Consider the following 70,570-nt stretch of genomic DNA (forward strand, 5'->3'; position numbering starts at 1 on the left):
TGCAGTCAAAGAGGAACAACGTTCTCATGAGAACTTCTTGCTGCACTGTTGGGTACAGGCACAGCCAGGCAGGTGGCATAAGGAGCAGTAGAGAGTGGGAGCTGCCTGCAGGCTCCTCTGTGACAAAGAGCTGCTGAGGTTGTCCTGTGGCCAAGGGACCCGTGCAGCACAGCACAGGCGTGAAGACCGCGCTGTACATGCAGCAGCACAGAGCAGCACAGCACTGACTGCTCAGGTTTCCCTGGGAGAAGGCTGGGCTCCACCCTGGTGCCCAGCTGAGGTGCTGCGGCCCAAATGTGCACTGCCAGGAAGGGCTGTAGGTCCATTGCTTGTCCCTGGACCATGATCTTTTTGGATTAACTGAGTAGCATAGCATAACATGGCGTATGATAGAACAGAACAGAATAGTTCAGCTGGAAGAGACCTACAGTGACCACCTAGTTAAACTGCCTGACCACTTCAGGCTGACCATAATTTAAAACATGTTATTAAGGGCATTCTCCAATGACAGAATGTGGACACTGACCACTTCTAGGAAGCCCTTTCCAGTGTTTGACAATCTTCTCGGTATGCAAATCTCTCCTATTGTCAGGACCAAACATCCCGTGATGCAGCTTTGAACTATTCACATGCGTCTTGTCCCTGGGTCCAAGAAGAATAGATCAGCATGTCCCACTCCATTTCCCCTCCTCAGGAAGCTGTGGGACTGAATGGGTTACACCCAAGGGTGCTGAAAGAGTTGGCAGCTGGGCTCTCCAAGCCGCTTTCCATGATTTACCTGAAGTCATGGCTAACTGGAGAGGTCCCATTGGACTGGAGGGTGGCAAATGTGACACCCATCTACAAGAGAGGCAGAAAGGAGGATCCAGGAAACTATAGAGCTGTCAGTCTGACCTCGGTGCCAGGGAAGGTCATGGAGCAGGTCATCTCGAGTGCCATTAAAAGTCATATAATGGACAACCAGGGGATCCGGCCTAGTCAGCATGGGTTTATGAAAGGCAGGTCCTGCCTGACAAACCTGATCTCCTTCTATGACAAAATGACCCAACTATTGGATGAGGGAAAGGCTGTGGATATTGTCTACCTGGATTTTCGAAAAGCATTAGACACAGTTCCCCATAGAATTGTCATAGAAAAACTGGGAGCCGATGGCCTGGATGAGCGAACGGTCTGCTGTGTCAAGCACTGGCTGGATGGACGGTCCCAGAGAGTGGTGGTCAGTGGAGCTCAATCCAGCTGGCGGCCGGTCACAAGTGGTGTTCCTCAGGGCTCGGTGTTGGGACCATTTCTGTTCAACATCTTTATTGATGATCTCGATAAGGACACAGAGTGGGTCATCAGTAAGTTCACAGATGACACCAAGTTAAGCGGGAGTGTCGATCTGCATGAGGACAGGGAGGCTCTACAGAGAGACCTGGATAGATTGGATCGGTGGCCAACGTCAACGGGATAAGCTTCAACAAGGCCAAGTGCCAGGTCCTGCACTTGGGCCACAAAACCCCCTGCATGGCTACAGGCTTGGGGAGGTGTGGCTGGAGCTGTCTGGAAGAGAAGGATCTGGGGGTTCTAATTGACAAGCAACTGAACATGAGCCAGCAGTGTGCCCAGGTGGCCAAGAAAGGCAACAGCATCCTGGCTTGGATTAGAAATAGTGTGACCAGCAGAAGTAGGGAGGTGATAGTCCCCCTGTGCTCTGCACTGGTGAGGCCACACGTGGAGTGTTGTGTCCAGTTTTGGGCACCTCAGTACGAGAGAGATCTCGAGGTGCTGGAGCGAGGGCAGAGGAGGGCAACGAAGCTGGTGAAGGGCCTGGAGAATAAATCCTGTGAGGAGAAATTGAAGGAGCTGGGACTGTTTAGTTTGAGGAAGAGAAGGCTGAGGGGAGACCTCATCACTCTCTACAGCTCCCTGAAAGGACGTTGTAGAGAGGTTGGTGCTGGTCTCTTCTCACAGGTAATTAGCGATAGAACAAGAGGGAACGGCAGAGTGGTCAGACAGTGGAATAGGCTGCCCAGGGAGGGGGTGGAGTCACCATCCCTGGATGTGTTTTAAGGGTCATTTAGATGAGATGTTGGGGGATGTGGTGTAGGGGAGAACTTTGTAGAGTAGGGCTGATGGTTGGACTCGATGATCCCAAGGGTCTTTTCCAAACTGAATGATTCTATGATTCTATGATTCTAAGTGCTCCCCAGACACACTTTCCTCTGCCCTGCCTACACAGATGGTGGTAAGAGACTTGAGGACCAGGGAGATCTGAGGGCAGATCAGGAGAAGAGGATTGGAAAACTTGGTGTTCCTCAGCCTTTTCAAAGTCTTTGTCATGACATGAGCCATGAGACTCTATTTTTCTCACCTGACTCCTTGTTCTGTAGCGAACTTACAGAAGCCCTTCTGGTTACACTCCCCATTCCTTGCTATTTCCACCCCCAGCTGAACTTTGTCTTTCCTGCCTCCACCCCTGTACCCCAAGGCCATGTCTGTATCCGCCTCCTGGACAACCTGTTCCTTCTTCCACCCCTGTGCAATGCCTTCTGGTGTGTGAATGCTTCAGCCACAAGATCCCTGTCCATCCCCACCAGCATCCAGCTAGGCCCTGCTCAACTCCTAGAACTTCAGACTCAGGTGTTTCTGGGCTTTGATGTTGTTGTCCTCAAAGATCCAAGAGGGCTCCATGGATCTTGGCTCTCCAGGATCCTGCCAAGCAGATGCTGAACCATGTGAAATGTGCTGTGCTGCAGGCCAAGGCTGTCATTCTGCTCTTTGTCTTTTTCCTCTGCCATGGTCACTGCAGCCATGGCTGCCCTCAGCATTCACATCCTCATCCACTTCTGCCTTGTTCATGAGTATCAGAGTGCAGCCCCAGTCAGGTATCACCTGCCTGTGTCCAAAAAGGGAGGGGTGAGGCAGGGGAAAGGTCCCTGTCTGGGTGCTGGCTCTGAGGACACCTCTGTTCCAGCCCCCCAGCCAGCTGCAGCAGGCAGGAGGGCAGGCCCCGCTCATGGACACCCTGCTCAGCCCTGTCTGCTCTGGAGCAGACCTGACACCAAGCAGCATCTCCCCTCAGAACCACCCCTGGGACTGCAACTTGGAGGGGGCTCACCTGGAAAGAAGCACCCAGGAGTGAGCCAGTACCCAGGCTGTGTGAGGGATGAGCAGGTGCCTGGACACCAAGACAATGAAGGAACCAAGGAACTTAAATTTCTATGAGGATGAATTACAGTGGAAGAGGTTGAAGACCCACTGTGAAATGCAAGAGGAGCCTATACGAGCAAGAGTGGACAGACAACCAAAACAATGGTTGTCTAAAACAAGTGGAGACAAATCCCAGGTGGAGTCCATGTGGCATGGGAATGCACCAGAAGGAGAAACTCCTTGCTGACCATAAATGCCAGGAGCGTATTTCAGTCACATGTGGCATTCAGCTTCCCTGATTCCCAAAACCTACGAGTAGGAGCTTTAGGGTGCAGACCAATGGCCTGTGAGGGTGTTAAAGCTGGATGCAGTGAGGTGCAGGGGTAATGTAGAGCTGTCTGAGGCAGTGCCTGCCAGGCTCCCCTTGCAGTCAGTGGAGTGGAGGATACGATCACCTGACTTGTCTTAGCTAGTCACATAAAACAAAAGAGGATCTGTGCAGCATAAACATCTGCACTTACTGGACAAGAGATCATAGGATAATAAGATCACTGAGTAGACCCTTGGGAGGTCTGTGGGAAAACCCTCTGCTCAAAGCAGGGTCAGGTATATGGTGAGACTTGGCTTCTCAGGGCTTGGTCCATCTGGGTCTTGAAAACCTGCAAGGATGGGGGACTTCACAATCTCTCAGGGGGACCAATGCTTGTTCCAATGCTTGGCTAGCCTCATGGGGAAAAAGGGGAGGCCCCCCCTGGCTGTGCGGTGCCCCTCAGCCATCCCTTCTCCAGGCTGAAGAAGCCTGTCAGTAGGAGCCCTTTCCCTGAGCGGAGGCCTGGGAGAACTTTTCAGGAAAGACTAAAGCAAAGGCGCCGTTGAGTCCCTCATCCCCATCTGTCTCTGCTGCTGTGAAACCCCCTCCCCATTCAGCAGCAACTGACATGGGCCTTGTTCAGCCTTTTACTGCAAACGCAGTGACTGAAGCTCTTCATTTTGCTCTGGATGTTGCCTGGAGCCCCCCTCAGCTCCAGGGGAGCTTTGGCTTTCCTAAACACACGCCCTCAGCTCAGGTCATATTTCTAAATTCCTCCTTCATAGCCTGTCCTTGCTTCCACCTCCTGATCGCTGTGTCATGGCCCCCACGTGTGGCCCATCCCTGCACCAGCCCCACTGCCCAACACATGCCCCCACGGCCCCTTCATCAAACACTGCCCAGGACGGGGTGTGTTTGGGGTGGGGAAATGTCCCCCACCAGAGCCCCCATGTCAGACCTCAGCATCCATCCCCACCAACTGTCCTGCTTTCACAGCTCACCAGAGTCTGGCCCCAGCCAGGCTGCAGCCTTTTCACATACAAGGGTTCCCAGACAGCCCTGCTCTGGGTTCTGCCAATTTCTGGGCAAGAAGAGAGGCTGGGGCAGGGCTGGCTCTTCCCCCAACACAGGCACTAAGACCAGCAGGAGGAAGGAAATGGGTACAGAAGAAAAACACCCATAAACTGGAGTGAGTGGGCAGTACTGGAAATAACTATTGAGAGAGGCTGGGGGGGATGATAAATGCTCTGGAACACCTTTTTGATCTGTCCTTGTCACCAAAGGCACAGACCAGCCTTTGCTGTCCTGCACCTGTATGTCTCGGCTTCCTTCCATGATATCTGGTTCTGCACCACACACCCACTGCAGCGTGTCCTCTCCCTGCGTGGTCATACAGCTCAGCTAACATTGGTGCTCTCCTCTGCCAGACACTTTCCAGCCCAGTCCAGCCTATCCCCAGCTCTTCTCATCTCCCCTGTCCCCTTCCCATCTCAGCCCCACGGAGAGGCCCAGTCTGGGCTGCAGGGTGCTGCAGAGCTCTGGGCACTCACCCCACAGCCCCAGGCCCTCTGAAGGGCACAGCAGCTGCTGGGGGACGATGGCATGAGGAAATGGAGGTCAGTGAAACTGCGGGACTCCCTGTCTCATGTCCAGATGGTCCTGGACCAAGTCACCACAGGCTGATTGTGCCCCCTCACTGTCAGCCCCTGTCCCCAGGCCAGCAAAAAATTCCAGGTCCAAAGACAGAGCATCCTGTCCCGAGGGGGTGCGTGCAGAAAGTTTTCTCTTTTTCATGGATTCTTCCCTGCAGGCACAGAAATGCTCCCTTGCTCTTCTCCAGTGACATCTCTGCTCCCCAGACACCCTTTCCTCACATAAGTGTGTCCATGATGGCCTGACCAGCTGTTCCTGGCTCTGTCCACATGCTCCCTGCAGGGCCCCAAGCTGGCAGTGCTGCTCTGCAGAGCAAGGGGACTATGGTGCCCTGGGATCATGGGGTAATCCTCCACTGGCCATGCTGGTGGGGGTGAGGAGCAGACCCAGGCAGATGGGGTTCACTGCTTCTGAGGCACTTTCCATCTTCCTGGATGGCTCAAGGACAAAGGACGGGATTGGGCAGGACCATGGGGTGTCTCCAATGGCACAAAAGGCAACGGAGGGCTGCAGTAGATCCAGCCCATGGGCTTTCCCAAAGGCTGTCCTGAACCACTCTCCAGTCCTGTGTGCCTTTGCCTCCTGGCTCCTCACAGCCTCTCCAGAAATTTCAGAGCTGTCATTACAGCATGGTGTCAGCAGGTTCACCTTTGCCTCCAGGGGACTCTAACTTGGGTAATCACCCACTTTATGAGGTTCCACTCACTGCCCCCCAGACTCACACACTGTCCCTGGAGATCCCCTGAGCTCTCCTGGCAGCTCCCGATTCCTCTCCAGAATGGCATCTGCCATCAGCCCCACTGCAGGTGGGACAGTGCCAGGTAGGTACATCAAAGACCAGTTGCTGTCTGCATGGACATGTGCAACCAAGAAGGGAGGTCTTGGTCTAGCCCTTAGCCCCTAAATAGATCCCACTAGGTCTCTGCGCTTGTCCCTGTGAAACCATTAAGAACCACAAAGCAGCAAATGTCTTTTTGAGGGAGCAGATTCTTGAGTATATTCCCAACACCAGCTTTAGAAGAGGTGCCCAGCCTTCTGGTACTGCCCTGAGGAGCCCCTTTGGTGATGGTGGTGCTGACATGGAGGGCAGCTCTGACCGTGGTTCACATGGCCTGCTCCTGCCTGCAGCAACTGAGGTGTCACTATGGACACAATGGGACTGTCAAACACTACATAAGAGCTTGGAAGTGAAACAAATGTAAGGGCACAGCAGGACAGTGTGGAAATGAGGTGACCCCAGCACTGAAAAGGCCACGTCCTGCTGCTGACCTTGGCCGTGGCTCCGGGGAAACAGCAGCCCCAGCTCACAGGCAGCAGAGAGGCAGTGCCTGCCGAGGCAGCGAGGGGCAGCCCCGAGGGGCACTGAGGCTGCTCCTCCATGGGGCAGCTGGGCCCTTGGCTCCTGAATCCCTTCTGCCTGCTGGGGCTGGGCCCCCAGATCCAGAGGAGATCTAAGCGAATGGAGGAGAGGCAAATGATTATGGTCTGGCTTTTCCAGCTATGCAAAGAGCCTGGTTCCTTCTGTATATTAGGATTTGAAGACAGAAAAAAATTGGTTCTAAGACTAAGAAGTTGTATGAATAATACATGATTACAATAATTATTATGTTTAACAAACACGATCTAAAGAAAAAGAATAACAGAAGATAGGCTGGGACTTTACTGTATTCCCAGGAGTTATATGAGGATGGTTGGCATCTTATTCATGGCGGAGTAATGTGCATCCATATAATTTCCTCAGGGCATGCTTGATATCCTGGTTCCTCATGCTGTAAATGAGGGGGTTCACTGCTGGAGGTACCACTGAGTACAAAAATGACACCACCAGGTCCAGGGATGGGGAGGAGATAGAGGGGGGTTTCAGGTAGGCAACCATGCCAGTGCTGATAAAGAGGGAGACCACGGCCAGGTGAGGGAGGCACGTGGAAAAGGCTTTGTGCCGGCCCTGCTCAGAGGGGATCCTCAGCACAGCCCTGAAGATCTGCATGTAGGACAGCACAATGAAAACAAAACATCCAAAAGCTAAACAGGCACTAACCATGATAAGCCCAAGCTCCCTGAGGTAGGAGCGTGAGCAGGAGAGCTTGAGGATCTGGGGGATTTCACAGAAGAACTGGTCCAAGGTGTTGCCTTGGCAGAGAGGTAGTGAAAATGTGTTGGCCGTGTGCAGCACAGCATAGAGAAACCCAGTGCCCCAGGCAGCTGCTGCCATGTGGACACAAGCTCTGCTGCCCAGGAGGGTCTCGTAGTGCAGGGGTTTGCAGATGGCAACGTAGCGGTCATAGGACATGATGGTGAGGAGAGAATACTCTGCTCCAATAAAGAAGAGGAAGCAAAAGACTTGGGCAGCACATCCTGTGTAGGAGATGTGCCTGTTGTCCCAGAGGGAATTGTCCATGGCTTTGGGGAGAGTGGTGGAGATGGATCCCAGGTCGAGGAGGGAGAGGTTGAGGAGGAAGAAGTACATGGGGGTGTGCAGGTGGTGGTCACAGGCGATGGCGGTGATGATGAGGCCGTTGCCCAGGAGGGCAGCCAGGTGGATGCCCAGGAAGAGCCAGAAGTGCAAGAGCTGCAGCTCCCGTCTGTCTGCAAATGCCAGGAGGAGGAACTCAGTTACAAAACTTCTGTTGGACATTTGATTCCTCTGGGTATGGAGGCCTGTTGAAAAAGAAAAAAGCAGTTCAGGGTACAACTGATTTTTTGTGCAAAACTTCCTTCCAGAAGACCTTCATGCATCTCCCAGGCTGGAGCTCTGGTGTTTGCTGGCTGAGGGGGCAGTCGAGAGCAAGGGATTCTGCTGGGGGCTCTGCAGGAGTCAGTCCTGCTGTGCACCAACAGGCAGAGAGGAACCCGCAGTCATCACTGCTTAACTCCACTTGGGAAATCCAAGAGATTTCAGCCTTGTCCCTCCCAGGGCCCCCGGCTGCAGAGCAGAGCTGTGGGGCTTTGCTCTTCCGGCTTTGGCTCCTGTTGCCCTGTCCTACCTGAGGAGTGCGTTCTGAAGGCAGACAGCCTGGACATTGCTGCTGCGCTACAAGTGCTCCATGGAGAGTGCGGGGGTGCAAACGGGCAGAGCCTTAGTGCAGAGTGAGGAGAGCCAGGCTGTCCATCAGACTTGCTCTCAGCTGCCCTGGGCTTGCACCTCTGGAATCTCCAGGAGGCTCACACCCAGCTGTTCCCTTGACAGGAAATTGGATGCTGCTGCTGAGAGCAGAGGAATCCAGGGATAGGCTGTCTGGTAAAAAGAGCCGGGTTTATCCCCATCCCATGGTTAACATTGCCCAGAGACCCAGAGGCTTGAAGGGGGCTTAGGCACCTTGCTGCCATGGACACATCTGCATGGCAGGACCTGCAGGGCCAGTTGCTGAGCTGCAGCTGAAAGCCCCATCCCCAGAGAGCCTGAAAACAGGAGCAGCAGCAGCAGGGGCAGGTGGAGAACCAAGGAGCAATGTCCCAATGCTTCTGCCAAGGGAGGCAAGGCCAGGGAGGGACAGATGGGCACTGTGGAGAGTCTCCTCTGCTGCAGCTCTGGCTGCACAGGAGGCAGCTCCTGCCCTGGACCATGGGTCCTGGAGGGCAGATGGTCTGCTGGGTGGGGGAGAAGACCAGGGGGGCTTGTTAGGTAAAAAGCAGTTTCTCTGAAGGGTAATAGGGAGGTCCCCAAATACCACCCCCGCCCAGATAGTGCTGTCAGCATGTTTCATTCCCTGTGAATGCCTCTGGTGCCTGGAGATGTCCCAGCCTGGAGCTGTTTCTCTTTTCCCTTAACTCCTCCCTGTCAGCGCTCACAGCCCCCATCCCACCGGCTGTGTGCTCAGCTCTGCCCTGCAGACCCCTCCTGGCAGCAGGGCCCTGCCCAGGGGCATTTCTGTGTGTTCAGGGACTCAGGGGAGGCTCAGACATCTGCAAACAAGAAATGGGGTCTTAAAGCCTGCTTCGGAAAGGAGAAATAGATTCCTATCTCCCACTGCCCACCCAGTAAAAAAGAGGACACTTACTGTGTTGTGAAGATTTCTCCTCCAGTGAGCTCTCAGCATCCTGCCACTGCCGTCTGCCTTTCCCCTCTCTGTGCCCGGCTCCTCTGCCCTCGGTGCCTGCAGGCAGTGCCCTCAGCCCTGCTGCGCTTTGCAGAGGAGCTGCTCCTGGGCAGAGCTGTCTCTCTGCAGCGCTGACCACTTCCCTGAGCTCCCTCTGTCCCAGGAGCCCGGCCCAGCACCGCAGCAGAGGACCAGCCCAAGGCATTTTAATGACCCCTCTGGTGGGTTTGGTGCTGAGTCCATGAGCCCAACACTGAGAAGCTGCTGAAGAAACCTCTGAAGAAGTCAAAGTTGGATTCAAACTCCAAAGTTTCTTGTGGCTTTAATGGGTCCCACTGAGGGACACTGTTGACAAAGCCTCCCCAGGCTCCACTTAGAGCAGAAATGTGGAGGCAGTGATGGCAGGTAGGGAAAAGCAAAGCAAAGGTGGCTCTGATGCTGAGGAAACCTGCATGTGTTTGATGAAGCCAAAGGGCCGAGCCCTGACCCCATTAACCAAAGGGCCAAGCCATGAACCCCAGCCCCTGGGAAGGGAGATCCTGTCCCTCACCCATTGCTCAGGGCTCTTCCTGGGGCAGTGGGTGATGGAGATGTGCACCTGCCAGGCTCCTGAGTAGGGACAAGGGGACAATGAGGCCTCAGTGCTGCAGGGGACTGTGCCTCCTCAAAGGCATCAGTGGCAGAAACACCAGCTAAGGCCAAAGTCAGGAGGAGGTTGACTCAGTTGGGGATTTTCAGCTTTTCTACAACGCTCTGTCACCTCCACCACAGGTGACAGTGCTATGGTGTTGCAGGCAGAGGTACAACCTCTTTCCCTGCAGGCTCTAGTCACCCACCCAGCTGTCCCACCTTGCTCTCACCTGATATCTCACCATCTTCCCTGGGTCTTTCTTGAAATGTTGGGTCTTGCTTTTTGAAATGTTCCAAAAGCCTTGCACTGATCCAGACTCCTTCTGGGTGATCTGTTACACTGCAGCCCTGGCCTTGGAGTGAATACTTTTTCTCCCTGTGTACAGCCTGTACTTCCCCAGCTGCTCTTTTTGGTGTTATTTCATTCTCACACCGGTTTCCAATATGAAGAAAAACTCCACCATCTCTGAAACCTCTCTTCAAGTACTCTCACGTTACTCCTATTCTGTCCAGAGTCACCACACCAGTGAGCCCGGAGTGTTCAGCCTCTCTATACTGGTCAAGTGCTTGAGGCCTCCAAACACCATCTTGGGAGATGTCTGGGCACTCTCTGAGGTGTTTGCAGATAAAAATGTAGTGGTCATAAGCCAGGAAAGACAGAGTGAGGCTTTGTACCATGGACTTTTTACCAAGGAGCTGGGACTGTTTAGTTTGAGGAGGAGAAGGCTGAGGGGAGACGTCATCACTCTCTACAACTACCTGAAAGGACATTGTGGAGAGGCTGGTGTTGGTCTCTTCTCACAGGTAATTAGCGATAGAACAAGAGGGAATGGATTTAAACTCCAACCAGGGAGGTTCAGACTGACATTAGAAAAAATGTTTCCCAGAAAGAGTGGTCAGACAGTGGAATAGGCTGCCCAGGGAGGTGGTGGAGTCACCATCCCTGGATGTGTTTAAGGGTCACTTAGATGAGACGTTGGGGGATGTGGTGTACGGGAGAACTTTGTAGAGTAGGGCTGATGGTTGGACTCGATGATCCCAAGGGTCTTTTCCAACCTGAATGATTCTGCGATTCTGTGATTCTGTGACTTAGTGACATAAGGAGGGGCAAAGGCCTTAAACTGAAAGAGAAAAGATTTAGATTTGATATAAGGAAGAAATATTTTATGATGAGTGTGTTGAGATACTGAAACAGGCTGCCTAGGGAAGTTTCAGGGAGGGCGTATCCACAACTTCTCTGGGCAACCTGTGCCCGTGTCTCACCACCCTCACAGTAAAAAATTTATTCCTTATTTCTCTTTTAAATCTACCCTATTTCCATTTAAAGCCCTTACCCCTCATCCCATCCCTACAATTCCTGATAGAGTCCCTCCCCAGCTTTCCTGTAGGCCCCTTGAAGTACTGGGAGGCCACTATAAGTCCTCCCTGAAGCCTTCTCTTCTAGAGGATGAACACCCCCAGTTATCTCAGCCTGTCCTCACAGGGGAGGTGCTCCAGCCCTCTGATTATCTTTGTGGCCTTCTCTGGACCCGCTTGGGCAGGTCTGTGTCCTTCTTACGCTGGGAGCCGCAGAGATGGACACAGCACTGCAGGTGGGGTCTCACAAGAGAGGACTAGATGGACAGAATCCTCTCCCTTGACCTGCTGGCCACACTTCTCTTGATGCAGCCCAGGGCACAGTTGGCTTTCTGGGCTGCAAGCGCACATTGCTGGCTCACAGTCAGTTTTCCATTGCCAAAACCCCCAAGTCCTTCTGCACAGGGCTCTCAAACCACTCTTTGCCCAGTCTCTATTTGTGCTTAAGATTACCCTGATCCATGTGCAGGACCTTGTACTTGCCCTTGTTGAACTCTGTGAGGTTTGCACAGGCCAACCTCTCCAGCCTGTCCAGGTCCCTCTGGATGGAACATCCCTTCCCTCCAGCGTGTTGACCATACCACACAGCTTGGTGTCATTGTCAGACTTGCTGAGGGTGCACTCAATCCCACTCTCCATGTTGCCAACAAGGATGTTAAACAGTGCCAGACCCAACCCCGACCCCTGAGGACACAACTCATCACTGATCACCACTTGGACATTGAGCCACTGACCGCAACCCTTTGAGTGTCACCATTGTAAAAGAGTTTTAAATATAACCTCTGGTATATCTGAAATAGATTTTAAGGCCTAGTGAAATGTGTTCAGGACTTAGCGATCTTGTAATATTACCAATGTAACCAGAATGCTGCTCCACAGGCCTGAAAAGTGTTCTTAGCCTGCTTCTTGTATAGTCCCAACCCAAAACTGGTTTAAAACCCAATCAAGCTAATCACATAGACACAGACTGAACAAAGGAAAATTAATTGACTAAACACAGGTGTTTTGCGAGATTAACAGAATTTAGTATATAGAAAGTGCTTGCGCTACCTAAGCTTTTAATAGAACATCCTGAAGTCTTTCTCACAAGAGAACAGCATACGGCATTGCAGGGTGCTAAATCCCCTCTGCTGGAGAAACTGTGGGGTCCTGGGGGTCTGGTACTGATAAGGCCATGGGGATGGACCTGGACAGGAAGTTGCCCTTTTTGGAAGAGAGCAGCAGGAACGTGTGGAGCTCTGCCTGGGGATGGAGGATGAGTCAGTTGAGAGCTGAAAGGTCATGGGCAAGACTTTTATAAAAAGCACTAGATTTAAATGTAGTAGAAATAGAATGTTAGAAGGTTGTGTGATGTGAAACTCAGTCGTAGAAACTAGATGAGCTTTAGGAACCATATGTGTTGGTTATAATATTTATTTAGGTCTTACGTAACCAAGGAAACTTGTTATGCACCAACAGTGCTGCTTGAAATCCCCTTACCTTCACTATCCTGATTTAGGGATCAAGAAATCAAATGAATAAATGTGATTAATGACAGAAATGAAGATAGATATTGATAAATATATATATATAAAATCAAATCAGACTGATCAATACAGTAAATAAAAGGTCTTTATAAAAAATTTTTAAAGTAAAAATTGTAATTTAATCATTTTCTATATGTAGTAGTTAGTGGAAAATTTAAATTATGAACTACTTGTAATTGGTTAACTCAGTGTTAAGAAGAGAAGAGAAAAATAAATCTTAGTGGCAGGTACTGGCTCAGGTGACCCGCGAGAAGAAAGAATTGTTCTGGGCAGAACTGGTACGAGTTAAGCAAGAAGATGGGAATTAGCCAAGTAGAAATCGAGCATGTGCAAGGAAAAGGGTCAAACAGGGAGCACTGTGATGACTATCGGAGACCACCAGAGGGCCCCTGAAGACCACCTAAGATCTTAAGTGTGCATGCAAGAAGGACATTTACATATATTAATGAGTTCCAGGAAAAGTGTTGAATATGTTGACAATTTCTCAGACTAATGTTGAATACGGATGATTGGCTACTATTTAAGTTTTTACTTTGGAGACGATCGGCACGCACACTTCAGGAGGAGCTCTCCCTTGTGTGCTCCGTACTGAAATAAAGAGTGCTGCTTTCTGAAACTCACATTGAGTCTTAGCGGGTTTTCTCATACCAGCTTTATGGCAACAACACTGCGGTGGGTGGATGTCTGCTGTAGATCCCCTGATGAGGAAGAGGAAGTAGATGAAGAAGCTTCATTCAACTGGAAGAAGCCCTGGTCCTCATGACAGACCTAAACTATCCCAATATTTGCTGAAGGGGCAACATAGCAAAGTGAAAGTCATCCAGGAGGTTTTGGAGTTGACAACATCGTCCTGACAAGCGTGAGAGAGGAGGCAGTGAGGGGAGGTGTCCTGCAGGAAATCATATTTAGGAACAAGGAGGTGCTGGTCAGGGATGTAACAGTCAGGTGTGAGAAAGTAGAGCTGAGGCTCCTGAGAGAAGGGAAGAAGACCAAGAGCAGGACTTCAGGAGACCAGGCTCTGGCCTGCTGAGGAAGCTGCTTGGAAGATTCCCAGGGGATACGACACTGAAGAGAAAAGGGGAGAGGTGTTTGATGCTCAAGGGTCTCCTCTTCAAGCTCTGGAACAGCACACCCAGACATGCAGGAAGTCAAGCAACATAGGAGGAGGCTGGTATGTATGAGGAAGAAGTTCCTGATAAAAATGAAGCTTGAAGAGACAGCACAGAGAAGGTGGAAGCTGGCTGCCTTCCAGCCTCAGTGGTTCTGTGACTGTGCTAGAGACAGATATTTGTGTCTGTGTGTGTTTGTGTGTGGGGGTACTGGAGGGATGAGCAGAACCCAGAGCCAGCTCCTGGACAGGTGGACAGTCTAAGATCAGCTCCTGAAGAGATCACTATTGGACATGTGTCTATCGAGGCCGATGTTTTCCACTCCCACAGCCCAGCATACAAACAGCCCAAACCTCGTTTCTCCTTTCTCCACTGACGCTGCTTGTGCTTGGCCTACAGACCTCCCGAGGTCCCTTCCAGGATGGGTGACGGTGCATTTCCTTCCACCACAGCTCTTCCCTTGATGATGATTGGGAGAGCGCTCACGTTCCCCATGACCATGGACAGGAGCAGACATAAGTTTGGAGTGATCAGATGTGGCTTTTTGTCCCATTGAAGTCACTGACACAGGGCTGCTCGGCAGGAAACCTCTGATGCAGGATTCATCATGTCTGAGCTTAACTTTTGCTTTTCTTTTTCCTTCTTCTCCCTCCCAAGTTCTTCTCTTTGATCACCCTCATACATTCCTCTACAAACAGCCCAACTCTGCTCTTTCCCCACCGCCTCTGGCTTTGCTGGTTTTCTGCCGTCCTGGAGTGTTTCTAAGAGTGTTGTCCTGTTGATTCCTGCCTTGGTCAGTACAAACCCAGCAACTCCTTTTATTAGCTGTGGTGTCCTGCAGTTTCTTATCCTGTGATCTTGTGTTGATGCCTCACCGCAATCGGGGTGAGCCACCTGCACACAAACATTAACAGTCCTCAAAATGGCACTTCAGTCCAGGAGGCCTTTGAGAAACTCTGGGACTTGGCCAACAGAAACTTCTAAAGTTTGTCAAGAAGTGACCAGTCCTGCATCAGGGGGAAGAATAACCTCTGTTGATCCCCAGGTATAAGAAATCATGAAAGGAAGGCAAGACACCGGTATGTTTGAGTGGAATAAGAAATCATGAAAGGAAGGCAAGAGACCGGTATGTTTGAGTGGAATAAGAAATCATGAAAGGAAGGCAAGAGACCGGTATGGTTGAGTGGAGACCTGCTGGTCAAAGTAAAGGGCAAGAAGGAAATGCACAGGCAGTGGCAGCAGGGACAGGTACCCTGGGATGAGTACAGAGATGCTGCTGGGTTGTGTAGGGATGGGGTCAGGAAGGTCAAGACACAGCTGGAGCTGAACTTGGCAAAGGATGCAAAGAATAAGAAAAAGGGCTTCTACAGGTACATCAGCCTGAAAAGGAAGATAAAAAAAACCTGCATCCTCCTGATGAACAAAACTGGCAAACTAGTAACAGTGGAGAAGGAGAAGTCTGAGGTACTCAACACCATTATATTCTTAGTCTTCTCTGGCGACCTCTTTTCCCACACCTCTCAAGTGGATGGACCACAAGGCAGGGACTGGGGGATCAAAGTCCCTCCCACTGTAAGAGAAGATCAGGTTCAGGACCACCTGGGGAACTGAACATACATAAGTTTGTGGGACCTGATGAGTTCCATCCCAGAGTCCTGAGGGAATTGGCTGATGTAGTTGCCAAGCCACTCTTCAGGATATTTGTAAGGTTTTGGCAGTCAAGGGAAATCTCTGGTACCTGAAAAAAGCGAACAATTGCACCCATTTTTTAGAAAGGTAGAAAGGAGGACCCTGGGAACTAGCAGCCTGTCAGCCTCCCCTCTATTCCTGGAAACATCATGGAACAGATCCAGCAGCAACAAAGGAGGTGCTTTGCCCAGTCCTATTTGTATTTTGCCCTGGGCTGTACAGAGTTGGTTCTCCTTGCTGTCATGTCCTTTGACCGCTGTGTTGCTCTCTGCCAGCCTTCGTGTTACGCCGCCATCATGAAGCCTCAGCTCTGCATCCACCTGGCTCCTGCTGCTGGGTCATGGACATCACACTCTCGAGTTACCGTCTACTCCTCCTCTACCACTGACTTGCTGTGGCTCCAACAAGATCCACCATTTCTTCTCTGATAACTGCCCCTTATTCAAGTTGTCCTGCTCTGACAGCAGCCTGCTGTGGAAAACAGACTCTGGTTTAATATCAGTTGGCCGACTGGCTCCCTTATGTTTAACTCTGGCATTTTACATGCGCATCCTTTTCTGTATTCTACACCTTCCAGCAGCCTCTGGGAGGAAAAAAGCTTTTCCTACGTGTTCTTCCCATCTCACCACCTTGGCCATTGCATATGGGAGCTGCATTGCTCTCTACGTGCACCTTCAGAAGATGTTTCCTTGGAGACAAACAGATCTGTAGCTTTGCTGAACACTGCCCTGTACCCATTCTTAAATCCGCTCATCTACAGACTTAGAAACAAGACGGTGATCCTGGCCCTGAACGAAGCCATTGCCCGTGTGACACTACAGCTTTTCCCCTAATCAGGGTGCATTTCTGGACAGCAATTCCAGTGATCTGCTCTCATCTGTTAAATAACACCAGTGCACAGGTGTGTCACCTCCAAATACAGATGCCTCAGGAGATTTCTGTTCTTGTTGGACTGTGTCAGGTGAAGTGAGAAGAAGCTCATCTGCACACACAAAGGCGGCACCAACAATGGCAGAGGAGTAACTCAGTGAACACCCTGCCCCAGCTGCTCACAGGCCCATCACAGCAGAGCCACCAGCTCATCAGGAGCCCATCTCCACAAACCGAGAAGAGCCCCGAGGCACAGGGGCAGGTGGGATCCCAATTTACAGGCTCCTGAGGAATGAACGTCTTGTCCCAGCTCCTTCCAGGGCTGCCCTGGGAGAGCCACCAGCCCCCTTGTCCAGGGGTGAAACCCGTCAGGATGAGCCACTGAGAGCAGCTCTGGGTCAGCATTTGGACTGAGGGGATTGTTGCCTAGGGGTGTGGGACACATGATGGGATGCAGGGGAAGAGCATTTTTGGATTGCACAGGGCTTATTATGGGATGTTTAGGGGAGAACCCCAACAAGGGCAGCCTGTCCTGTCTTTTCATTAAACTTAATTTCTAACTTTTTCCTGTGTGAGGGAATCTCTCTTCTGTGTGAACATGTGAGCATGGGGGTGTGAGTGCAGCAACTGGAGCAGGAGCAGGGGGTCAGACAGCCCATATGTCATTAGTGCCAGCAACTGAGAGACTGGAGTGAGTGAACTTAAGAGTCTGTGTGTGACTGGGGTGGTCTCTACCAGCATCTGGAACGGGGCTGCGGCCTTGAGGGCTTGTATGTCCAGGTGCCTGCAACTGGGGAGGCTGGTATCCAGGGGCAGCTACTGAGGAGAGTGAGTGTCGCAGCCCAGCTGCTGGAGGGATCCACCCTGTACAGGAATATAGGATAGGATAGGATAGGATAGGATAGGATAGGATAGGATAGGATAGGATAGGATAGGATAGGATAGTTCAGTTGGAACGACCTGCAACGACCATCTACTCCAAATACGTGACCACTTCAGGGTGGACCAAAAGATAAATCCTGTCATTAAGGGCATTGTCCAAATGTCTCTTAAACACTGACAGGCTTGGGGTATCAACCACCTCTCTAGGAAGCCTGTTCCAGTGCTCCACTGCCCTCTTGGTAAAGAAATGTTTCCTGATGCCAAGTTTGTACCTCCCCTGATGCAGCTTTGAACCATTCCCACACGTGCTGTCACTGGATACCATGACAAGAGCTCAGCACCTCCATCTCCACATCCCCTCCTCAGGAAGCTGCACAAAGCCATGAGGTCACCCCTAAACATCCTTTTCTCCAAACAAGACAAACACCAAGTCCTCAGCTGCTCCTCACAGGACATTCCTCCCAGAACTTTCAGAGGTTTTGTTGCCCCCTCTGGATTCATTCAAGGACTTTAACACCCTTCTGAAATTGTGGGGCCCAGAACTGCAGTTTTCTCCTTCCATTACTCTTTGTTCATTCAGACACCTCTCACCTGTGCTGCTGCTTTGAGCTTCAGGGACTCAAACCTTGCCTGTCTCTCAATAGTCTAATTGTCTCTTTAGCCAAATCTTTCATTATGTTTATATCTACCTTTTTGTATCTATGTAGCTTAAACGTTTCTCATAAGATTATCCCTTGTCGAAAGGCGACCTCATTGGAGATATCGTGTACTTAGTCTATGGTTGAGGAGGGTGCTTTATTGTTTATGAAACTTGATCATGCTTCATTGTCTTTTGCTTGCAAATAGGAAAAATTCTTCTGTGCCTGTGCGCAACTAGTACTCTAAGGAAAACAGGTGGGAGATGGTGCAATGGAGCTGTAACCTCCCGCTGCAGACTGCAGTGGAGAAATCGGATGTAAGGAAAAGGGATGTAAATCCCAGCTGGCCAATGACAGAAATGGTGAGGCTGGGGAGGTGAGGAGCAAGGTTGTCCAGACAGTGCCAGACCTCAAGGGGCTGCTTCTGCTACCTGTGCAGAGCTCCTGAGGAGACCCTCTGGATCAATATCAATTGCAGAAGGCTTCTATCACCTCTTCTCTAATCTGAAATATCAATAAAAATAACCTTAAAATAAAAAATAATTTTTACTAGATCCTCTTCGAAATCTTCCTGCTTAACTACACTGTGAAATGACTCCAATGAGCTGTACAAGTCCTGAAGACTTGAAGAAAACTAAAGGAAGAGAAATAGCTCGTTAGGGTTTTCTTTATTTTAATGAGCCCCATGGTGCATTTGGCCCTGAGTCCATGAACCTCAGATACTGAGAGGAGACTGAGCAAAGTACTCAAGAAGTCAAAGTCAGCAACAAAGCTCAAAGTACCTTGAAGCACTGATTGGCCCCACTGAGGGCCACTACTGACAAAGCCTCTCCAGGGACTCGTTAGAGCAGATAATTGGAGGCTGTGATTGCAGGTAGGCAAAGGCACCCTGCAGGTGGCTGTAATGCTGAGAAACCCCTTGGTTGGTTTTATGAAGCAGAAAGGCCAAGCCCTGACCCTCAGGCCCTGGGAAGGAGATGCTGCCCCTCATGTGTGGCTCAGGGCTCTTCCTGGGGGCAGTGGGGTGTGAGGGTGAGCAATGCCAAGTGTAGGAAAACTGCACAACACCTCCCAGCTTCCCCAAGCAATGGTGAAGAGTAAATGAAGTTCAAAGCCTCAAAATAAAGTTTTTCCTGTTAGGCCTCAGTGGCAGAGGCAACTGCCTTAGACAAGGGGAGAAAGAACTTGGTCCTTGCCAGAGCCCTTGGCCATCTCGACTGCAGGCTGTCCTACACTGTCCCATGCCTGCACCTCTTTCCCTCCAGGCTGCAGACACCCATCTTGCTTTCCCACCCAGCTCCTACCTCAGCATTTCCACACCTTCACTGATGTCTCTCCACCCTCACCAGCTGTTCCTTGGAAGACAAAGCCATGGGCTGATCCTGACTCCCTCGGGGTGATCTCTTGCACCACAATGCTACCATTTGAGTGAGATAGCTTCTTCTTCAAATGCCGTCTGAACCTTCCAAGATACACTTTGTTAAGATTTCCTTCTCTTCCAACTACCAAGAAATGCTCCATCATCTCTGAAACCCCCCTTCAAGCAGTTGCAGGCTATTTGTACAGTGCCCTGAGGCTCCACCTCACCAGGCTAAAGCAGCCCAGGTTTCTCAGCCTCTCCACAAAGTCCCCAAACCCCGTCCTGGCAGATCTGCTCTGGAGCCTCTCCAGTTCCTCCTCATTCCTTCAGAACAGGGAGCCCCACACCCAGACACACTAGTCATGATGTGGCCACCACAGTGCTGATGATCACTCCCTTGTCTGAGTTGGCCACATGCCCCCTAACGCAGCCCCACAGGCAGCTGGCCTTACTCACGGTGACATGCACCTCTGCCTTGTATGGCATCCCTAGTGATGCCCAGGCCCTTCTCCTCGGGGTCACTCTGCCAGTCAGGTCCCCGCATGCCCCCATCTGTGGGGTTATTCTGTCCCCAAATGCAGGACTGGCCACTTGGCCTTGTAAAGCTTCATGAGGTTTCTACTGACTGAACCCCAGAGATTTTCAGGGTTCCCCAGGAATGAAGCTCCTTTGGGCCAGCTGGTGATGTGTGCCTGCAGATGGCTCACCCTGACATGGGGTGACTGACACAATAAGAGCATGAGGAATTGCAGGACATAACAGATAATAACAGGAGGCACCTCTTCAATGATGCTGTTCACCAAGGTACACATTCCCATGGTGACAAGTTCAGAAACACCAAATGAAATTGCAAAGGAAGCCAAACTAGGACCAAAGAGGAAAAGGTAAATAGAGATGGGCTATTTACACTGGAGGGTGCAAGGATGGTCAAGGGGAAGAAATTTTGAGCAGGAAAAGACAGGAAAAGGTGAAGCAATGGAAAAGATCAGGACTGTTTGGAGGTACCTGCCAAGCATGCCTGCATCAAAAAATTCACAGCTCATCTGACCAGACTTTCTCATTGACTTCTGTGGCCACCAGGAACCTGAGTGATTTCCCTCCCATCATGAAGGAAAGATCCATGGTGGATCAAAATGCAGAATCATTCATGCTGGAAGGGACCTGAGGAGATCTCTAGTCCAACTTCCTGCTCAAGGTAGCGTCACCTCTGGGTCATGGCAGGTTGCTCAGGGCTCCATTCATTTTCAGCTTGAAAAGCTCCAAGGCTGGAGATGACACAAGCTCTCTGGGAAATCTGCTTTAGTGCTTCACCATCTTGATGAGCAGAAAGTTTTTCCTCCCTTGTTTCAGCTGATGCGCATTGGCCCCCATCCTCTCACCATGCACAACAGTGAAGAGCCTGGCTGCATTTCCATGAGGACACCCAAGAAGATATGGGAAGGCTGTTATTAGGTCTCCCCAAAGCCGTCTCTTCTCCACGCTTTGCACCTTTGCAGCAGAAGTGGCCAGTGGCTTTCTGGGCTGCATTAGGAAGAGCACTGCCAGCAGGTTGGTGGAGGTGATCCTTCCTCTCAGCACTGTTACAATTTCTCTTGTTGACTCCCCTCAGGGTTTTCAACCCTGCCACCTTCACTTGCACTGTAGCCACAGCTGCCCTCCACATCTTCCACCAGTCCTGCCCTGTCTTCTTGTGAAAAACAAGTCCAGGAGGGCATTCCCCCATGTTGGGTCGGGGATTATTTTCCACCCTCCCTTCAACCAAGGCCGCATAGCAGAGGTCCATGGTCTTCAAAGTCCCCACTGGTTACCAGGGCCTAAATTTGTGTCCGTTCTCCAGCTGTCTAAAGGACACTTCATCCTCCTGCTGTCCTTCATCAGGAGATTCATTGATCCTGACCAGAAGATCACTGTACATTGAGGAGTCAGTGATCCTCATAACATTAAACCTGAGTAGACCCAGGCCTGGGCTGTGCTCCATGTACAGCCTGGGCTTCAGGTCCTGTTGGGCTGAGTGTATCCCTTGGTCATAAGTTAAATTTGATTGTAAAAGACAATCAAACCCTAACCCTTCCACTGGTGATCAGGCCATATGCATGTCCTGACCTTCATACAAAACTGCAGCAACAAATGCCCATGTGGACATCCTCTTTTTGGGGCAGTAGAAGTCATGACTAGAATTGTTTTCCTTCTAAGAAAACACTGAAAGAGCTCACAGGAGCAAAATGAAATAACACTTCAACAGGTGGGATCTGCACAGCTTGCTGCACCAGGATCAAAAGCACGGGTGACGGGATCAGAGTATGGGAACGAGGGCTTTGGAGGGTTAGGTGGTAAAGCCCAGGGTTTTACTGGGGCACACTGGATGCCCTGGAGTGTCCTGGCCATGGGAGGGGAGGGTCTGAGGCCAGCAGATATCATGGTACCTACCTTCTTAAATACACCCTGTTAGAAAGACCATGAGACCTCACTGGTCACTGAGATGTCCCCAGTACCAGCAAGGGATGGGAGGACCAAAGTGCCTTCCAGTTCCCCAGACTGGATGCCCTCCAAGTCCACCCCACTACTTACCACCATGCCATAACCTGCAGTTGCTTTGAAGAATGCCTAGGGAAGAAGAGCAAAAGGGTGGTCTGGAGTGGATCTTGGTGGGGCTGGGAGTGAGACACAGGTGTCCCCATTCCCCCAGGCCCATGGCTTCCCCCTGGTCTGAGCAGGAAAATCCCTTCTGCTCTGCCTGGCCCCATTCCTCCAAGTGTCACCTGGCACACCTGTCCATGCAAGGACCAGGGGTGGGGATGGAGACAAGGAGAGAGGGAGGAATTCATGTCCTTCAGAGAGGATGGGGTTGAGGTGGGGGGAGACCCAAAGACAGGGCACTGGGGTGAATTAGTGGACACCAGGGTACTGGGCTGGAGGTATTGCAGGGACAGGACTGTGTCGAATGCAAGTGAGGATTAAAGGAATTCAAGTGGAGGGGACATGGAGACTTCAAGCACAGTAGTTGGTGGGGTCAGAAGGAAGAGGACTGCAGAGGACAAAAACGACAGGATTGGGAGAGTGTTTGGGAGTGGGGGTTCAAGGAAGGGGGTCTGGGGACACTACTGCAGTGGACAGGATGAAAAGCAAAAGACTGAGGGGGAAGACAGAAAGAAAGGCATCGGGAGGGATCAAAGGGAGGGGATTTGGGGACCCCAGATAGGACATGAAAGAGATCCCAGGGAAGAGATGTCTGAAGGGACCAAAACAATGGGATGGGGTTGCACAAAAGGGATGGAGGTGGGGGCATCAGGACAAGAAATCAGTGGGGGCACTCCCAGGGAAGAGACGGGTCCAACCATTCCAACAGGAACTGAGGCTCTGGGCACAAGAACATTAATTGTGGGGGAAGGGGGGGATGAGATGGAATTGTGGAGGGGAGAAAGCTGCATTGCTGGGGGCTGGAGGTGCAGGGGAGCCTGCAGGAGCCCCTGGCTTGGGAAAGGGAGAGGCCAAGGCAAGGGGTTTCGTGTTCATCACTACAAATTCGTTCTGCAGGAGAGCTGATGTCCTGAAGCCGAGACCCATCCCCAGCCTTAAGCCCCTTCCCATGGCATTGGGGACTCCCCTGAGCATCTTCTGGGGTACACAGCAGGATGGGGAAGAGCAGGGCCATGGTGAGCACTGCGACCTTCATCTTCTGTGGTGAGAGCTGGGTGAAGCTGGAGAAGGTGAGGGCAAGTTTTCTCCCTCCCAGGACTCCTCCTTACATACATCCAGCACCCACCTCAAGAGCACCCAGGGCAAAGCCAGACTTAGCAGAAACACTGTCCCTGGCCACAAGCCCAGCCCTGGCACAGAGTCAACCCCACATCCAGCATGGATTCAGCCACTTTCCCTGGCATCAGTCCAGCTTCCTGCATGGGGCAGCTGTACATGGAAGGGCCCAGGCACCTCGGAGTGGTGATGGGGGGTGGTCAGAGCACCCCTGACAGCTGGACATGTTGTGGGGAACTGTGCTAAAGGTTTACAGAAGTCCAGCTAGACGACATCCATAGCTCTTTCCTTGCCCACGGATCTCGTCACTCCATCTTAGAAGGCCACAAAGTAGTTCAGCCAAGGTGAAGCCATGCTGTCTCAAATCACTTCCCTGTCCTCCAAGTGCCTCAGCACAGCTTCTAGGAGGATCATTTCCATGATCTTCCCAGGCACAGAGGTGAGGCTGACAGGTCGGTAGTTCCCAGGGTCCTCCTTTCTACCCTTTTCAAAAAGGGGTGCAATGGTTCCCTTTTTTTCAGGCACCAGGGATTTCCCCTGACTGCCAGGACTTCAAATATCCTGGAGAGTGGCGTGGTAACTGTATCAGCCAATTCCCTCAGACTCTGGGATGCATCTTGACAGGTCCTACAGACAACGTATGTTCAGTTCCCTGGGTGGTCACAAACCTGACCTTCTCTTACAGTGGGAGGGAGTTTGCTCCCCCAGTCCCTGCCTTGTGATCCACCCACTTGAGAGGTGTGGGAAGAGAGGTTGCAAGAGAAGACTGAGGCAAAAATCCTGTTCAGTACCTCAGCCTTCTCCCTGTCTGTTATTCATAGTTTTCCACTCTTATTCACTGAGTTCATAAAAGATTTTTACTTTCCTTTTCAGGCTGATGTACTTGTAGAAGCCCTTCTTATTATCCCTTGCCAAGTTCAGCTCCAGCTGCACCTTGGCCTTCCTGACCCCATCCCTACACAACCCAGCAGCATTCCTCTACTCGTCCCAGGGTACCTGTCCCTGCTGCCACTGCCTGTGCATTTCCTTCTTGCCCTTTGCTTTGACCAGCAGGTATTGACTCAGACATGCCGGTCTCTTCCCTTCATTTCATGATTTCTTACACCTGGGGATCGATAGAGGTTATTCTTCCCCCTGATGCAGGAATGGCCACTTCTCCTTCTAAAACTTAAACATTCTGTTGGCAAAATCCCAGAGTTTCTCAAAGGCTCCTGGACTGAAACTCCATTTTTCTGGCTGTCAATGTTTGTGTGCAGGTGGCTCACCCTGATTGTGGTGAGGCATCAACACAAGATCACAGGATAAGAAACTGCAGGACACCACAGATAATGAAAGGAGTTGCTGGTTTTGTACTGACCAAGGCAGGAATCAACACGACAACCCTCTTAGAAACACTCTAGGAGGGCACAAAGCCAGCAAAGCCAGGGGCAGTGAGGAAAGAGCAGAGTTGGGCTGTTTGTAGAGGAATGTGTGAGGATGATCAAAGAAAAGAACTTGGGAGGGAAAAGGAAGAAAAAGAAAAGCAAAGGTTAAGCTCAGACATGATGAAGAGGTTCCCTGCCGAGCAGTCAATGACTTCAGTGGGACAAAATATAAGAGCTGATTGCTACAAACTTATGTCTGCTCCCTTCCATGGTCATGGGGAATGTGAGCGCTCTCCCCGTTACCATCAAGGGAAGAGCTGTGGTGGAAGGAAATGCACCATCACCAATCCTGGAAGGAACCCCGGGAGGTCTGTAGGCCAAGCACAAGCAGCGTCAGTGGAGAAAGGAGAAACGAGGTTTGGGCTGTTTGTATACTGGGCTGTGGGAGTGGAAAACATCAGCCTCTGTAGACACGTGCCCAGTAGTGATCTCTCCAGGAGCTGATCTTAGACTCTCCACCTGTCCAGTAGCTGGTCCTGGGATCCCCTCATCCCTCCTGTACCCCCTAACACACACAAACACACACAAAGTCATAGACACATGCATGGAAACACAAAAATTTATTTCTCCAGCAGAGAGTAATGGAACATCTGAGGCTGGAAGGCAGCCAGATTTGAAATTCTCTGTGCCGCCTCTTCATGCTTATTTTTGTCAGGAGCTCCTTTCTCATCCATATGCGCCTTCTCCAGAGTTGCTTCAATTCCTGCATATCTGGTGGTGCTGTTCTGGAGCTTGAAGAGGAGATCCTTGACCATCAAACACCTCTCACCTCTTCTCTTCAGTGTCATATCCCGTGGGATTCTGCCAAGCAGGTTCCTCAGCAGGCCAAAGCCTGCTCACTGAAGTCCTGATCTTTGCCTTCTTCCCTTCTCTCAGGAGCCTCAACTCTACTTTCTCACCCCTGAATGTTACATCCCCGACCAGCTCTTCCTTGTTTCTAAGTATGATTGCCTGAAGGACACCTCCCCTCACTGGCTCCTCAGTCACCCTTGTCAGGATGATGTTGTCAATTAACTCCCAAACCCTCCTGGATGGCTTTCACTGTGCTTTGTTGCCCCTTCAGCAAATATTGGGAGAGTTTAGGAGTGCCATGAGGTGCAGGGCTTCTTCCAGCTGAATGCAGAAGGCTTCATCTACTTCCTCTTCCTCATCTGGGGGTCCATAGCAGACATCCACCCACCACAGTGTTGTCCATGACCCTTCAGCTCAGCTGACTCATCCTCCATCCCCAGGCAGAGCTCCACACATTCCTGCTGCTCTCTCCCATAAAGGGAATCTTCCCCTCAGGGTCCAGCCCCATGGCCTTATCAGTACCAGACCCCCAGGACCCCGCAGTTTCTGCACAAGAGGGGATTTGTAGTGCCCTGCAACTCCTCATGCTGTTCTCTTGTGAGAGACACCCCAGTCAAGATAAGCCAGCTGCACACAAATATTAAAAGCTGAACAAAGTTTTCTACAGTCCATTGGAACCTTGACAAAACCTGGGATTTCTCAAACTTGAAGTTTTACGAGGAAAAGTGGCTAATCCTACATCATTGGGAGCAGGGGGTGAACAGCCTCGTACATCAGGACAGGCTGGGACGTGACCGGCTGAGCATCAACTCTGAGGAGAAGGGCCTGGGCACTACGAGGGATGCCCTACGAGCCAGGGGAGGATGGACACAATGAACAAGGGCAGCTGCCTACGGGGCTGCATTCGGAGGAGCGTGGGCTACCCAGACACCCTGAGTTACCATCCCCCTCCACTCAGCACTGCTGTGTCCCCACTCACATGGGTGACTCCCAGGTTGTGGCTCCCCATTTTGGAGAAGTAGAGAGGACCTGGAGAGTGTTGAGTGAAGGTCTGACACGGTGGAGTTTGGGACCTGGTGCCCATGAGCTGTGTGGTGTGACTGAGGGACCTGCAGTTTTGGCCCAGTGGTGTGGAGGCTCCAGGCACTATAGGAGTAGCCTGAGAGTGACTGAGGGGGGATTTCAGAGATGATGGAGCTTTTCTTTGTAGCGAGATACAGCACGAGAAAGAACTAATACCACAAAGTGCATCTGGGGAGGCCCGGAGTGGACACAGAGAAATGTCACTCGAAGGGCAGTGCTGTGGTGTAACAAGTCACCCAGAGGGAGACTGGAGCAGCCCCAGGCTTTGTGTTTCAAGGAGCAGCCAGGGAGGATGGAGAGATCTCAGTAAAGGAAGGGAGATGCTGAGGTGAGAGCAAGGTGTGGTAGGCGGGTGGATGTCTCCAGCCTGCAGAGAAAGAGGTGCAGGTGTGGGACACCGTGGGACAGCCTGTGGTGGAGACGATAGAGGGATGAAGAAAGTCTGAAAATCCCACAGCAGAGATGAGCTCTTTCTGCCCTTGGCTCTGGCTGTTGTCTCTGCCACTGATGCTGATGAGGAAGCACCTTCCCCTTCCAGCACTGGGTCTCATGGCCTTCCCTTCCCCACTCAAGAGCCTGGGAGGTGTTGGACGATTGTCCTGCCCTTGGCATTGCCCATCCCCACATCACACTGCCCCAGGAATAGCCCTCAGCATTGTGTGAGGGACAGGATCTGACTTCATAGAGGTTGGGGTCAGGCCTTGGCCCTTTTGCTTAGTGTAACACACCCATTTTCACTCAGAATTTGTTCCATGGCCTTTGTTTCCCTGTCATCTCTGCCTGGAGTTTTCTGATCTAACAAGGCCCTGGAGAGGCTTTGTCAGTAATGGTCCTCACAGGGACCCACTAAAATGCCAAGTGACTTTGTAGTCTGCATCTGAGAGTGACTTCTTGACAGGCACCTTCATCGTCCTATCACTGTCTGAGGCTCATGGACTCAGTACCAAACCCACCTGAGGGGTCATTAAAATGCCTTGGGCTGCTCCTATCCTGCGGAGCTGGGCCGGGCTCCTGGGACAGAGGGAGCTGAGGGCAAGTGGTCAGCGCTGCAGAGAGACAGCTCTGCCCAGGAGCAGCTCCTCTGCAAAGCGCAGCAGGGCTGAGGGCACTGCCTGCAGGCACCGAGGGCAGAGGAGCCGGGCACAGAGAGGGGAAAGGCAGACGGCAGTGGCAGGATGCTGAGAGCTCACTGGAGGAGAAATCTTCCCAGCCCTTGACACAGTAAGTCTGTGGGTGCAGGGCAATGCAGCTGCAGGTGGTGGAGGGATGTGGTGAAGCCGGCACAGCCGCCAGGAATGTCCCTGGTGTCTGGAGGAGGAGGCCGTGCTCCAGAGCAGGGCTTCCCTGCTGCACTGTCAGAGGGACAGGCCATGGCGGCTACCTTCTCCCGGGGACGGCTGCAGGGGTGTGCAGGCGCGGGTGCAGCCAGGGGTGCCCAGGGCTGTCCTTGAGAGCAGGGTCCCTGCAGCCCAGGGGCTGTGTGCTGGGGCAGGGACTCTGCCAGGCGCCTGCCAGGGTCAGCACTCAGCCTGCCCGGGGAGCTGCCCACGGCGCTGTGGGGAGAAGCTGTGTGGGGAAGGAGACACCCCCGGCAGGGCAGGGTCCTTCTGCTGTGGAAAGGGTGCTGTGTGGGTCAGGGCTGCTCACAGCTCCACATCACCCCAAGGATTTTGGCAGAGGCAGCATTTCAAGAAGCACATGAAGGCAGGGGCTACCTGGAAGGAAAGGTGCTTTCTGAAGTCTGTGCTTTCAGTTTCCTGCTGTGGTTGTGGGGTATCGTAATGCAGCTGTCAGATTTGGACAACACAAGGACACTCCTACAGCGTTACCCTGACAGAGTTGTAGGTATTTCAGGAACTTGATAAAGTTCCTTCCAGCATTTATTTGCCTACAGAAAGCTCAGTCATCTTGTCAGTGTTTTTCCTCACCTGCTCCTTATACCTGTACATACAGAGATGCCTCTGGGCATGGTCCTGCTGCCAGAGGGGTCTGCAGGGCAGAGCTGAGCACACAGCGGGTGGGATGGGGACTGTGAGCACTGACAGGGAGGAGATAAGGGGAAAGAGAAACAGCTCCAGACAGGGACAGCTCCAGGCACCAGAGGCATTGGCAGGGAATGAAACAGGCTGACAGCACAATCTGGGGGGGGGTTGGTATTTCGGCACCTCCCTATTACCCTTCAGTGAAAGTGCTTTTTACCTAACAAGCCCCCCTGGTCTTCTCCCCTACCCAGCAGACCCTCTGCCCTCCAGGCCCCATGGTCCAGGGCAGGAGCTGCCTCCTGTGCAGCCAGAGCTGCAGCAGAGGAGACTCTCCACAGTGCCCATCTGTCCCTCCCTGGCCTGGCCTCCCTTGGCAGAAGCATTGGGGCATTGCTCCTTGGTTCTCCACCTGCCCCTGCTGCTGCTGCTCCTGTTTTCAGGCTCTCTGGGGATGGGGCTTTCAGCTGCAGCTCAGCAACTGGCCCTGCAGGTCCTGCCATGCAGATGTGTCCATGGCAGCAAGGTGCCTAAGCCCCCTTCGAGCCTCTGGGTCTCTGAGCAATGCTGACCATGGGATGGGGATAAACCCGGCTGTTTTTGCCAGACACCCCTCTGCAAGGAATCAAAAATCTCAAAGATGTTTACTGGGGAGGGGAGTTTTCCACTGGATTCCTCTGCTCTCAGCAGCATCCCATTTCCTGTCAAGGGAACAGCTGGGTGTGAGCCTCCTGCAGATTCCAGAGGTGCAAGCCCAGGGCAGCTGAGAGCAAGTCTGATGGACAGCCTGGCTCTCCTCACTCTGCACTAAGGCTCTGCCCGTTTGCACCCCCGCACTCTCCATGGAGCACTTGTAGCGCAGCAGCAATGTCCAGGCTGTCTGCCTTCAGAACGCACTCCTCAGGTAGGACAGGGCAACAGGAGCCAAAGCCACAAGAGCAAAGCCCCACAGCTCTGCTCTGCAGCTGGGGGCCCTGGGAGGGACAAGGCTGAAATCTCTTGGATTTCCCAAGTGGAGTTAAGCAGCGATGACTGCGGGTTCCTCTGTGCCTGTTGGGGCACAGCAGGACTGACTCCTGCAGAGCCCCCAGCAGAATCCCTTGCTCCCCACTGCCCCCTCAGCCAGCAAACACCAGAGCTCCAACCCGGGAGCTTCAGGAAGGTCTTTCTGGAAGGACAGATGCTGGAGGGTGGGTTTCTGTCAGAAATTGAGCAAGCTTTGTCCAGAGCAGTCAATCCTAAACCTTTGCTAACTTTTCTTTCTTGGACAGTTCCCCATGCAGAGAGGAAGCAAATGTCCAACAGCAGCTCCATCACTGAGTTCCTCCTCCTGGCATTCGCAGACACACGGGAGCTGCAGCTCTTGCACTTCTGGCTCTTCCTGGGCATCTACCTGGCTGCCCTCTTGGGCAACGGCCTCATCATCACCGCCATCGCCTGTGACCACCACCTGCACACCCCCATGTACTTCTTCCTCCTCAACCTCTCCCTCCTCGACCTGGGCTCCATCTCCACCACTCTCCCCAAAGCCATGGACAATTCCCTCTGGGACACAAGGCACATCTACTACTCAGGCTGTGCTGCCCAGGTCTTTTTTTTCTTTTTCTTTGCTACAGCAGAGCTTTATCTCCTCACTGTCATGTCTTATGACCGCTACGTTGCCATCTGCAAACCCCTGCACTACGGGACCCTCCTGGGCAGCAGAGCTTGTGTCCACATGGCAGCAGCTGCCTGGGGCACTGGGTTCCTCTGGGCTGTGCTACACACGGCCAACACATTTTCACTACCACTCTGCCAAGGCAACACCCTGGACCAGTTCTTCTGTGAAATCCCCCACATCCTCAAGCTCTCCTGCTTTGATTTAGACTACCTCAGGGAAACTGGCCTTCTTGTATTTGCTGTCTTTTTTTCTTTTCTTTGTTTTGTTTTCATTGTGGTGTCCTATGTGCAGATCTTCAGGGCCGTGCTGAGGATCCCCTCTGAGCAGGGCCGGCACAAAGCCTTTTCCACGTGCCTCCCTCACCTGGCCGTGGTCTCCCTGTTTATCAGCACTGCCATGTTTGCCTACCTGAAGCCCCCCTCCATCTCCTCCCCATCCCTGGACCTGGTGGTGTCATTTCTGTACTCGGTGGTTCCTCCAGCAGTGAACCCCCTCATCTACAGCATGAGGAACCAGCAGCTCAAATATGCCTTGGGGAAACTGATGTCTGGATGATTTTCAAAAGCAATAAACTGCTTGGCATGTTCTGGGAATCATTCATAATGTAACTCCTTAGAGGCCAAACCCATATTTTTTTCTGGTTTTGTTGGTTTTGATTGTGGGTTTGGGGTTTATTTACTTTGTTTTATTTTACATAATGTTGTCCATAATGAAATTTCGTTGTTTGTGCCATTTTTAATTATCTGTCTATCCAAATTTTATGTTACCCAGAGTCTGTGTAAATATGGACCTGTGCCTTTTGTATGTTTAAACAAAACAAAGAAAGCTTCAGTGACTTGTCTGAGATCCTTCCTTTGAGACCTTCTCTGGAGCTACAGTGGCAGTGCCTGTGTGCAAAAGTGGAGAGGAAAAGTGTCAGCTACAGCAGCACTGCCAGCAAGAACCAGTGCTTGGTTTTTCCCGAGCTGCTTGCTCTCCGTTTCCACTCTCTTCTTCTACCACCCTTGCATTGGTGTAAGGTCTGAGGGCTCTGGCATCTTGGTCACAGTCCTGCTGAATGGGAGTTTTGTTACCACAGGCAGGGACAGGCAATGGGCACTTCTGTGACAGAGCTGGCCTCCACAACAGCATTTCCCTAAAGCAAGGTGATCTTCTCAGGGCACTGCCTGAAGGCGTAGGTCTTGTTCCAAAACTGCTCTCAAGAAGATGCCCAAGGAAGTGGCCTGCAGATGAAAACACCAGTGAGCAGCTGAACAGTGTGAGTGTGCAGGATAGGGGCACACTGCAGTGTCCTTGCACAGCCAGGCCTCCTCCGAGAGCCCTGAAGGACCAGCAGAGCAGGGGTGGGCTATGCCCGTATTGGCTGGACTAGCCCCTCACAACCCCCACTGGCCTCTCACCCCCACTTGGAGAGGTTCTTTGTGCCTCCACAGAGGGACACCGAAGGGCTAGGTCAGAAGCCCATGTTTGCATTGTAGGGAGCAGGTGTCAGCATGGTGAGATGAACCCGAGTGAGCACAAATGCCATCAGTTATTCCTGGGGGTGACATGAAGGCCTGTGGGACTGACAGTGTCATGAGATCAATTCACATTGAGAGCAACGTCCCCTGGGAGAACACCTGAATGCAGCATTGGGATGTACTTCCTTGAACCGAGGTCCCTGTGTCCATTCTTCGTGCCTTGAGGCATCTCAGACAGGTACAGAGCAGGGAGACCACTGCAGGGCTGAGGTGTGTCCCAGCCTCTGGGGGTGGCAGCAGGAGATCAGAGAGGCACTATGACTCCTGCACTGCACATACCTTTGTCTTTCACCTCTCTCAACTTCTTTCCGACTTATTTAAGCAACTAACAAAGAAACAAATGTCCTTCCTCACTGGAATCACCTCTGCTCACAGCAGTGTTAGTGCTATTTTGGGAACCTTTTGCATGTGCTGAGTGTTTCCCACTGGTGACCATGTACAAAGATCAGTACTGGGCTGTGTGCCACCCGCTTCTCTCTGCAAGATTCCCAAACTGGAAGGTCTGTCCTGAGAAGGCAGCTGTACCTTAGCTAGGGGTATTTATGTCATCTACAGCAATCACTTCATTCTTGTCATAGATTGAGTTCTGTGGCCCCAGTGGAGTGGGCCACCTCTTCTGTGATTTCAGTGGAGCTCTCCTAAAGTGAAACCGTGACATTTGTGGTGTTTGCTTCCGTCACCTTCTTCTTAGATCCAGTCTGCCCTTCCTGTTCACATGGGCATCCTGTCTGTGCGTCAGAGCTGCCAGCCTGGGGCAGCTCTGCCATCCAACGTGGGCAGACAGAAGGTCTTCTCCAGCTGCTCCTCTCACCTCACTAGTGTCACTGTTTCTATGACATCCTCATCCTTGTCTGTGTGATGCCCAGAATAGCCCTCCAGAGATAGTCTGACAAACCCTTTTTCTACACCATCCTCAGGCCACGGCTCAATACCCTCATCTACTGCCTGTGGACCAGAAATTTTGTGGGGGCAAAGCAGGGCACTGACAAAAATTCTCAGGAAAGCTATGAGCTGCACAGAAACTCCATCAGAGTTGTGGGCCTGTAGAAGCAATCTTTTCTGGTTCTCTTGTGAACAGGCCCAGAGGACCAGGGCAAGTGTGTGCTGTTTTGTGGGCATTCCTCTGGAAGTGTGCAATATTTAGAAGGCTTTGGGAGTGGGAAAGGGCAGAAGGTGGGGGGGAGCTGGCTGGTATTACTGTGAGACCTCCTCTCTCAAACATCTCAGAAAAGCCAGAGCAATCAGGGAAGTTCCATGGTACTCAGAAAAGGCAAATACCAAACCTCGCCTAAGAAGGGCAAGAAAAGACTTTGTGAGAATTACAGTCTGGCCACTTTCACCTCAGTCCCTGGGAAGGTGCTGGGGAAAGTCGTCCTGCAGCCAACTCCAGGCATTTGAAGGAAAAGAAGATTGCTGAACATGTATGGGAGGGGAAAGTAGGCAATGTTGTGCACCTGGACTTTAACAAGGCTTTAGACATGGCCTCCCATGGTCTCCTTATACCCATATTGGTGATACCTGGACTGAAGAAGTGGACGATGAGGTGGGTGGGAGTTTAGCTGGGTGATCAGACCCAGATGTCATCAGTGGTAAGGAGTCTTCCCGGCAACCAGTCACTAGCGACATCCCTCAGTGACCAGCACTTGGGCCAACTTGGGCAGAGTACCTGAGGGGTGGTGGAGGGCATCATCTGCCTCCAGCACTGCTGGGGTGGCTGAGCAGGGGCCTCTCCAGCACAGCAGCACGTTGTGTCCCATTGGATGTTTGCTGCGAGGTCACTTCTGCCTGGCCAGCAGTGGGGAGACAGGCACTTGGAGGGCTTGAAAGCCGTTACAAAGCTGCTCTCATCAAGGTGAAAGATTTGGCGACGTCAGGGAAATCTGGGACAAGAGAGATGGGAGATTTGGGGGAGGGAAGAGGCGTTTGTCCAACAGAGATGAAAGATTTTGAAGAGGAAAAACGTGCTCCGGTAATTTTGATGCCACTGCAACCCTTACTGTGAAAACTTCCATGTTAGGACCTTACCCTTTTCCCAACCACTAACCTTAAATTCTAATCCTACCCCTAAATGACACCCTTCACCCTGACAAGAGTCCACTACTCTATGCCCTAACCTGAATCTTTACCTCTAAACTAAAGTGCAAACTCACACCTCCTTACTCTTACCCTTACCCTATCGCTCACCCTAATCCCTAGCCCATACCCCTAGCATCAAAATGCCAGCCTTAAACCTAGCCCTTAGCCCAGCCGTCAACAAAGCCCTAACCCACAAAGCCAGCCCATACCTAAACACTAAACAGACACCCTTGACAGAGCACGAAACCCTCCCCATAAGTCTTTGCCTAATACTTAACCCTGAAAGGTGAGATTTATTCCTTAAACTTTAACCTGAAGGCCTAACCTCCAAAGCTCTTCTTTCTTATGTTTTAATCCCCTCACCTTCAACATCTTTCCTAACCCTAACTTAGGCTGTTTGGCCGTTGGGGGTGGGGCAGGGATCATGAGGTGTCAGACCCATCACTTGGTGTTGGAGGAGGAGTGGGAGGTTACATGCAGATAATGAGCTCACAGGCAACAAGGAGGAGATGGGTGGGGATGCTCTGCTGAGGTCAGCTGTGCCTCAGGATCTCATGGGGCAGACAGAAGCACAAGGCTGTGAAGGTGGCTGTGAGGTCACTGCTGTCTCTGGAGCTGATTGGACAACAGCAGGAACATGGGCCTGTGAGATCACCTTCTTTGTGAAGTAGCTGATAGGTCAGACCCTGGAGTCATGGCTGGGGTATGTACTCGGCATTGGTGAGGCTGCCCCTTGATGACTGGGTTTAGTTTTGGGCCCCTCACTACAAAAAAGATATTGAATGACTCGAGCGTGTCCAGAGAAGGGCAACGGAGCTGGTGCAGGATCTGGACCACAGGTCTGGTGGGGAGTGGCTGAGGGAACTGGGGAGGTTTAGTCTGGAGAAGAGGAGGCTGAGGGGAGACCTCATGGCCCTCTACAACTCCCTGAAAGGAGGGTGCAGAGAGGGGGGATGAGTCTCTTGAGCCAAGGAACCAGCGCCAGGCCAAGAGGGAATGGCCTCAAGCTGCGCCAGGGCAGGGTCAGACTGGCTCTTAGGAAGGATTTCTTTGCAGAAGGGGTTGTTGGGCGTTGGAATGGGCTGCCCAGGGCAGGGGGGGAGTCCCCATCCCTGGAGGGGTTGAAGAGTCGGGTTGACCCAGCGCTGAGGGATCTGGTGGAGTTGGGAAGAGTCAGTGTGAGGTTAATGATTGGACTGGAGGATCTTCAAGGTCTTTTCCAACTCAGATGATTCTGTGATTCTGTGCTTTTAGGCTCACATTTGCCAGGATCTCTGATAGGCCAGCAGCAGGCATGTGGCTTGGAAGGTCACGGTGGGGTTACTTTTAACTGGTCAGCTGGTGCAGCGAGTCTTGCAGATCCCGTCTGTAGAAGAGTTATCCCACTTTGCTCCTGTGATCACTTTCAGTATTTTCTCACAAAGAAAAAAACCCCAAATCATCATTTCTACTGCCCCCAGCAGAGGCTGTTCACACAGGAATTTCTTGTGGCAGTTTTAGATAAAGGTAAGGACCTGTAGTTGGCTCTGGTGCCTGTGGGAGCTTCTTGTAAACTTCTCTCTTGCAATCCAGTTTGTTCTGCAACCCAGGGATCTGCTCAGCACAAGACAGCCTGAAGGCCAGGCTGTACATGGAGCACAGCAGAGCACAGCCCTGGGTCTACTCAGATTTCCTGTTATGTGGATTTCTAACTCCTCGATGTACAATGGTCTTCTGGTCAGGGTCACTGAACCGTGTGATGAAGGTTAGGAAAAGGATGAGATCTGCTTTAGATAGCAAGAGGAAGCACCGCAATTTTAGGCCCTGGTAATCCCTGGGGACTTTGAAGCCCATGGACCTCTGCTACAAGGCCTTGGTTGAAGGGAAGGTAGAAGGCAATCCCTGACCCAACATGGGGGAATGCTCTCCTGGATAAGTTTTTCACAAGAAGACAGGGCTGAACTGGTGGAAGATGTGGAGGGCGGCTTTGGCAGCAGTGCGAGTGTGGTGCTGGGGTAGAAAACCCTGAGGGACGTAAGACAAATTGTAGCAGTGCTGAGCAGAGAGGAAGGATCACCTCCACCAACCTGCTGGCAGTGCTGAGTCAAGGGGGATGAGAACTCCCTTGTCTGGTTGGCTACACTCCTCCTAAGGCAGCCCAGGATGCCGTTGTCCACCTTTGCTTCAAAGGTGTGAAGCCAGGAGAGGACAAGGCTTTGGGGAGACATAACAACAGCCTTCCCATACCTTCCTGGATATCAGCCAGAAATCCTCCCTGGCCCTAATTTGGCTTCCTTTGTACCTGCATTTGGTGTTTCTGAGGTTTTCTCCATGGGGATTCCTAGCTTGGTCAGCAGTTCCATTACACCAGAACCTCCTTCTGTTATCTGCAGTGACTGTAATTCCTGATACTATTATCTCATCAGAGGCACCACACCTGTGCACACACATTAGCCGCTGGTAAAAGAGAGCTTCACCCCCGGGGGACCTTGAGAAACTCTGGGATTTGGCAATAAAAGCCTCATGAAGTTTTACAAGGAGAAGATGCCAGCCCTTCACTGGGGACAGAATAACCCCATATATGAGGGCAGGCTGGGACCTGAACAGCTTGGGACTGACCCTCAGGAGATGAAGGGACTGGGCATTAAGAGGGATTCCATATGAGTCAGTGGTGTACGGTCACCATGAACAAGGACAACTGCCTACAAGGCTGCATTAGGAGGAGCATGGCAAACCAAACCAGGGCGTTATCATCCCCCTTGACTCAGCACTGGTGAGGCCACCTCTAGACTGGTGTGACTGGGGGAGAGGCTCCCTGTTCTGGAGGAATGGAGAGGAAACGGAGAAGCTCCAAAGGAGATCTGTCAGGATGGGGTTTGGGGCCTTTGTGGAGAGGCTGAAGGACCTGGGCTGCTTTAGCCTGGTGAAGTGGAGGCTCAGGGCACTACAGCAGTTGCTTGCACCTGCTTGAAGGAGAGTTTCCGAGATAATGGACCTTTTCTTGATAGTGGGAAGAGAAGGAAACCTCAACAAAGTGCAGCTTGGAAGGTTCAGATTGGAGTTGAGGAAAAAGGAATCTCAATCAAAGGGTGGCATTGTGGTGTAAGAGGTCACCCAGAGGGAGTCTGGATCAGCCTGTGGCTTTGTGTTTCAAGGAACAGCCAGTGAGTGTGGAAATGCCGGGATGAGAGCTAGGTAGGAAAGAAAGATGGATGTCAACAGCCTGAAAGGGAAAAGGTGCATGAAGGGGACAGTAGAAGCAAACCTGCAGCAGAGATGGCTGAGGGCTCTGGAAAGGCTGAAAGGCCACACAAGACAAAGCTCTTTGCCCCCTTGGTCATGGCAGCTGCCTCTGCCATGGGATCCTACCAGGATAAACCTTATTTTGAGGCTCTGGACTATGTTTTCTTCCTTGCCCCTTCTTGGAGAGGCCAGGATGTGTTGTGCAGTTTTCCTACACTTGGCATTGCTCATCCTCACACCCCACTGCCCCCCAAGAAGAGCCCCGAGCCACACATGAGGGGCAGCATCTCCTTCCCAGGGCCTGAGGGTCAGGGCTTGGCCTTTCTGCTTCATAAAACAAACCAAGGGGTTTCTCAGCATTACAGCCACCTGCAGGGTGCCTTTGCCTACCTGCAATCACAGCCTCCAATTATCTGCTCTAACGAGTCCCTGGAGAGGCTTTGTCAGTAGTGGCCCTCAGTGGGGCCAATCAGTGCTTCAAGTTACTTTGAGCTTTGCTGCTGACTTTGACTTCTTGAGTACTTTGCTCAGTCTCCTCTCAGTATCTGAGGTTCATGGACTCAGGCCCAAATACACCATGGGGCTCATTAAAATAAAGAAAACCCTAACAAGCTATTTCTCTTCCTTTAGTTTTCTTCAAGTCTTCAGGACTTGTACAGCTAATCGAATTAATTTCAGAGTGTAGTTGAGAAGGAAGATTTCAAAGTGCACCTAATAAAAATCAATCTTTATTTTAAAGAGCACATTATTTTACTTTACAGTATAGAGCAGAGGTGATAGCAGCATTCTCTGATTGATATTGATGCAGAGCATCTCCTCAGGAGGTCTCCTGGAGAGTCCCTTAGGGTCCAACAGAGTATGGACAACCTTTGTCCTCACCACCCCCATCTCAGCATTTCTCTCATCAGCCACCTGGGACTTGCATCATTTCTCCTTACATCAGATTCTCCACTGATCTCTGCAGCTGGAGGTTACAGCTCCTTTGCACAATCTCCCGCCTGTTGTCCTTAGAGAACTGGCTGCACACGGGCACAGCTGAGAGGAATCTGAATGAACAAAAGTAAGGGGAGGAGAAAACTAAAGAATAATGGAAAGACCCTTTTTCTAGAGAGTTTGCATCTGAAAAGATGACTTCAGAAATGGTCATTCTATTGGGACAGGTGAAAATACATGAAAGAGTAAAGAAATTTGATACACCATATAACAGCATGCCCAGACCCAGCTGTGTCCCATGCTGGTCTTTGCAGACAGCCTTGCTCCAGGGTCTGCCAGGGTTTGGGCCAGGAGAGACGCTGGGCAGGACTGGCAATTCCCCCATCCAGGAACTGAGACCAACAGGAGGATGGAGAAAGAAAGACTTAAACATAACCCTGGAGTGAGCAGCCAGTGCAGGAAATGCCCAATGAGAGATGTAGGGTGGTGATGAAGGCCCTGGGCCACCTTCCTGGTCTGTCCATGCTACTAAGGACACAGACCAGCCTCTTCTCTCCTGCACTTGAATGTCTTCAATCTCTTTCACAAGCACTGGCTTTGCACCCCAAATGTCCTGGTGTGAGTCCTCACCCCGCGTGGTCACACAGTGCGAGTTACATGCTGACGGTGTTCTCTCATTGGTGCTTTCCATCCCAGTCCAGCTCCCTTCAAGCTCTCCCATCTCCCCTGCCCCTCTCCTCCTCTCTCCCCAGCAAAGCCCAGTCTGGGCTGGTCCCAAGGCAGTGCCCGCTGCAGGGTGCTCTGGGCACTCACCCCACAACCTCAGCCCCTCTGAAGGGCACAGCAGCTCCTCGGGGGCAGGGAGGGTCAGCCCCAGAGATGGGAGATACCCATGGCACAAGGAGAAGGAAGTCAGGGGCACCCTGCATGCCCTGCTCTCCTCTCCAACAAATCCTGAGTGGTTTGGCACTCCTCCATTCCATCCCCTCTCCCCAGACCAGCACAAGAGCCCAGAGCTGCTGCAGCCAGAAAGTTATTTTCATTTCACATACACTCCTGCTGTGGTAAGGATGGATGTAAGACAAAGAAGTCGTGGGTTCATTTATTTTGTTTAAATACACAGAGAACCTGTCTTCTCCTTTAGACAATGGCCCTGGTGCACACAAGATGGGTGGATACTGATGTAGGAGGGAATAAATGATCTAATTTCTTTATAGATCATCATCAAGAATGTATAAAGGAAAAAATAACCATATAAAAAAGGAAAAAAATGCTTAGGTTGTCGTGACATACACTGGGAGTTATTTGCAGAGAAAGTTTGACAATCTCTGGCTGCTGAAAAATGTCCAATCAGTTTCTTCAGGGCATCCTTGAGTTCCTGGTTCCTCATGCTGTAGATGAGGGGGTTCGCAGTTGGAGACACCACTGAGTACAGAAATGAAACCACTAAGTTAAGAGGTGGGGAAGAGATGGAGGGGGGCTTCAGGTAAGCAAACATGACAGTGCTGATAAACAGGGAGACCACGGCCAGGTGAGGGAGACACGTGGAAAAGGCTTTGTGCTGTCCCTGCTCAGAGGGGATCCTCAGCACGGCCCTGAAGATCTGCACATACGACACCACAATGAAAACAAAACTCCCAAATGCTAAAGAGACTCCAAACATAATAAGCCCAACTTCCCTGAGGTAGGAGCGTGAGCAGGAGAGCTTGAGTATCTGGGGGATTTCACAGAAGAACTGGTCCAGGGCATTGTCTTGACAGAGTGGTAGTGAAAATGTGTTGGCCGTGTGCAGCACAACCCAGAGAAACCCAGTGCCCCAGGCAGCTGCTGCCATGTGGACACAAGCTCTGCTGCCCAGGAGGGTCCCGTATGTTATAAGTAGATTTCTCAAATTGATGTGAGTTAGAGCCAATCAAAATTTCAATTGTTTATTTAGCAAGCGGCAACAAGCAAAACAGCGCTGGGCAGCCGGGGAGTCCCTGCTCCACCAACGGCGCGCGCTCACTTCCCGAGGGTCCGTCTTTTTCTATATCCTCCGCCTTCCGGTATCGGGTCTCTCTGAGGGGCGTACTCTGCGTCTGCGCACTTCGCAGCTAGGGGGTCGCTCCATCCGGGTCTTCCTCGCGTCACCAACTCCTTGTATTTCCTGCTTTCCTGAGAGTGGCTCACAAAGCTTTTGTTTATATCTTACAGAATATAGACACTACCCCCTTTTTTCTTCTTCTTCTCCCCTTTGTCTTTCTCCCCTTTGTCCTTCTTCCCTTTCTCCCTCTTTTCAGTCTTTTGCCTAGTAGGAGTCCTTGCTTCAGCATTTCAACTGAGATAAGCACTTGCAGTCAGTTAGTCGTTACACAGTGTAATAGTTAAGATTAAGCTTAGGCCTACATAGTTTATGGAATAACATGTCACGAGCTCCCAGTATCTTTAATGGAATTTGATGAACAAACAGTTTACTGTCTATCACAATTCCCCCTTTTTCTTTTTATCATTTTGTTCATCAAATCGTTGTAATTCTTGTTGATTTAACAGGAGAGTTTTTTTTCAATTTAAAGTCATTATTTAATTGGTCGTTTTTGGCTTTAATGAGTATTGGACGGGTGACAGACATCAGATATGTTACCCATTGCATCATTCTCCAAGTTATGACATATAATATTATTGACAAAGTCAAACTGATTAAGATTAATATCAAGAGAACCACAATGGGGTGACACAACTTGTTCAAGATGCCTGTAGCAGTAGGTGACCATCCAAAAAGGGTGTCCCACCAATTATGTTCTGCATTCTTTTTTGCTCTTTCCAAGACTCGGTGTATTTCTTCCACATTGTGATGAACAGTTATTAGAGTTTTCTGTCCGTTTTCTTTAACTTTATCTAAAATTCTAACTAAGTCTTTGTGTTGAAGTAACTGTCTAACCAAAGTGAGATTCATTCCAATGGGTGTAGGTTGTAGATTATGTATTAATGTATAATTGGATTGCAGGAATTCGTAAGACATGACCGGGGCTAAATAGGAAAAGTCACATCCAATTATCTTTGTGAAATTGTAAACACAGAGATTTGAATATTTTTTTTGTCTCTACTATGACCTTGTCTACGGTTAAGAATTCACAAACCGTCCTCAAACATACACAACCTTTGCCAATATATATAAGTACTGTTTTAGGATTTTCATTGGGATGGACCTCAAAGTGACAAATATTTTGTTTGGTATCTAAACAAATATCTTGTGTCTCAATTGCATTGTCTTCACAAATGAATCCTTGTTGTTCCCGTACAATGTAAGATTCTAGATTGACAGTTTGCCATTTTTCATTTACTTTTTGGGCCCATACTCTATGCTCAGAAGGACAGAGTATGGTCCCGTTGTGATTCAGCCCTAATGCAATGACAGGATAAATTTGGTATATGGTGGCATTGTAAATAGTGAGTATAAAGGTAGTAGCTGTGTTTGTGATGGGGTCATAGGTAAAGTTTACCAGGTTCCACCAGGATTGGAGTTTCTTTTCAAAATTAGTAGCACTGTCCCAAATTATTCTCCGAATTTCAGTAGGAAGAATACCTTCTTCACCTTCTCTTATAATTGAGGCAGCTATCGACTGCATCCATATTTGAGCCTGGAGGCAGCTGAGAGCTAAAGAGAGGTTATTTTGGAGTACACTGAGTGTATCTGTAATCAATTCATGATCTTTTATATTTACCTTTTCCCTTTTTGGTAATATATTTGACAACAGCCACTGGTTAGCCCCCAAAGTCAATAAGGAAGATTGCAAAGGTCGTTGTATATTAGTTAAATCACTAATTGAGGTATTCAATTTGTTCATTATCACCTCCGAATCAATACTATTTAAAACTCCCAATCCTGTTCCCAAAGCACCGGTTAAGTCTCTCTGCGTTCTTTTTGTGTGAGGAGTTTGTTTTTGCAGCCAGGTTGTCCATCCCTCGTAAGAAGTCTTTAGGAAAGGTGAACAGGTTGTCTGAATATTTGAAACATTATTTTGCATCAGCAATTTAACTTGTTTGAGAGACCACGTCGGGTTAAACAGCATTTGTTGTTGACCTGTATTTCTAATTGCATATGGTCCAATTTCAAAAATTCTTAGGTTAAGCACGACTGTTGGTTGTGTTGGAATAGTATGAGTAGTTTGAGTAGTCTCTTTGGGAGTGTGGGTTGTGGTTGTTGTAGTTTCCTCCTGTATGTTCAATGGAAATCAGAAAGATATAGCTTGATCTCCTGACCTGGTTCTTCTCAAACAAACTATGGACACCGGTTGGGTTGCAGTAAATGCATACCAACAGGCCTCTGACTCACAATGGGTTTGAGCTATTTTAGATTCTGTTTTGTCTCTGATAATGATTTGAGTAAAAGGGGGCTGACGGACGGTTTGAATTAAAGGGTGTCGACTTATTATCACATTTACATTGAATACTCTGCAGCCTATCTGTATCTCATCTCCTTTTTTAGCTGTCCAGGTATGGGATGAATTCTCCCATTTATATGTTTGGAGTGTTAGGTTATTGCTTAGTATGGCAGTTGCTAACTCTGTCCCATACAAATCTGCACCCATACGTCCTGTATGTCCATAATAAGCATCTGTCCAAGGCCATATAATTTGGTTAGTTAGGGTATGTTCAAAAGGTTGGTGGGATTGGTTAGTCGTTCTAGCTCATCCTGGTAGTGTATTCATTGTAGTTAATACACTTAGCCAGACTATCCAATAGTTCCAATAAGGTTAGTGGGATTCTATAGATTTGGGTTTTTTTGTTTGTTTTTTTTTTTTTTTTTAAGTCTCTTTTGTATCAGGGTGTCTGGCACTCTCGTCTGGTCCTTCTCCCTCAGAGGCCCTTTTTTCTTCAGAGTAGGTCAGTAAAGTTTTCCCCACTTCGGTACGTCTCTGCCTCCTCTGCCTACTCTGTTGCTTAGAGCAGCAGGGTGTTCCATCTTCTCGGCAGCAGCCGTATTCTTCAGGGGTACGTTTGTCTCTACTCCGGGACACATAGGTCTCCCAGTTTTTATCTTTGACCTCGGGTTCACGACAGGGGACCCAGGGGATCTGCTTTCTGCAGATCACCCTTAGGATCTGAGGGTGTTATTCAGTAGGTCAATTAGAGTGAGTGCACTCTCTTTCAGGATTTATCCCTTTAGTAAATATTTCCCATCAAGTTTTAGAATCTTCAATTATTTTCCTGTTTTTACTCCAATTTTTAGGGTCTGATTAGTTAATCTCCATTCTTGTTAATAACACTGATTACAACTAGACCGGAGATTTATTCCATGTGCATTATGAATCCCTCAGCCTTCTTTACATACATTACACTTTATGCAGATAAAGGGAAAACAAATACAAGTTTCAATTGGACAAAACATTAGGGTCTCACTCATCGAGTCCTTCATAGGTTCTTATCTCACAATGTGTAGAGAGTTCTTTCAGGTTTTCCGAAGGGTGACTCGTAGATCCCCAGGAGGGCTGGTCACTTTCCAGGCCGGATCCTGTATAGGTCCCTTTACTCGGCTCGCGTGTGTCCACCCCTTCTCAGCAGTCCGAACAGCAGTTTCTGTAGTGATAAGAGCAACATAGGGTCCTTCCCAACGGGGGGTCAAAGAAGATTCTTTCCATGATTTGGTTAGTATTTTATCTCCTGGTTGGATTTGATGCATGGTCACATCCAATGGAGGCCTTTGTATTACCATCCCCCGGTCTGTAGTTGTTTTCTCCTTGCCATTAGCTGTATCAGGTAGGATTTTATCTTTAATTCTTCAAGTTGGGGGTGATCTGGTGGTATTTCTAAATCATAGGGTATCCCATATAGCATTTCAAAGGGAGAAATACTTACATCGGTTCGGGGTTGAGTTTTGATATTTAACAATGTTAAAGGGAGATACTTTATCCATGACATTTTAGTTTCTAACATCAATTTGGTAAGTTGTTTTTTTTGGTTATTTTTTATTCATATGTTCAACTTTCCCTGAGCTCTGCGGGTGCCACGGAGTGTGGTACTGCCACTGTGTACCCAGGGCAGCCAAAGTCTCTCTGGCTACTCTGGATACAAAGTGTGGACCCCTATCTGAGTCTATTGCTTCTATTGCTCCATACCGAGGTATAATTTCTTCAAGTAATATCCTTGTTACTGTGTGAGCTGTGGCTCAGGTTGTGGGAAAGGTTTCTACAAATTCGGTTAAATGATCTATAATTACTAATAGGTATTTATACCTTCCCACCTTTGGTAATTCGGCAAAGTCTATTTGTATTTTTGCAAAAGGTCTATGAGTCAATTCTCACCCTCCATATACTTGTTTTCTCATTTGATGTTTATTTACTTTTTGACAAATGAGACATTCTCCTATCACTCGTTTGGCTATATCATATATCCCAATGCACATGTATTTAGTTGTAAATTGATCCACTAATGCCTGAGTTCCCCAATGAGTGTTTTTATGGAATTGCTGCATTATCTTGGTAGTTATGGGTTTTGGGAGAACTTCTCGGCCGTCCGGGAGTTCCCATTTTCCATTAGCTTTCTGTTTAATCTCCATTTGATTTAATTTTGTTTGTTCTTGAATAGTAAAGTTTAAAGTTTCATAGGATTTTCCATGGAAAAAGCACTACTTAAACCCTGGTCTTTCACATACACATTCTATGCCGTCTACCCCGAAATCGTCTTAGCAAGCATAACAGGGGAGGTAATTATCTCCACAATTAACACACTGTTTTCTGGTCTCTATCGGATCATCCAAGTGCAGTGCTAATAGCGTTGCTCTCTTTACCTCTTGATCAGTAAGGTTATTCCCCTGTACTAAAGGATTGAGCCCCCTCTAGTGTCCCTTTACGTGTACTACCGCAATTTCGCTGGGTCCTCGTATAGCTTGCAAAATTTGTGATATTAACTCCTGATGTACTAGGTCCTTCCCCCGAGAATTGATTAAGCCTCTCTCTTCCCATATTTTTCAAAGGTATGTACTACTCCAAAGGTATATCTAGAATCGGTATATATAGTTCCCACTTTTTCTTTTAGTAATTGTAAAGCCTTTAATACTGCATATCATTCGTATGCCTGTGCATATTCACTTTCTTCCAAACTAAAGGGTTCCTTTGAATTGACATAAATGTTTAAGGTTTGACAGACCCACTCTTCAAAGCTAAAACATTTCTCATAAGATTATCCCTTGTCGAAAGGCTGTAGAAGGTTGAGGAGTGTGCTTTAGTGTTTATAAAACTTGATCATGCTTCATTGTCTTTTGCTTGCAAATAGGAAAAATTCTTCTGTGCCTGTGTGCAACCAGTTCTCTAAGGAAAACAGGTGGGAGATGGTGCAATGGAGCTGTAACCTCCCGCTGCAGACTGCAGTGGAGAAGTCGGATGTAAGGAAAAGGGATGTAAATCCCAGCTGGCCAATGACAGAAATGGTGAGGCTGGGGAGGTGAGGAGCAAGGTTGTCCAGACAGTGCCAGACCTCAAGGGGCTGCTTCTGCTACCTGTGCAGAGCTCCTGAGGAGACCCTCTGGATCAATATCAATTGCAGAAGGCTTCTATCACCTCTTCTCTAATCTGAAAAGTAAATAAAAATAACCGTTAAAATAAAAAATAAATTTTATTAGATCCTCTTCGAAATCTTCCTGCTTAACTACACTGTGAAATGACTCCAATGAGCTGTACAAGTCCTGAAGACTTGAAAAAAAATAAAGGAAGAGAAATAGCTCGTTAGGGTTTTCTTTATTTTAATGAGCCCCATGGTGTATTTGGCCCTGAGTCCATGAACCTCAGATACTGAGAGGAGACTGAGCAAAGTACTCAAGAAGTCAAAGTCAGCAGCAAAGCTCAAAGTACCTTGAAGCACTGATTGGCCCCACTGAGGGCCACTACTGACAAAGCCTCTCCAGGGACTCGTTAGAGCAGATAATTGGAGGCTGTGATTGCAGGTAGGCAAAGGCACCCTGCAGGTGGCTGTAATGCTGAGAAACCCCTTGGTTTGTTTTATGAAGCAGAAAGGCCAAGCCCTGACCCTCAGGCCCTGGGAAGGAGATGCTGCCCCTCATGTGTGGCTCAGGGCTCTTCCTGGGGGCAGTGGGGTGTGAGGGTGAGCAATGCCAAGTGTAGGAAAACTGCACAACACCTCCCGGCTTCCCCAAGCAATGGTGAAGAGTAAATGAAGTCCAGAGCCTCAAAATAAAGTTTTTCCTGTTATGCCTCGGTGGCAGAGGCAACTGCCATAGCCAAGGGGAGAAAGAACTTGGTCCTTGCCAGAGCCCTTGGCCATCTCGACTGCAGGCTGTCCTACACTGTCCCATGCCTGCACCTCTTTCCCTCCAGGCTGCAGACACCCATCTTGCTTTCCCACCTAGCTCCTACCTCAGCATTTCCACACCTTCACTGATGTCTCTCCACCCTCACCAGCTGTTCCTTGAAGGACAAAACCATGGGCTGATCCTGACTCCCTCAGGGTGATCTCTCGCACCACAATGCCACCATTTGAGTGAGATAGCTTCTTCTTCAAATGCAGTCTGAAAATTCCAAGATACATTTTGTTGAGTGTTCCTTCTCTTCCAACTACCAAGAAATGCTCCATCATCTCTGAAACCCCCCTTCAAGCAGTTTCAGGTTATCTGTACAGTGCCCTGAGGCTCCACCTCACCAGGCTAAAGCAGCCCAGGTTTCTCAGCCTCTCCACAAAGTCCCCAAACCCCGTCCTGGCAGATCTGCTCTGGAGCCTCTCCAGTTCCTCCTCATTCCTTCAGAACAGGGAGCCCCACACCCAGACACACTAGTCAGGATGTGGCCACCACAGTGCTGATGATCACTCCCTTGTCTGAGTTGGCCACATGCCCCCTAACGCAGCCCCACAGGCAGCTGGCCTTACTCACGGTGACATGCACCTCTGCCTTGTATGGCATCCCTAGTGATGCCCAGGCCCTTCTCCTCGGGGTCACTCCTCTGCCAGTCAGGTCCCTGCATGCCCCCATCTATGGGGTTATTCTGTCCCCAAATGCAGGACTGGCCACTTGGCCTTGTAAAGCTTCATGAGGTTTCTACCGACTGAACCCCAGAGATTTTCAGGGTCCCCCAGCAACGAAGCTTGCTCCAGGGCCAGCTGTTAATGTGCACGTAGAGGAGAGCATTCCCCCATGTTCAGTCAGGGATCGCTTTCCACCTTCCTTTCAACCAAGGTTTTCTAACAGAGGTCCATGGTCTTCCAAGTCTGCACTGATTACCAGGGCCTAAAATTGTGTCCCTTCCTCCAGCTGTTTAGAGGAGACTTCATCCTCCTGCTATCCTTCATCAGGAGGTTCGTTGATGCTGACCCAGAAGACTGTGCCCTGAGGAGTCAGTGATCCTCATAACAGTAAACCTGAGTAGACCCAGGCCTGGGCTGTGCTGGGCTGTGCTCCATGTACAACTTGGGCTTCAGGCCCTGTTGAGCTGAGTGTATCCCCTGGTCAGAAGTTAAACTTGATTGTAAAAGAGAAGAGTGCGGGAAGCTCCCACCTGCCACTGGCGATCAGGCCATCTGCATGTCCTGACCTTTATACAAGTGCAGCAACAAGTGCCCATGTGAACATCCTCTTTTTGGGGCAGGAGAAGTAAGAAAACACTTGTAAGAGTAACACTGTAACTTGTAACACTGAAAGAGCTCCCAGGAGCAAAATGAAATGATTCAACAGGTGGGATCTGCACGGCTCGCTGCACCAGGATCAAAAACATGTCCTGGTGCAAAACAACATCCAAGTCTGCTGCTGGCCTATGAGGGATTCTGGCAGATGTGACCTCACAGTTGCCTTCACAGCCATGCACCTTCTGCTGGCCCACGAGATCCTGAGGCACAGCTGACCTCATCACAGCATTCCACACCAACTCCTCTTCGTGGCCCATGAGGTGATCAGATACAAGTCACCTCAGGTTCCTCTTCCAAAGCTTCATGGCTGCTCTAGAATCCTGCAGTCCCTGTGCTGCCCCCAAGGGCCAAACAGACTAAGTCAGGATTAGGAAAGGGGTTCAGCGTGAAGGGGTTAGAGTGTGGGAACAAGGGCTTCAGAGGGTTAAGTGGTAAAACCCAGGCTTTTCCTGGGGCACACTGGGATGCCCTGGAGTGTCATGGCCATGGGAATGGAGGGTCTGAGACCAGCAGAACTCGTGGTGTCTGCCTTTTTCAATCCCCCTTCTGAGAGACCATGAGACCTCACTTGTCACTGGGATGTCCCCAGTACCAGCAAGGGATGGGAGGACCAGTGTGCCCTCCAGTTCCCCAGACTGGATGTCCTCCAAGTCCACCCCACTACTTACCAGCACGCCATAAGTTCCACTTAATCGAAGAATGCCTAGGGAATAAGAGCAAAGGGCTGGTCTGGACTGGATCTTGGTGGGGCTGGTTGTGAGACACATATTTCCCCAGGCCCTGCAGGCCCATGGCTTCCCCCTGGTCTGAGCAGGAAAATCTCTTCTGCTCTGCCTGGCCCCATTCCTCCAAGTGTCACCTGGCATACCTGTCCATGCAAGGACAAGGGGTGGGGTTGGAGACAAGGAGAGAGTGAGGAATTCATGTCCTTCAGAGAGGATGGGTTTGAGGTGGGAGGAGACCCAAAGACAGGGCACTGGGGTGAATTAGTGGACACCAGGGTACTGGGCTGGAGGCATTCCAGGGACAGGACTGTGTCGAATGCAAGTGAGGATTAAAGGAATTCAAATGGAGGGGACATGGAGACTTCAAGCACAGTGGTTGGTGGGGTCAGAAGGAAGAGGACTGCAGAGGGCAAAAATTGCAAGATTGGAAGAGTGTTTGGGAGTGGGGGTTCAAGGAAGGGGATCTGGGGACACTGCTGCAGTGGACAGGATGAAAAGCAAAAGACTGAGGGAAAAGACGGAAAGAAAGGCATCGGGAGGGATCAAAGGGAGGGGATTTGGGGACCCCAGATAGGACATGAAAGAGATCCCAGGGATGAGATGTCTGAAGGGACCAAAACAATGGGATGGGGTTGCACAAAAGGGATGGAGGTGGGGGCATCAGGACAAGAAATCAGTGGGGGCACTCCCATGGAAGAGACAGGTCCAACCATTCCAACAGGAACTGAGTCTCTGGGCACAAGAACATTAATTGTGGGGAAGGGGGGCATCAGATGGAATTGTGGAGGGGAGAAAGCTGCATTGCTGGGGGCTGGAGGTGCAGGGGAGCCTGCAGGAGCCCCTGGCTTGGGAAAGGGAGAGGCCAAGGCAAGGGATTTCGTGCTCATCACTACAACTTCGTTCTGCAGGAGAGCTGATGTCCTGCAGCCAAGACCCATGCCCAGCCTTAAATTCCTTCCCATGGCATTGGGGACTCCCCTGAGCATCTTCCGGGGTACACAGCAGGATGGGGAAGAGCAGGGAAATGGTGAGCACTGCGACCTTCATCTTCTGTGGTGAGAGCTGGGTGAAGCTGGAGAAGGTGAGGGCAAGTTTTCTCCCTCCCAGGACTCCTCCTTACATACATCCAGCACCCACCTCAAGAGCACCCAGGGCAAAGCCAGACTTAGCAGAAACACTGTCCCTGGCCACAAGCCCAGCCCTGGCACAGAGTCAACCCCACATCCAGCATGGATTCAGCCACTTTCCCTGGCATCAGTCCAGCTTCCTGCATGGGGCAGCTGTACATGGAAGGGCCCAGGCACCTCGGGGTGGTGATGAGGGGTGGTCAGAGCACCCCTGACAGCTGGACATGTTGTGGGGAACTGTGCTAAAGGTTTACAGAAGTCCAGCTAGACGACATCCATAGCTCTTTCATTGCCCACTGATCTCGTCACTCCATCTTAGAAGGCCACAAAGTAGGTCAGCCAAGGTGAAGCCATGTTGTCTCAAATCACTTCCCTGTCCTCCAAGTGCCTCAGCACAGCTTCTAGGAGGATCATTTCCATGATCTTCCCAGGCACAGAGGTGAGGCTGACAGGTCGGTAGTTCCCAGGGTCCTCCTTTCTACCCTTTTCAAAAAGGGGTGCAATGGTTCCCTTTTTTTCAGGCACCAGGGATTTCCCCTGACTGCCAGGACTTCAAATATCCTGGAGAGTGGCGTGGTAACTGTATCAGCCAATTCCCTCAGACTCTGGGATGCATCTTGACAGGTCCTACAGACAACGTATGTTCAGTTCCCTGGGTGGTCACAAACCTGACCTTCTCTTACAGTGGGAGGGAGTTTGCTCCCCCAGTCCCTGCCTTGTGGTCCACCCACTTGAGAGGTGTGGGAAGAGAGGTTGCAAGAGAAGACTGAGGCAAAAATCCTGTTCAGTACCTCAGCCTTCTCCCTGTCTGTTATTCATAGTTTTCCACTCTTATTCACTGAGTTCATAAAAGATTTTTACTTTCCTTTTCAGGCTGATGTACTTGTAGAAGCCCTTCTTATTATCCCTTGCCAAGTTCAGCTCCAGCTGCACCTTGGCCTTCCTGACCCCATCCCTACACAACCCAGCAGCATTCCTCTACTCGTCCCAGGGTACCTGTCCCTGCTGCCACTGCCTGTGCATTTCCTTCTTGCCCTTTGCTTTGACCAGCAGGTATTGACTCAGACATGCCGGTCTCTTCCCTTCATTTCATGATTTCTTACACCTGGGGATCGATAGAGGTTATTCTTCCCCCTGATGCAGGAATGGCCACTTCTCCTTCTAAAACTTAAACATTCTGTTGGCAAAATCCCAGAGTTTCTCAAAGGCTCCTGGACTGAAACTCCATTTTTCTGGCTGTCAATGTTTGTGTGCAGGTGGCTCACCCTGATTGTGGTGAGGCATCAACACAAGATCACAGGATAAGAAACTGCAGGACACCACAGATAATGAAAGGAGTTGCTGGTTTTGTACTGACCAAGGCAGGAATCAACACGACAACCCTCTTAGAAACACTCTAGGAGGGCACAAAGCCAGCAAAGCCAGGGGCAGTGAGGAAAGAGCAGAGTTGGGCTGTTTGTAGAGGAATGTGTGAGGATGATCAAAGAAAAGAACTTGGGAGGGAAAAGGAAGAAAAAGAAAAGCAAAGGTTAAGCTCAGACATGATGAAGAGGTTCCCTGCCGAGCAGTCAATGACTTCAGTGGGACAAAATATAAGAGCTGATTGCTACAAACTTATATCTGCTCCCTTCCATGGTCATGGGGAATGTGAGCGCTCTCCCCGTTACCATCAAGGGAAGAGCTGTGGTGGAAGGAAATGCACCATCACCCATCCTGGAAGGAACCCCGGGAGGTCTGTAGGCCAAGAACAAGCAGCGTCAGTGGAGAAAGGAGAAACGAGGTTTGGGCTGTTTGTATACTGGGCTGTGGCAGTGGAAAACATCAGCCTCTGTAGACACGTGTCCAGTAGTGATCTCTCCAGGAGCTGATCTTAGACTCTCCACCTGTCCAGTAGCTGGTCCTGGGATCCCCTCATCCCTCCTGTACCCCCTAACACACACAAACACACACAAAGTCATAGACACATGCATGGAAACACAAAAATTTATTTCTCCAGCAGAGAGTAATGGAACATCTGAGGCTGGAAGGCAGCCAGATTTGAAATTCTCTGTGCCGCCTCTTCATGCTTATTTTTGTCAGGAGCTCCTTTCTCATCCATATGCGTCTTCTCCAGTGCTGCCTCAATTCCTGCATGTCTGGTGGTGCTGTTCTGGAGCTTGAAGAGGAGATCCTTGGCCATCAAACACCTCTCGCCTCTTATCTTCAGTGTCATATCCCGTGGGATTCTGCCAAGCAGGTTCCTCAGCAGGCCAAAGCCTGCTCACTGAAGTCCTGCCCTTTGCCGCCTTCTGTTCTCTCAGGAGCCTCAACTCTACTTTCTCACCCCTGAATGTTACATCCCCGACCAGCTCTTCCTTGTTTCTAAGTATGATTTCCTGCAGGACACCTCCCCTCACTGGCTCCTCAGTCACCCTTGTCAGGAAGATGTTGTCAATTAACTCCCAAACCCTCCTGGATGGCTTTCACTGTGCTCTGTTGCCCCTTCAGCAAATATTGGGAGAGTTTAGGAGTGCCATGAGGTGCAGGGCTTCTTCCAGTTGAATGCAGAAGGCTTCATCTACTTCCTCTTCCTCATCTGGGGGTCCATAGCAGACATCCACCCACCACAGTGTTGTCCATGACCCTTCAGCTCAGCTGACTCATCCTCCATCCCCAGGCAGAGCTCCACACATTCCTGCTGCTCTCTCCCATAAAGGGAATCTTCCCCTCAGGGTCCAGCCCCATGGCCTTATCAGTACCAGACCCCCAGGACCCCACAGTTTCTCCAGCAGAGGGGATTTGTAGTGCCCTGCAACTCCTCATGCTGTTCTCTTGTGAGAGACACCCCAGTCAAGATAAGCCAGCTGCACACAAATATTAAAAGCTGAACAAACTTTTCTACAGTCCATTGGAACCTTGACAAAACCTGGGATTTCTCAAACTTGAAGTTTTACAAGGAAAAGTGGCTAATCCTACATCATTGGGAGCAGGGGGCGAACAGCCTCATACATCAGGACAGTTTGGGACGTGACCGGCTGCGCATCAACTCTGAGGAGAAGGGCCTGGCCACTACGAGGGATGCCCTAAGAGCCCGGAGATGATGGACACAATGAACAAGGGCAGTTGCCTACGGGGCTGCATTCGGAGGAGCATGGGCCACCCTGAAACGCTGAGTTACCATCCCCCTCCACTCAGCACTGGTGTGGCCCCACACACATGGGTGAGTCCCAGGTTGTGGCTCCCAATTTTGGAGAAGTAGGGAGGACCTGGAGAGTGTTGAGTGAAGGTCTGACAAGGTGGGGTTCGGGACCTGGTGCCCATGAGTTGTGTGGGGTGGTTAAGGGTCCTGGAGTTCTTTGGCCCAGTGGTGTGGAGGTTCCAGGCACTATAGGAGTAGCCTGAGAGTCACTGAGGGGGGATTTCAGAGATGATGGAGCTTTTCTTTGTAGTGAGATACAGCATGAGAAAGCACTAATGCCACAAAGTGCAGCTGGGGAGGCCCAGAGTGGACACAGAGAAATGTCACTCGAAGGGCAGTGCTGTGGTGTAACAAGTCACCCAGAGGGAGACTGGAGCAGCCCCAGGCTTTGTGTTTCAAGGAGCAGCCAGGGAGGATGGAGAGATCTCAGTAAAGGAAGGGAGATACTCAGGTGGGAGCAAGGTGTGGTAGGCGGGTGGACGTCTCCAGCCTGCAGAGAAAGAGGTGCAGGTGTGGGACAAGGTGGGACAGCCTGTGGTGGAGACGATAGAGGGATGAAGAAAGTCTGAAAATCCCCCAGCAGAGATGAGCTCTTTCTGCCCTTGGCTCTGGCTGTTGTCTCTGCCACTGATGCCCATGAGGATGCACGTTCTCCTTCCAGCACTGGGTCTCATGGCCTCCCCTTCCCCACCCAAGAGCCTGGGAGGTGTTGGACCATTGTCCTGCCCTTGGCATTGCCCATCCCGACATCACACTGCCCCAGGAAGAGCCCTCAGCGGTGTGTGAAGGACAGGATCTGACTTCGTACAGGTTGGGGTCAGGCCTTGGCCCTTTTGCTTAATGTAACACACCCATTTTCACTCAGAATTTGTTCCATGGCCTTTGTTTCCCTGTCATCTCTGCCTGGAGTTTTCTGATCTAACAAGGCCCTGGAGAGCCTTTCTCAGTAATAGTCCTCACAGGGACCCACTAAAATGCCAAGTAACTTTGTAGTCTGCATCTGAGAGTGACTTCTTGACAGGCACCTTCATCGTCCTGTCACTGTCTGAGGTTCATATATTCAGCACGAAACCCACCTGAGGGGTCATTAAAATGCCTTGGGCTGGTCCTCTGCTGCGGAGCTGGGCCGGGCTCCTGGGACAGAGGGAGCTCAGGGCAAGTGGTCAGCGCTGCAGAGAGACAGCTCTGCCCAGGAGCAGCTCCTCTGCAAAGTGCAGCAGGGCTGAGGGCACTGCCTGCAGGCACCGAGGGCAGAGGAGCCGGGCACAGAGAGGGGAAAGGCAGACGGCAGTGGCAGGATGCTGAGAGCTCACTGGAGGAGAAATCTTCCCAGCCCTTGACACAGTAAGTCTCTGGGTGCAGGGCAATGCAGCTGCAGGTGGTGGAGGGATGTGGTGAAGCCGGCACAGCCGCCAGGAATGTCCCTGGTGTCTGGAGGAGGAGGACGTGCTCCAGAGCAGGGCTTCCCTGCTGCAGTGTCAGAGGGACAGGCCATGGTGGTTGCCTTCTCCCGGGGACGGCTGCAGGGGTGTGCAGGCACGGGTGCAGCCAGGGGTGCCCAGGGCTGTCCTTGAGAGCAGGGTCCCTGCAGCCCAGGGGCTGTGTGCTGGGGCAGGGACTCTGCTGCCTGCCAGGGTCAGCACTCAGCCTGCCCGGGGAGCTGCCCACGGCGCTGTGGGGAGAAGCTGTGTGGGGAAGGAGAGACCCCCATCAGGGCAGGGTCCTTCTGCTGTGGAGAGGGTGCTGCGTGGGTCAGGGCTGCTCACAGCTCCAGATCACCCCCAGGACATATAGTGAGAGCCTTTTTGAAGAAGTACCTCAAGGCAGCATTTAACTGAAAGGGAAAGAGTCTGTGCTTTGTGTTTTCCCCTGTTCATTGCCTGAGTAGACACAAGGAGACGGGAATTTATTTCTCCATTCTGGAGAAGGCACTGAGTCACCAGGTCTCCTTAGCAGTTTTTTATACTGCTCCTAAGACTGTGCACACACACAGAGATGCCCCTGGGCAGGGCCCTGCTGCCAGGAGGGGTCCACAGGGCAGAGCTGAGCACACAACAGGTGGGATGGGGGCTGTGAGCACTGACAGGGAGGAGACTTAGGGACAGACAAACAGCTCCTGGGTGTGACAGCTCCAGGCAGCAGAAACATGGGCAGGATTGTGAGGGAGTTCCTACCAGTAATGCTGTGGGAGGATGGTGACTCTTTGCCATCCCCTGCAGTGCAGACACCTTCACTGAGCAACTCCCTGGTCTCCTCTCCCACCCAGCAGAGCCCCCCGCCATTAATGTCACAGGGACATGGTGATGAGTTGCCCTCCCAGCAGCCTGACAACAGAGGAGGAGAAATGTCCGAGTGCCCAGCATTGTCTCCCTGTCCTGCCTTCCTTGGCATGAGCACTTAGGCGTGTTCCCCTCTTCTCCCTGCTGTCCTTCTTACTGCTGCACTCACTGGTGTGGAGGGGGAGGCCTCAAGCACAGCTCAGACACTGGTGCTGTGGGTTCTGTTGTGCCGATGGATCTGAGGAAAAGCATCCCAGTCCTCTGCTTTAATCTGGGACTCCAGTCATCGCAGTGGGTGGGGTGGGCAATTTGCCCCTCCCTTCTTGACATGACAATTTTGGCTTTTCAACTCCTTCCCTGGGGGGTCCTCCTTGGCTGCAGGCTGCCCTCCAGAAGGGAACAGCTGACCCATGGCCTTCTGAGTTCTCTAGAAACCCCCTGGAGAAGACATCTTGGTGTTAAGTACATGGAAATGCTGCTGGGCGGCTGCATGTGGGCAGTTGTAAAGACTCCTCTGTGTCCCTGGCTGGGAGGGGAGAGCTGAGATCCTCTGCTCTCAGCAGGGTCCAGTTTCTTTTACAGGGAACAGCTGAGGGCGATTGTCTTCCAGCTAAAAGGGTGCCAGCACAAGGCAGCTGTGGATAGGACTGATGGACACAGTGGCTGTCCTCACTGCGCACGAAGGGACAGACCCTTTGTCTCTAAGGACCCACAAGACTCCACCATGGAGTGCAGCAGAAATGCCAAGGATCTCTGCCTTAAAAACACTCCTGAGGTGTGGTGGGGCCACTAGAACAGACTAAACAAAACAAAATCCCTACAGCTCTGCTCTGCAGTTGGGTGAATTGGTGGGATAAAGATTAATAAGTCTTTGTTATCAGAAGGGGATTTGATCTGAGATGACCCCATGTTCCTCTTTGCCTGCTGTTGTAGCATAGCACTGAGTCCTCCAGAGCCCACAGCAGACCCCTGCTCCCTTGGGTACCCTCAGCCAGCAGCAAACAAAGCTCATGCAGTGGACCTGCCAAAGGTTTCATAAAAGAGGTGAAGCAGCTTGGGAGGGTTCTGCAAGAACTGGAGTATCTTTTGTTCAGAGAAATCTGCCCTAACTTCTCACTGATTGTTCCAACATGTACAGGTCCCCATGTCCAGTAGAAACAAATGTCCAACGGCAGCTCCATCACTGAGTTCCTCCTCCTGGCATTCGCAGACACACGGGAGCTGCAGCTCTTGCACTTCTGGCTCTTCCTGGGAATCTACCTGGCTGCCCTCCTGGGCAACGGCCTCATCATCACCGCCATCGCCTGTGACCACCACCTGCACACCCCCATGTACTTCTTCCTCCTCAACCTCTCCCTCCTCGACCTGGGCTCCATCTCCACCACTCTCCCCAAAGCCATTGCCAGTTCCCTCTGGGATACCAGAGACATCTCCTATGCAGGATGTTCTGCCCAAATCTTTTCCTTTCTCTTCTTCATTGGAGCAGAGTTTTCTCTCCTCACCATCATGTCCTACGACCGTTACATTGCCATCTGCAAACCCCTGCACTACGGGACCCTCCTGGGCAGCAGAGCTTGTGTCCACATGGCAGCAGCTGCCTGGGGCACTGGGTTCCTCAATTCTCTCCTGCACACTGTGAACACATTTTCACTTCCACTCTGCAAGGGCAATGCTGTGGACCAGTTCTTCTGTGAAATCCCCCAGATCCTCAAGCTCTCCTGCTCACACTCCTACCTCAGGGAAGTTGGGTTTATCATGGTTACTGCCTGTTTAGGTTTTGGATGTTTTGTTTTCATTGTGGTGTCCTATGTGCAGATCTTCAGGGCCGTGCTGAGGATCCCCTCTGAGCAGGGATGGCACAAAGCCTTTTCCACGTGCCTCCCTCACCTGGCTGTGGTCTCCCTGTTTGTCAGCACTGGCATAGTTGCCTACCTGAAGCCCCCTTCCATCTCCTCCCCATCCCTGGACCTGGTGGTGTCATTTCTGTACTCAGTGGTGTCTCCAACTGTGAACCCCCTCATCTACAGCATGAGGAACCAAGACCTCAAAGATGCCCTGAGCAAACTGTTTTCATGGCTGTTCCTTTATAAGCTTCCACTCACTCTCTGCAAATGACTGTCAGGGCATCATATTTCAAGCCTGTAGTTGTGTTGTTGCTATTGTTATTATTATTGTATATTCATTCTTATTTTCTTCTCATTATAATTATCATTATCATCAGTGTCCTTACAATTTTGTTATATGTTTATTTTGTTTCTACCCAAACCTTTAGATTCGACTCACTAGTAGTGAGGAATTTGCCTCCTCAGTCTCACCTGGTGCCTGTATACATGTTCCTCTAACACTGGGCCCAGTCTGACTCTCTTACCCCATCTCTGGAATAATACGGTATCTCCCCAGTACAGTGCCCCAGAGTTGGGTTCCTTTCCCAAGCTGATGCCAAGAACCACATGAGCAACTGCTCCCCACAAGCTCCTCTTCCTCATGGATCCAGGAGAAAAGAAGTCAGTGATGCCACACTGTGACCTATTTGGCACCAAGGGTTGGATTTAAGACTAACTTGGTTTCTAATGAGTGTAGATTGTGAATGGACCATTCACCATGGGGTGACTCTACCTCAGGTGAATACCTGAGGTCCATATCCAGAGCTGTCCCACACGTGACATGTAGTTGATGTCTTTAAGGAGGGGAGTCTGGAGCTGCCTGGAGATCCCAGGGGATCTGCAGGGACCGTGTGTCCCCGGGGTTAGCAGTGACTGGAGACCCACAAAATGAGAAAACTGGAATAGTCTCTAGACACACCTTTGTCTGGACACAAACAGCATTTTGTCTGGGAAGCTGTCCTAAGGAACAGCCTCATCCCAGCTTCATTCCATGGTCCGTAAACTGTGAGACAAACCCTGCAGGAAAAGTGGAAGGTTTGTGGGTGAGAGTGGGAACTGAAATGACCCGCAGTGCATCTTTTGGTCTGGCTATTGCGATGCTCAGAACCAACTCACTCTGCAGGAAAGTAAATCTGGACTTGGTGCTCACAGAAAACACATTTAAAAATCTTTCTTACTTAGCTGGTTGGAGCAACAAAATTCTTGTTAGTTTTTCCTTCTGTAAAGACAGTGTGGGAAATACATGGAATCAAATAGACCATGCAGCTTGAGATAACAAATACGTTCAGGAGGAAAAGGGTGTTATAAAGCTCCACAAGTGAGTGATTGAGCAAGGGAAATGCCCTTGGAGGTTCCACTGTTTTAAAGCAGCAGGTCCCACCTCTCCAGCCTGTAAAGTCTATGTTAGTAATATCAAACTGGAAAACATAAAAGCCAGTAAAAAAAGGAAGCTTGTGCCATTGGGACACTGTGGTGTGCCTGATACGGTTCCCAGAATCTCCCGAGAGAAACAGATGGGAAGGGAAAGAAGGACAAAAGGACATCCAGAAATTGAAGGAGAAGGAATTTCCCGAATTACAAGAACCATCTTAATCAAAAGAGGGAAGATCTTAGGGTCCACAGATATAGATTTGATATCAATTAAATAGATGGAGGTGGACATTGGACAAGTACAAGATTTAGAAAGAGAAATAAAGGCTTTAGAAAATGAGCTCGAAAAATGTGGAACAGAAGCTCAGTGACTGCATGCTGCTCTGCCAGAAAGAAACAAGTGACAATAAACGCAATGCATTCCCTGCAGTCTGGGAAGTCAAAGGCAAGTCTTCGTCAAGATCCATAGGTTCTACTGGGAAGGCCCAGGTTCCTGTGGGTGACACCATGGATCCTGGTACCCTTGACAGCAGATTCTTGGGGATGACCCACAGCTGAAGAGGCCATTGGGAACCCGAGAATCTTGGCCCTGTTATTAGCAGGCAGAGGAGCATCCATGAACACTCTTGGGTCATCTGGGGAAACCTCAGGCTGAATAACTGAGAAAAATTAAAGTCAAGTGGCTGTGACAGAGCCCGTCATCTTGACCCAAGTTGGGAAAATGTCACCTTCCAACCAGGGAAATTCAAGGGAGTCGTGTGAAAAGACCAAGCAGGTCAATGCACATATTAAGGGAAAGGAATATTTGTTATGCTGTAGATGCAGAGGGCAATAAGCATTGGATTGTGCCTCAGAATATTCAAGGAGAATCTCATCAAGCTCCTCCATGAGCTGAGGCAAACACTCTGAGCAGAGTGAAGGACAGTGAGAGCTGGCCTAACACGAAGAAGGATGTAGATCTCTGGGGTAGGAGCTGTCTGTCTCGTGCTGTGACCAGTGCAGATTACACTGGAGTAAAAGCCCCAGCCCAGCACCAACAGAGTGGAGGCCCACGGCCACAACGGCAGATTGATTTGGTGGGAGCTCTGCCAGTGACAGCTTGAAACACCAAGTGCATCTTGGTAGTAGCAGATCCTTTTAGTGAATGGACAGAAGGCCCCTTGCAAAACCAACATGGTTGCCACCACTGCAGATCTCCTGTTGAACGCTGTTATTTCTTGCTGGGGTCTGCTCCACAGCACTGAGTCTGATCTCAGCACCGACTTTGTGGCAATAATTCTGCATGAGCACTGCAAAGCCTGAACGTGACACGTCCCCCCCGGCTCTGCCAACCTGTGGGACGGGGGAGAGGGAAAGGGCAGTGAAGGGGCTGGGTTCGGCTGTTGAATGTGGGGTGCAGCAGCGATGAGGAGTCAAGGGAGTGGATGGGGAGAGACAGGCAAAGACACCACAAATTCTGATGTTGATTGTGAGGCCACTCCTGTTACAGGATCCTGATTGGCCAGCAGCTGGCCCCAGCAATTTGTGGAGAAGATATTCTTCACAAAACCACTCATCCCAGCAGAGACAAGACAGGGACAGAGAGGAAGGGGAGAGGAAGGTCAAGGGGATCTGGCTGGATTGGGTATGATTATGACATCACTCCAACATCCTTGGGGAGGGGAAGGGGTGAGGCAGGAGGAAGAGGCCCACCTGGGTTCTGATTCTGGGGACACCTCTGTTATTCTGACCTGACCAACCATGGCAGACAGAAGGGCCAGCAGGGTTCATGACCACCCTGCTCAGAATTAGCCCTGAGATGGGTGAAAAATCTTTTCCTTATCTCCAGGTTGAACATCCCCTCTTTCACCCAACACTCACCTTCCATCCTCTGAACATGCACCATGGTGCAGAGCCTAGTTCTCTATTCTTTATGGCCTCCTCGGAGGTGCTGCCAGGCTGCACTGAGGTCCCCCTCAGCCCTCCCTTCTCCAGGCTGAACAAGCCCAGCTCCCTCAGCCTCTCCTCACAGGCAAAGTGTTCCAGGCCTGGCCTCTCTTGGGGGCCATTCACTAAATGCCTTCCAGCTTGCCAACATCATTCCTGTCCTGAGGGTCTGAAATCTGGACTCAGTAACCTGGACAATGCCCTCTCTTGATCTCCTGGCCCCACTCCTGGCCATCAAGCCCCGGGGGGCAGCTGGCCTTCCTTGCTGCCAGGGCACACGGCTGCCTCCTGCCCAACCCACCAAGACCTTTCTCATGGGGATTCTTCCAGCCAGGCAGCCCCCAGCCTGTGCCATTGACAGGGTGAAGTTGTCTTAAGGCCTCATCTACTTCCTCTTCATGGTCAGGAGGTCTGGACCAGACATCTGCCCACCACAATTTTGCCCATGATTTTCTTTCCTCTCATGTTAACTCCTCAGCTCTCAGCTGACTCTCAAGACATCACAGTTTCTCCAGGAGGTGGTTTTGGTCACCTTACTGTTACAGTAGCTCCTTGCAAAGCCTCTGGGCTCTCTAGTGTCCAGTCTAGACTTAGGCTATCAAAAATACCAGGCTTCCTGTCCTCTTGTACTCACTGGTTGCTCTGGTTTGATATTCACTACCGGTTGCACCCACTGACATACACACCAACATGACATGCACACACACCGGTTTTGCCAGTTGCAGCCCCCCACAGAACAGTTGGAAGAGCAACTGACGTCATTTAACTGGAGTTGTGCAAAACATCTGACACTTGTCTCTAACTTGGACAGAAATGGATTTGACAGATAAACCCCTTGGTGGAGAAGGAATTGGCTGCACAGTCTCACTCAAAGAGTTGAGATCAGTGGCTCAATTTTCAAAAGGAAAGTGGTGATGAGTGGCATCCTCAGGGGTCGGTGTTCGTACCAGCGCTGTTTAACATCTTTGTTGGTGACATGGACAGTAGTGCACCTTCAGCAAATTCTCCAGCAACACCAAGATGTGTGATGCGGTCACGCGCTGAAGGTAAGGGATGTGCCATCCAGAGGGATCTGGACAGGCTTCAGAGGTGGGCCCATGCAATCCTCATTAAATTCAACATGGCCAAGTACAAGTTCCTGCTCATGGTTTGGGAGAATCGCAAGCACAAATACAGGCTGGATGATAAGTGGATTGAGAGCAGCCCTGCGGAGAAGGACTTCGATGGAAAACTGACTGTGAGTCAGCAATGTGCACTCATAGCCCAGAAAGCCAACCATGTCCTGGTCTGCATCAAGAGAAGTGTAGCCAGCAGGTCAAGGGAGGGGATTCTGTCCAGAGGAGGCCATGAAGATGATCAGGGTGATGGAACACATCCCCTGTGATGACAGGCTGAGAGAGTTGGGCGTCTTCAGCCTGGAGAAGAGAAGGCTCTGGGGAGGCCTTATAACAGCCTTCCAGTACTTCAAGGGGGTCTACAGGAAAGCTGGGGAGGGACTCTTTATCAGGGAGTGGAGGGATAGGACAAGGGGTAAAGGTTTTCAACTGAAAGAGGGGAGATTAAGATTAGGTATTAGGAAGAAATCGTTTACTTTTTCTGTGGTCCGAAACTGGAACAGGTTGTCCAGTGAAGTGGTGGCTGCCCCCTCCTGGGAAGGGTTCAAGGCCAGGTTGAATGGGGCTTTTAGCAACCTGGTCTAGTGGAAGGTGTCCCTGACCAATAATCTTTAAGGTCCCTTCCAACCCAAACCATTCCATGATTGTATGATGTTATGATTATTCTCGACTTCCCATCAGCAGACAATGTCCAGCCACCTCCTGGGAGGTAAGAATTCAGTACATGTAGTGGGTGCTTTGGAAGAATAATATCTTAATAATGAAGGTCACGCCCTCCTCTCGGCACTCCTTTCTCTCAGCTGTTATTGCTGAGCATGATGCCATATGCTATGGAATATGCCTTTGGTCAATTCAGGTCAGCTGTCCCATTTATGTCCCCTCACAGCCACTTGCCCACCCGGAGGGTACCAGCTCCTGGGGGGTTAGGAGAGACAGCCTTCCTGTAGTATGAACACTGCTGAGTAACAGCCAAACCACTGGAGTGTGATCAACACCTTTGGAGCCATGAGTACGAAGCAGAGCAGGATAGGGGCTGCTATGGGGGAAGTTCACCCCATCCCAGCCAGAGCCAGTACCGTGGGGTTGAGGGGTCTCTTCCGACCTGTGTTACTCTGTGATTCAATGAAAGAGAGAAGCAGAAATAGAGATATGAAATACACCAGTGTAAATACGGCAGTTCCTCAGAGGAATATTTCTCCACTCCAACTGTTTGTAGGAAATCCCTCAGATAAATTTAATGAAACAAGATGACTTCTATCTGCTCAGGGACTGGGTGATGTTTGGGTACAGCATCATGTGGTCAGTTGTGTCTCAGAACTCCTAATCCAGCAGGAAGCCAATGGCTGTGAAGGGGGCTGTGAGGTCACAGCTGGTAGGTCAGCCCTGGACTCAGGGCTGGGACAGGTGCTTTTAAGCTCCCCTCTGCCAGCGCCTCTGCCAGGCCAGCAGAAGGCACCCGGGTGGCACATCGATTGTGTCATCCCCTCTGCCCAAGGGCCCAGGCTCACTCCAGGAAGGGGGCTGAGATTTGGGTTGTCATGTTTCTTCTGCCTGAGAACATGACGGGAGAGCAGCAGGCACAGGGTTTGGCTGTTTTTACCCAAGAAGCTGAAAGGCCAGCAGCCCTCGGAGATCATGGTGAGGTGACTTCTGTCTGGTCAGGTGAAAGGCCACAAGAAGGCGGAGGGGTTGGGTTCCCTGCTTGAAGGGTTGTTTCCAGAAGGTTGTGGGAAATGGCAGGAGAGAGAAACATTGTCACACAGTGCAGTTTGGAAGGTGGAGACTGGGCATGAGGAGGAAGAAATGTCACCCCAAGGGTCATGGTGTGGCACAAGAAGTCATCCAGAAGGCAGATGAGATCAGTCCATGTCTCTGTGATTCAAGGAACAGAGTGTGAGTGTGGCCAGACGTCAGTGAAGGTGTGGAAATGCCAGGGGGAGACAAGGTGAGGAAGCGAGGTGGGTGTCTACGGCCTGCGGGGAAACAGGAGCAGCTGTGGGACAGCGTAGGACAACCTGTGGTGGAGATGGCAAAGGGCGCTGGCAAGGCTGGGAGTCAGCAAGAGAACCCAAGTCTTTGCCCCCTTGGGTACAGCCATCGTCTCTGGCACCAAGGCCTATGAGGGGACATGTTGTCCAAAGGCTTTCAGGGGGGCTTATTGCCCCCTTGCACACCCCTCATAAGGCTGGGGACTGTCAAACCATTGTCCTTCACTCAGCATCACCCACCCCACATCCCACTGGCCCCAGAAGAGCCCTGAGCAATGTGTGAAGGACATGATCTGCCTTCCAGGGGCTGGGGGTCAGGGCTTCACCTTTCTGCTTTATCAAAGACACCCCAGGTTCTCTCAGCACCGGAGCTGCCTGCACTTCCCTTTGCCTACCTGCAATCACGGCCTCCAATTATCTGTCCTAACGAGTCTTTGGGGAGGCTTTGCTGGTCATGGTCCTCAGTGGGACTCCATGATGCTTCAAGGTACTTTGGGTTTTGCTTTTTATATCAAGTCTTTGAGAGATTTGAGTAATCTCCTCTCAGTACCTGAGGGTCAAATACACCAGGGGCTCATTAAAATAAAACAAGCCCTAAGGAGCCATGTCTCTTCCTGTACTTTTCTTTAAGTCTTCAAGACTTGTACAAATAATTGGAGCAGTTTCCTCATGTAGTTATGGATGAGTATTTCAAAGAGCTTCAAATAAAATGAGGTTTTATTTTCAAGGGTGTATTTTGTTATTTTTCAGTGTAGAGAAGAGGTGATGTCAGCATTCTTTACTAGGTACTGGTCCAGGGTCTCTCCTAAGGACGTCTGGACAGGTGGAAAATCAGTTCCTTGAGGTCTGACATAGAATGCACAACCTTCCCCCGCACCTCCCCAACCCCAACATTTCTCTTATTGCCCTCCTGGAACTTCTCCTTGTTGGAGGTTACAGTCCCTCTGCACCAGCTCCCACCTGCTTTCCTTGGAGAACTGGCTGCACACAGGCACAGATTCTTTTTCCTAATTGTGAGCAAAGAAAAGTAAAGCAAGTTAAAGTTTCATGAGGAGTAAACTATCGGCTATTGAAAGCCAGGCAAAGTTTTAACTTCCTGGTGTCAAAGGAAGGAAGTGCATCTGTGAGGTGTATCTGAATGAACAAAGAGTAAGGGGAGGATAAAAGCAGAGAATAATGGAAAGGGCTTTTGCCTAGACAGTCTGCATCTGAAAAAGTGACTTTAGAAATGGTCATTGTATCTTGGACAGTTGGAAATACTTGAAAGAGCAGAGAAATGAGGTATGTGGTATAACAGTTCTCTTGGGTGACATTTGTAGGCTCCTAAAGAGATGAATGTGTCCAAACGCAGTCAGCATGGACTTCCCAAGGGTAAATCATGCCTCAGCAACCTGATTGACTTCTTGATGAAGTAACTGCTTCTTTGCATGAAGGGAGAACAGTGGATGTCATGTACCTCCACATCAGGAAGACTTTGGACGTGGACTTCCTCAATATTCTTATACCCAAGTTAGGCCATTACAGTCTGGATGGGCTGGCAAAGAGATGAGTAAAAGGCCAGTTGGATGATGAGGCTCATACAGCAGTGGTGAAGGGGTCACACCCTACCTGGAGGCCAGTGGGACATACTGGGGCATGGCACAGGGGACTCCCCTGGGAACTGGGCAGTTTAACACTATTATTTCATATTCAGACAATCCTAGACTCATAGACCAGCCCAGGTTGGAAGGCACCTCAACAGGTCATCTGGTCCAACCTTTTGTGTGAAAGGGAGCCTACATGAGATTATCTAGCACCTGTGCAACTGCTTCTTGAAAACCTTCAGTGATGGGGACACCACCACATCCCTTGGGGAGTTTCTTCCAGTGAGTGACTGTTCTCACTCCTTTGGACTATCTCCAGTCTGTCCACGTCTTTCATTAATCGTGTGGACCAGAACTAGACACAGTACTCCAGGTGGAGCCTGACAAGCGCTGAGCAGAGTGGGATGATCCAGTCCCTGTCTCTGCTAGTAACGCCCCTGCGGATGCAGCCCAGGAGCCTGTTTGCCGTTGTTGCTGCAGTGGCGCACTGCTGGCTCATCTTCAGCTTGCTGTCCCCCAGGAACAGGCCCCTTCAGCAAGGCTGCTCCCAGCCACACAGATCCTGGCCTGTGCTGGGCTCTTTGGTTATTCCCACCCAGGGGCAGGACTTTGCTAAACTTCAGGCTAAATCCCTTTGTTAAACTTCATCCTGTTCTTGCAGGACCATTCTTCCAGCCTGTCCAGGTCTCTCTGTGAGGCGGCTCTGCCTTCTGATGTGTCCACCTCACCACCCTCTGTGGTGTTGTCAGCAGATATTGTGAGGGTGATTTCAACCCCATCACCCAGATAATTTGGAAAGATATTAAACAGTGTGGGGCCCAATATCATTTCCCGGGGGATCCAACTTTTTACAGCTTCCAGCCTGAATAAAAAGCATTGATCACCACCCTCTGAGTGCAGCCTGTTAGCCAATTTCCTACCTGTCTCACAGAGCACCCGTCCAGTCTGTATCTTGCCCAATTGTTCAGGAGAAATCTGTAGGAAACAGCCTTTGATCAAGTCCAGGTAAACAACATCCACTGCTCTCCTCATGCTGACAGAAGGTTTATATTGTTGAAGAAGGCGATCAGGTTAGATTGGCATGATTTGCCCTTCAGAAATCTGTGCTGGATTTTCCCAATCAACTCCTCCATTTGATTTGTGGTAGCTGAAAGTTTCCTCGGCTCAACGCCCAAGGGAGTCCTCATAGCTCCTTCTCCCCATGGTCGTGTTTCTTCAGAAGCTCCCCCATCATCCAACCCCTGCCCAGACCCAGCTGTGTCCCATGCTGGTCTTTGCAGACAGCCTTTCTCCAGGGTCTGCCGGGGTCTGGGCCAGGAGAAAGGCCAGGCAGGGCTGGATGTTCCCCCCATCCAGGCACTGAGAGCAGCAGGAGGATGGAGGATGGCAAAAGACTCCCTCATAACCCTGGGGTGAGCAGCCAGTGCTGGAAATGGCCAATGAGAGAGGCTGGGGGGTGATGAAGGCCCTGGGCCACCTTCCTGGTCTGTCCATGCCACCAAGGGCACAGACCAGCCTCTTCTCTCCTGCACCTGCATGTCTTTGATCCACAAGCCCTGGCTCTGCACCACAAATGCCCTGGTGTGAGTCCTCAACCTGTGTGGTCACACAGTGTGAGTTATATGTTGATGGTTTTTTATCCCCAGTAATTTCCATCCCAGCCCAGCTCCCTCCAAGCTTTCCCACCTCTCTCCTCCTCTCTCCCCAGGACAGCCCAGTCTGGGCTGGTCCCAAGGCAGCGCCCACTGCAGGGTGCTCTGGGCACTCACCCCACAGCCTCAGTCCCTCTGAAGGGCACAGCAGCTCCTCGGGGACAGAGAGGGGTCAACCCCAGAGATGGGAGGCACCCATGGCACAAGGAGAAGGAGGTCAGGGACACCCTATATCCCCTGGTCTTCTCTCCAGCAGATCCTGAGGGATCTGCAGCCACTCGGTGCCATCCCCTCTTCCCAGACCAGCAGAAGAGCACTGAACTGGTGCAGCCAGAAAGTGTTTTTGTTCCCTGTTTACTCCTGCCCTGGTAAGGATGGATGCAAGAGGAAGAATCTGTGGGTGCATTTATTTTGCATAAAGATACAGGGTGCCTGGCTCCTCCTTTAGACAATGTCCCTGGGTCTGACAAGATGGGTGAATACTGATTTATGAGTGAAAGACTAATGGAATTTCTTTGTAGAACACATAATCACAGATGGAAAAAAAAAAAATGTATAAAGAATGAAAGACATGCTTAGGTTGTCATACAGTGAGAGTAATTTGTTGAAGTGCTAAGCCTTGGGCAACAGGCCCAAGCCAGAGTTGACCTATGGATGAATCCTGTATATTTTATAACTGATAACCATTGTTCTATAGGTATTGTACTAAGTTATAACAACCCACTTATGCTGAGGTAAAAAGTGCTAAAGTGTTGAAATACTGAAGCCTGAAAAACAGGCCCCAAGCTGAAGCTGCTAACTTAGTATGTAGTCATTAACAAAGTATGTAAGCCCACTAGTGAAAGATGCAGCTTAGACAGAATATAATCAGTAGTGAGGATGAAATGCTGAGACAATGTATCCAACTTTCCTTTCTCAGCCTCGTTCAAGGCTGGGAACCCAAGTATTTGGCCTTGTTAGAAACTCCCTTGGTCTCCCCCCCTGAGCCCTGGCCAGGCTTTGGGTGGAATCCAACAGGAGAATGAATCCAGAAATTTTCCGCTCAAAACAAAGGTGCCAGCTATTCTGGCTTGCTGATTTTGGGGTATATAAGGCTGTGGAAGCCTCACCTACGGGTAGACGCACCGCGTAGGATTTCCCACTTGCCGGGACAGGCTCAACAAATCCTCGCTGTAACTGGGGCTCCCCAGCTGCGGATCTGGATGATGGTAACGGGTGCAAGTGCTGATGTATCTTGTTTAATCACTATTCTCTCTCTCATGTAGTAATGATTTGATGCATTACCCTGTATTTTCCTATTTGTTGCTTTAGGTGCACTATTCTGCCTTTTCTTACTGCATATTTTCTGTATTACTCTGTTATATTATTTAGTTCTCACTAGTAAAATATGCATACTCTTTTCACTCTTTTCACTCCTTAATCAGCAAAACACTACAACAGGCTGTACTGCAGCTTTCAGCCGATTGACACCAACTCCACCTGCTGTACTTGGAAATCAAGTTGCACATGGACACAGAGGATATTTAATTGCCAGAAAGCTAAATGAAAGGAGGTATGGTTCAATCAAAAATAAAATACACTCCTCTGCTGTATATTAAGTCCATCTTACCTCCTCCAAAGGCCACTTTCCACAGTGGGGAAGGGCTTAGAGCAGAAGAAAATATATTTTATGTCAAGCAGAGACCCCAAGAACCCCCAAAGCACCCCCTGCCCCAGACTCTGTCCATATTCACTCACAGAGAGTCACACCCTGAAGTCACGAGCTCCCTCGAGCTTCCCATCTGCATCCCATCCCTTCCCATTCCCATCTGCAAACCCACCTGTTAAACAGGACTGGACTCAGCATTGGCCCCTGGGCTTCACCACTGGTGCCCTGCTCCCAAGGGGACTTTGTGCTCTTGGCCATGGCCTTCTGGATCCGGCCATTCACCCTGTTTCCAGTCCACCTCACTCACGCCTATCAGGGTGTGACGGGATGCAGCGTGAAAAGAATTGTTAATACGGAGGTGAAACACCTTCCCTGCTCTGCCCTCATCCACCAGCCAAGGCATCTCATTGCTGTGGTGGGTTAACCGTGGCTAATGACCAAACTGCCACCCAGCTGCTGGCTCACTGCCTCTCCCACCCCAGTGGGATGGGGGAGAAATTAGGAAGAATGGGGATGAGAAAGCTGCTGGGTGGGGACAAGGACAGGGAGATCACTTCCCAGTTCGCATTGTAGGCAAGACATGACTTGGATGAAAACAACTCAATTTATTCACAGTTAAAACAGAGATTTAATTATTAATTCAGATAATGGGGGAAAAAGACAAACATTAAAACAACACCTTTCCTCCTCCCTGTCCCAGGTTCAGCTTCACTGCTTCACTCCAGGCTCCTGTCCCCCATCCTGAGCAGCGCAGGGGTGTTTGGGATTGGGGGTCACAGCCAGTACATAACAGTTTTTCTCTGCTCTGGCACTAATCCTCCATGGGCTGCAGGGAAGATCTGCTCCACCATGGAGAGCCTCCTCCTCTTTCTCTAACCTTGCTGTTCCCTCCATGGTTTCTCAGTGTGTTTGTTCCCACCACCTCTACCTGTCTGGTGTTTTCTGTTGTTTCCTGAAGTGCTAAGGCTTGGACAACAGGCCCAAGCCCGAGTTGACCTATAGATGAATCCTGTATATTTTATAACTGATAACCATTGTGCTAGTAGGTGTTGTACTAAGTTACAACAACCCACTTATGCTGGTGTAAAAAGTGCTAAAGTATTGAAATACTGCAGCCTGAACAACAGGCCCCAAGCTGAAGCTGCTAACTTAGCATGTAGTCATTAGTAAAATATGTAAACTGGCTAGTGAAAGACAAAATATAATCAGTAGATAGGAGAGAATGTATCCGACCTTCCTTTCACAGCCTTCTTCAAGGCTGAGAACCCAAGTATTTGGCCTTGTTAGAAACTCCCTTGGTCTCCCGCCCTGAGCCCTGGCCAGGCTTTGGGTGGAATCCAACAGGAGAATGAAACCAGAAACTTTCCGCTCAAAACAAAGGTGCCAGCTATTCTGGCTTGTCGATCTCTGGTATATAAGGCTGGGCCCGTTCACAGCGACTTTGGATGCCTCACCTATGGGTGGACGCACCGCGTAGGATTTCCCACTTGCCGGGACAGGCTCTCCAAATCCTCGCTGTAACCGGGGCTGCCCAGCATCTGCGGATCTGGATGATGATGATTATATATGCAAGTGGTGATGTATTTCTCTTAATCACTATTCTCTCTCTCTCTCGTGTAGTAATGATTTGATGCATTACTCTGTTTGTTGCTTTAAGTGCACTATTCTGCTTCTTCTTACTGCATGTTCTCTGTATTACGCTGTTACATTACTTGGGTATCACTAGTAAAGTACGCCTACTCCTTTCACTCTGGTGTCCGAGTTTAATTGCTATCCTTAATCAGCAAAACAATACTTCCTGCATGTCTGACCAGGGTCACGGTATTAGGTTAGTTAGGGTATGTTCAAAAGGCTGGTGGGATTCTATAGATTTATGTAGTTTCTCTTTTTTTTTTTTTTTTATCAGGTTGTTTGGCACTCCTATCTGGCCCTTCCCTCTCAGATGTCTTTTTCTCTTCAGAGTAGGGTAGCAAAGTTTTCCCCACTTCAGTACGTCTCTGCCTCCTCTGCCTACTCTGTTGCTTAGAGCAGCAGGGTGTTCCATCTTCTCGGCAGCAGCCGTATTCTTCAGGGGTACGCTTACCTCTGCTCCGGGACACGTAGGCCTCCCAGTTTTTATCTTTGATTTCGGGTCCACGGCAGGGGACCCAGGGGATCTGCTTTCTGCAGATCACCCTTAGGATCTGAGGGTGATATTCAGTAGGTCAATTAGAGTGAGTGTACTCTATTTTGGGATTTATTTCTTTGGTAATATTTCCCACCAAATTTTTGAATCCTCAATTATTTTTCCCATTTTTATTCCAATTTTTAGGGCCTGATTAGTTAATCTTCATTCTCGTTGATAACACTGTTTGCAACTAGACCGAAGATTTATTCCATGTGCATTATGAATCCCCCAGCCTTCTTTACATACATTACACTTTATGCAGATAAAGGGAAAACAAATACAAGTTTCAATTGGACAAAATATTAGGGTCTCACTCATCGAGTCCTTCGTAGGTTCTTATCTCACAATGTGTAGAGAGTTCTTTCAGGTTTTCCGAAGGGTGATTTGTAGATCCCCAGGAGAGTTGGTCATTTTTCAGGTCGGATCCTGTATAGGTCCCTTTACTCGGCTTGCGTGTGTCCACCCCTTCTCAGCAGTCCGAACAGCAGTTTCTGTAGTGATAAGAGCAACATAGGGTCCTTCCCAACGGGGGGTCAAAGAAGATTCTTTCCATGATTTGGTTAGTATTTTATCTCCTGGTTGGATTTGATGCATGGTCACATCCAATGGAGGCCTTTGTACTACCATCCCCTGGGCCTGCAGTTGTTTTCCCCTTGCCATTAGCTGTATCAGGTAGGATTTTATC

General features: G+C 50.4%; 4 protein-coding genes across 4 annotated transcripts; 3 read left to right on the forward strand and 1 right to left on the reverse strand.

Annotated features, from left to right (window-relative positions):
- Window positions 1-6,794: 6,794 nt before the first annotated feature.
- Window positions 6,795-7,730, reverse strand: LOC141917140 (olfactory receptor 14A16-like). The gene has a single exon (XM_074810232.1). The coding sequence runs from the start codon at window positions 7,728-7,730 to the stop codon at window positions 6,795-6,797; it is 936 nt and encodes a 311-aa protein (XP_074666333.1).
- Window positions 7,731-15,591: 7,861 nt separating this feature from the next.
- LOC141917131 (olfactory receptor 6E1-like) lies at window positions 15,592-16,275 on the forward strand. The gene is given in 4 exon segments (XM_074810223.1): window positions 15,592-15,772; window positions 15,775-15,819; window positions 15,822-16,112; window positions 16,115-16,275. Coding segments are annotated over 4 exon segments (678 nt in total).
- A 13,227-nt stretch (window positions 16,276-29,502) lies between these two features.
- On the forward strand, window positions 29,503-30,438 carry LOC141917147 (olfactory receptor 14A16-like). The gene has a single exon (XM_074810235.1). The coding sequence runs from the start codon at window positions 29,518-29,520 to the stop codon at window positions 30,436-30,438; it is 921 nt and encodes a 306-aa protein (XP_074666336.1). The 5' UTR covers window positions 29,503-29,517.
- Window positions 30,439-55,644: 25,206 nt separating this feature from the next.
- LOC141917107 (olfactory receptor 14A16-like) lies at window positions 55,645-56,667 on the forward strand. Its single transcript, XM_074810199.1, has one exon. It carries the CDS (start codon window positions 55,714-55,716, stop codon window positions 56,665-56,667), a length of 954 nt encoding a protein of 317 aa, XP_074666300.1. The 5' UTR covers window positions 55,645-55,713.
- The last annotated feature ends 13,903 nt before the right edge of the window (window positions 56,668-70,570 follow it).

This window comes from Strix aluco, chromosome 34 (genome assembly GCF_031877795.1).
Source record: "Strix aluco isolate bStrAlu1 chromosome 34, bStrAlu1.hap1, whole genome shotgun sequence".
Taxonomy (NCBI): domain Eukaryota; kingdom Metazoa; phylum Chordata; class Aves; order Strigiformes; family Strigidae; genus Strix; species Strix aluco.

Bases quoted from the DNA above. Each gene is read 5' to 3' on its own strand.
- LOC141917140 (XM_074810232.1), bottom strand. From the start codon at position 7,730: ATGTCCAACAGAAGTTTTGTAACTGAGTTCCTCCTCCTGGCATTTGCA.
- LOC141917147 (XM_074810235.1), top strand. From the start codon at position 29,518: ATGTCCAACAGCAGCTCCATCACTGAGTTCCTCCTCCTGGCATTCGCA.
- LOC141917107 (XM_074810199.1), top strand. From the start codon at position 55,714: ATGTCCAACGGCAGCTCCATCACTGAGTTCCTCCTCCTGGCATTCGCA.